Genomic DNA, 60948 nt, shown 5'->3' with positions numbered 1-60948 from the left:
ACTGTGTGTGTGTGGTGGTAGTGATGGTGGTGGTGGTGGTGGTGGTGGTGGGTTTATGTTCCCTCAAAAAATAAAATTAAAACCAAAAACAAGAGAAGAAAAGCTTAACTGTTTACATAGCAACAATAACAGTCACTTTTATCCCTGGTGGAATGTTTATATATGTTTACAAGAAATCACACTAAAGGTCATACTGTGCAACGGTCACTATCAACACTGTCGTTATTTTTAATTATTTGTTTATTTGTTTATCGTCCTCACTAGGTCTCAGTGTTCTTAATGAATGTTCCTGACACCATCGTGGCGAAGTGTGCTTCCTCTCTGTTAAGCTCATCGACGCACCAGGCAGATAAGTGCGATTGGTGACGCCAGGAGGCGCGACAAGCTGCGACACGTGACGTGGGCGATGAAGATAACTGGCGACGTCTCTTGGCGACGTTAGCAGCAACCGTCAGTCGTGCGTTCAGCAGCAGCCGCCGAGGATGCATGTGGGTCGCTGTCTCCTTGTCGCTCTCCTCGCCTTCACCTTGGTGTCGTCTGCCAGGGCAGGTAGGCAGGTGTTTCCTGGCTTGCCGACATGTTACACAGTTTGTTTGTTTGTTTGTTTGTTTTTGTTTGTTTGTTTGTTTGTTTGTTTGTTTGTTTGTTTGTTTGTTTGTTTGTCAGTCCTCTGTCATTATTTGTCGAGAAACACGAAGCGTCAATGAAGTAAACAACTACATAAATATAATTCAACTTTAGTCACAATGCCTACATTTCCCTTCATTCAAGGCCTTAAAGAAGTCAGGGTATAAAATGTTTATTACTGTTTCTGAAAGGAAAATCTTAATGAACTTTATAGAAAATAAAAATGAAGTCTTGTTTGTGTGAGAAGTCCTGCTGTTTGACTAGCTGTTACTGAGATTGTCATTAATATTTTGTCAGATATGACAACTTGATATTTTTGACTTCACTCGAGTTGGTCACGAATGTTGTAGCTCGCTGTTATTCTTACATCATCTGACTTAAGGGCGGAAATCTTCAACATTAACTAGCAATTATCATGTATATCTAATATATATACATAAGTAATATGTGAAATGTAATATGTATCTCTCTATCACACACTTTCTAGGGCAACTTTTTCAACTCAACACTCACACTCACACTCACACTCACACTCACACTCACACTCACACTCACACTCACACCCACACTCTCACTCACACCCACACTCACACACTCACACTCACACTCACACTCACACTCACACTCACACTCACACTCACACCCACACCCACACCACACTCAACACTCACACCCACACACACCCACTCACACTAACGCTCACACTCAACATATCTGTGAGTCATCTCTAATTTTCTGTTTACTATTTTACAGACGAAGAAAACATAGATAATGGTTTGTATACAGAACCTTACTGATAGTTCAAGACGCATTCACTCGCTCTCTCCCCTCTTTTACTGACTCCCAACCCAGTAATACCTCCCAGTAATACCTCCCAGTAATACCTCCCAGTAATACCTCCCAGTAATATCTCCCAGTAATACCTCCCAGTAATACCTCCCAGTCCCTGAAACATCCTAATAACCAGTCATCGTTCCTGAGAGATGCATCTCTTCAACCATCGCCATCACACCTGAGCTCCAAGAGGACACCTGTTCCGGCTATCAGTGGATGCGCGTGATTAGCATGCGCCTCCAAGCATGACACGGTTCCATGACCGCACCACCGAGCTCTGCCACCGTTGCCATAGCTTCTTCCTCAGTCGTCACATCCGCTGCCGCCGTGGTTGGTGACGTAAGCAGGTTACCGCTTGACTCCGTCAGCTGACACCCATTTGCACATCCGTTCGTGCAGACTTACCAACACACTGGTGTCCTCTCTCACACACTCTGTGAATGAGGGAGATGAGGTGAACTGAGAGGTTGAGAATGAGCATGCGCACTAAGGCTTTTAACCCTTGACAGTTTCCGCCAGTTATGCTACCCTGCATACCTTGTGATGAAGAAAATATTCAGGAGAGTAATAAATGGTTTTGTTTCTGTTTTTAACTCTTTGTATAGCATCTCTAGACCATAGGCTTACTCTGTTTGAGCGAATATTTTATGTGATTGCTTGTGACTGCTGACTGCGGTCTTCGTGCACGAAATTCACCTTTAGCCAACTTGAATATGTACGCACGGGGATATATAAATCATGCATTTATATTCTTATATATTTGCATACCTTTCCGTAGTATTGAGGCCATGATGACATAAAAGTGAGTTGTTGTTTTTTTTAAGTATATCACCTGACATATAGATAAAAACAAAACTTTACATACACATACATATTGTCATGTAAACGGGTGTCATACTCTTTCTCTCTTGTTTCTTTACAGATCCAGAAGTTGGAAATAGTAAGTAATAACTGCTTTGGCTTACTGACAGTCGACTAAGTCCACACACACACACACACAGACTAATGTGGACATACTTAACATATGATGAACTTCTTCACAAGTTTCACATTTTCTCATCATTTATTCGTACTTCCGTTCTGCACAGTGGGTGGATCTAGTCCACCCGTGCTCGCGACAGGTGTATTTACGAGTCAGTTTCACTAAACTAAAACATGTTTACACTTTCGATTTCAACACCTACTTATCCGAAGAATAGGCGAATATGTAATATATTGAATATATTCTTTTGTTTACATTTCTTTACAGAGAATGCAACTGAGACCCCTCCGAATGGTGAGTTTTACAAATTTATTAGAGACAGCCTCAATTACTTGAAACAATTACAAGCATCCAACAGACGACCTCTCTAGTTTGCTATAAACGTATTCTTGCTTACTAATTCAGTCATTATAATATCATAGAGTATCTATCCTACCTATCTGTTCCTTCTAGAACTCTCTTGCTCTTTTGACAAGTAGGAGATGACAGGACTATGTGTTCTCTTGAAAAGAATACACCTTTGTGTAGTCAGCTCTACAAAGGACAAACAGTCTGACTTGTGCCACATTCAGACAGAAACAAAAGTTTGTATACAGATAAACATGTTGTCATGTAAACAGGTAACATACCATTTCTCTCTTCTTTCCTTCCAGATCCCAGTGTCAATAAAACAGTAACCGGAAAGCGTAAGTAGTATCTTCCCTTCCTCCGAAGTAAGACTCGACATACACATCTATCCCTCCAACATCACAACATCTTCTAAACATGTGTTTTCACTTATTAACAGTCAGTCAAGTCTCTCTCTCTCACACACACACACGCTCGCACGCACACACACGGACTGATGCCGGCATACATAATATATATATATACATAATATAACTTCTCAAGGTTTCATCCTTTTTAATCATTTATTTTATTAATGTTTTGCTCAGAAAGTGGATCTAGTCCACCTGAGCTCTCTACAGGAATAACAATGATTCACTTTTACTAAACTAAAACATGTTTTCACCTTCGATTTGAAGGCCTACTTTATCTGAAGAATGGCGAATAGGTAATATATTCTTTTGTTTGTTTTTTTTTTACGGGGCTGAAAGTGTAAAAATCAACGACAATGGTAGGTTTTACAAACTCATTAAAGACAGTCTCGGGTACCTTACAGGAAGCATCGTATGGACGACCTTTTATTTTGCTATCTTATCTCTCATTTGTCCCATACATCGGAGAAGTGAGCTGCTGTAACATTCAGGCGTCTAGTCGGTGTAACTACAAGGTGTACCAGTAACAAAGTTTATATACAAATATACATGTTATCATGTAAAAGGGTAACATAGTCGTTCACTCTTGTTTCCTGACAGCACCCAAGGGCGATGATACAGAACCCGAAATTCGTAAGTAATACTTTCCCTTCCTCCCAGGTAAGACTCGACATACACACCTATCACTCCAAGATCACAACATCCTTCTGAACATCTGTTTTCACTTATTATCAGTCAGTTCACACACACACACACACACGGACTGATGCCGACAAACACAACATGTAATGGACTTCACAAGTTTTTCACACTTTTATCATCATTTATTCGTTTTTCCGTTTTTACAGTACGTCGATCTAGTGCACTCTCTACAGGTGTGAAAACGATTCATTTTCACTAAACTAAAACCTGTTTACACTTTCGATTTGAAGACCTAATTCGTCCGACGAATGACGAATATCTAATATATTCTTGGTTTTATTTCTTTACAGCCCTCGACAGTACGAAATCCCGGATGTAGGTTTTACAAACTCATTAAAGACAGTCACAATTACTTTAAAAAATATGAAGCGATGGTGGTGGTGGTGATGATGATGATGATGACGACGACGACGACGACGACGACGACGGTGATGATGTCAGTTACAAGAATCGCATAATGAGAAAGATCGTATTCTATATAGAAAATATTTCACATGACTGTGATGTTTGCTTTTTTGCATTTTCATTTTTTTGTTTCTTCTATGTGTCAGGCAAACATAGTTCAATACCATGTCTGTAAAATGTACACCGTTTTTCTCATTTAAAAAAATGCAGATTCTCTCATTCTTTCTTTCGACCGGTCGGTCCGTCCATCCGTCCGTCCGTCAGAACATCTATCTCTAACGTCTCTCAAACATCGGAGACGGGAATTTTTGTAACACACGACCTCTGACCTGTTTCGCTACAAGCAGACTGACATACTGATGTACGATACGGCCATTCTTGTTATTATTATTATTATATTTATTAAGCTGCAGTAAGTCGTGAGAATAGGTAATATATAATATATTCTTTTGTTTACTTTTATTTACAGGCGCTCCCACGGAGAAACCCAAGCCCGAAAGTAGGTTTACAAACTACTCAGAAACAGCTTTGATTATTTACAATAGGAGCATCAGAAGGACTTGTCTTTTATTTGCTACAGGGGTATTCTTGTCTATTAATACAGTCATTTATCATTTCATGAAGTGTATACATCCTACCTATCCGTTTCTCTACGAATTTTCTTGTTTCCTAACTTTTTATTTTTTTTATTTATTTATTTTTCTAGCAGACAAACAAGGACAAACATTAATACCACGCCGATACCACGTAACAAGCGTTTCATTAAAAAAAATACTGTTTTTCTTTTTTTTTCGATCTCTCGGTAACATCACTTATCTCTTAATATCTTTCAGACATTGTAGAACTGAAATTTTGTAACACATACCTCTAGCCTGTTTGGCTACAATCAGACTGACATACTGATGTATGACACGGCCGTTGTTGTTACTATTAAGTTCCAGTGAAGACTGAGAATGGCGAATATATCACAGATTCTTTTGTTTACATTTCTTTACAGCCAATGGCCCTGGGAAAGGCAAGGACAATGGTAGGTCTTATAAACTAATTAGTAAAAACTAAATTATTTAAAACAATAGAAAGCATCCACGGGAAAACCTTTTAGTTTGCTGTCAGCGAGAAGCGGATAGCCGAGCGGTTAGATCGCTGGCATACTCAGCAACTGAGAGCGCGCAGGTTCAAAGCCCGATTAGCGCAGCAAGCTTCCCCCAGTCCACCCGGCTGGCGACAATGGGTACCTGACTATAGAGGGTTGGAGAGGGTAAGGCAGCGAGGGAGAGGCGGACACCACCCTCATGTAAAGCTGGCCCCGAGACAAATGAGGTTTGTAACACCTCAGCCTCACCCCTCTTCAAAGACCTGAAAGGGTCAGGGGATGACCTTTTCCTCACCTTTTAAGTGTATTTTAGTTAATTAATTCAGTCATTTATTATTTCTTAAAGTATATATCCTACCTATCCGTTTCTTCTCTGAAACAAATGGCGAATTTGTAATACATTGTTGTGATTCTATTTCTCTACAGATGACAAAAAGGTCACCCCGCGTAAGTGTTAAAAACTAATTAGAGACAGTCTACTTACTTAACACAATAGAGAGCTTCCTACAGACGAGCCTTTTATTGTGGTAGAAGGGTATTCTTGTTACAAAATAGTTTTCTTTCCTAACATCGCCTGTCTCTCTACATCGCCTGTCTCTCATCGCTCTTGGACATTAGAGAAGTGTGAATTGTTGTAACACTCAGACGTCCAGCCTGTGTAGCTACAACCACACTGACATACTGATGTCTGACACGGCCATTGCTGTTGCTGTCACATTCCAGCAAAGAAGAGTGGTGCAAGTTCAAGGGTCACTGGTGCCGCATGGCTGCTGACCCTCATTGTAGCCGCGGCCATGTCCTTCCTGGACTGAGGGTGTTGAAAGACTTGTGGAAGGTCCTCTTCTCGCAATCTTCAAAGCCTAGAGAACCTGCAGTGTACACCTGGAACTAAATCTTTCTTTTATCAAGATAAATAGCATTAATAATAATTATGATGTGAGTGGGTGGGTAGGTTGGTAGTTCGGTGAGTTAAAGGATGGATGGGTGGATGGATGGGTGAGTGAGTGAGTGGTAATACAACATTTTTCTCTCCATTGGTATAATTCGTTCCACGAAGTTCACTCAAAAACAAATCTTTTTTTAATTTTTAACCGGATTTGAAGTTATCCTCTTTTTCGATGGTGTTGTCTGGAACATGTTATCCGCAAGATAAAGCTAGAAACAGATTTCTCAGGTGATGAGAATCAGCCACATACACCATATACAAATAAGCAGGACAGAGCCGTTATGTAACTTCTTCAACAAGATTGATAAGAACTGACACAGGAAAATGATTTCCTGCTCCTAGAGCCTCCTGCTGTCTCCTACTGTGTCTGAACGATGCTTGTAGCACTGCAAGGTGTCACGTGATCAAGGGTACCTTGTGTAATACAGTCTGATTGATGTGAGCGATAATACAGCATCTTAATCAATGTTATTTATTATGAATGCACCAAGGGATTCCACCTCATCGGCAGCTACTTCGTTGGGAAATAAAGATTGTCTTGGATATCTGGTGTTTTTCTTTGAATGATGTCTCAAAAGTGTATCCGCCATTTTGTTTGTTTACAAATGCTGATTTTGTAGTAGAGACATAACCAAGCTACTCAATGTAGTAAAGGTCTGCCCACTACAGTAACATGCGTTTGGTTGTTTTTTTCACTTTAGTCATGGACTGAAGCTGACTGACATTTAAATGGTCTGTCCAGGTGTAATTTGTCAGGTAGCTTGACCTATTTCACATTCTCTTGGTAGTGTTATCGACTATTTTCTACTTTCCGAATCACTTGTTCACAAATGTCAGGAAAAGTTTGACCTGTGATTGACTCCATCACATAGTGAAGTTCTCACTAACAATGGTTCTAGAGTCTAATGATTTTACTTTTTGTTTATAAAGGACTACAGGCTAAGGGAGTTAATAATTTGCAAATGTTTGTACTTACTCTGTTAATACGAAAATTTAAAAAAAAATTTAAATCATAAAGTTTTGAACCACTGATTGATTTCTCCCCCCTCCCTCTCATCCCCCAGTATCGGTTATGAGGGATTACCTACCAAAATAAAGCAATTGTCATTGTCTTCTCACCTGGAGTCTGGTCAGAGGTCATGATCTCATTTCCCGTGACAACATCAAAGTAGGTTTGATTGGCAGCCCCTCATTAGCATATGCTTAAAACTTTCGCCTTGACTGCGGCCTTCGGTTACAGTTTCTGGAAATTAAATTCTTCTTTTCTGAAAATAATAAACTTCAAACTAACAGTACATTTGTGAAACAAAGTAACACCGGCGCTTGTAATAACTTGTCAGCAGCTTGGCGCTTAATATCATTTTGTATCGACTTGGCCGTTTCTACTTTATTAGCAAATGAAATACTCTAATTAGTTCGAGAATGTACAAATGTGGGAGAAGAAAGCGCCTAACACGGGTAGATTTATCTATTTATTTATTTTCTCTTTCCCAGCTTGTTTTGCTCTGTTGACTGTCACCACCCTGAGAGAGTCGGTGGCGGAGTTACCCTCGCACCGGGTGAGAAAAACCACGCAATACTTTCTTTCAAGTGTCGAGGACTTGTGATGTTGTCGACAGAAGATGCTTGCATTGACACCCGACCCTCCCCTCACAAACTGCCAGTTCACGACACGGAGGCAAGAGGAGGCAGTAATGGGTTCTTGTCTAGACCCACTCCAGGGGCCAGACGTCTAAGGGTTTTGGGGGGGCTGGATGAGACCTCGCAGGTTCACTCCTGGGGCCAGACGGACTCTGGGTGTGAGGGTGGGGACGTGGGGGAGCGGGTAGGCGGGTAGGCTCCTGACTGGCCCGCTGACAGGCGGCGTGTCTGATAGGGTTTGTGGTCTAATCTTGTGTGAAGGGGCGAGCGGCTGACAGGCACTGCTTGTCCTCGCTTGAGCGGCTCGAGACAGTCTTCAGCAGCAGGAGATGAGGAGGGGACGATGATTGAGTCCATGATACCTTGCCTGAAGCCAGCTCACGCCCACGCGCGCGTACACACTCGTACACGTACTAATAATAATAATAATAATAATCATCATCATCATCATCATCATCATTCATCATTGTATGCTCTGAGGCACAGAGTAATGTTGCTTAATATTTCCTCCAGTCCACTACTTCCTCTGTTGTTGCCACGAATGGTGTTTGCCATCCAACTAGTTCCAGCCGCTCTGTCAGCCTGTAGACAACTGGGTCGTTGCTAATGAAATAATCTCCATTTTCTTTGGCAGCCAATGCCATTAATGTATTTGATTGTACGATGAGGTAGAGGTGTGATATCCTGATAAGTTGGGGTATATCCCAGACAGTGTACTTTTATATTATACTATTATATTTTAGTCTCAGGATTTTAAAAAAAAATATATTTTTCGAGGTGTACGATACTTTGCTTATAATATCAATGGTTCCACCAACCTTTGCACGGCACAACAATCCAAAATGTCCATATCAGTGTGTCTGGAAAAATTTATATATAATAGTTATATGTCACTCCAGGGGGGAATTTTGTTTTTAATCCATCTGCAGTTTTGTCACTGACAAAGCTTAAAAAGGGAAAGAAAGAACTTCACAACAAATAAAGTGTGCAGTTTTTTTTTTTCGTTTGGTTCTGTTATTTTTTGTGTTGTTGTTTTTTGTTTTGTTTTGCTTTTTTTTTTTTGGGGGGGGGGTGGGGAGGGTGGGTGGTTGGTGTGTTGTCGGTCAGAGAGGTTTTCCCTCGCTCAATTAATTTGTTGAGTTGTCTTTAAGTCTACCTCACAGCAACTAGCTTGTCGATGACAGGCAGATATGGACTCAACCAAACTGTTCAGCTTCAAATTGTTCGACAATTTTCTCATTTGTTTACTTCATGTTCATTTTTAAAGATTTCAAAATCAGTGACTAAATGACACTACTTGTCTTTACATAAACCCTTGCCTCGAAGCTCGTTAATATTCTGGTATAGACCATCGTCATTTGCTTGACAGAACAGTGCATCGGGACTTCAAACTGAGTTGGGGAGAAACAAAAACAGACTTCACTCGTCATACTTATTTCTTGCTCGTCTCCGTGTTTAAGTTTAGGAGACTTGTCTTACCGTGCTCACATGAACAAGAGAGAGAGAAGAACGGCGTCTGCTAAACTTGATTTACCACATAAGCAGTTTCGGGACCAGCAAAAAAACATTTTCTCCCTCGTGACAACTTCCGAAGCACTCGCCATCGCCACATAACACAGCAATAACAACTACAACAAAAGATTCTACAAAAATAACAACACCAGCGCCCCGCGTGTGCCACGGGCGGTGCTACGGTCTTCGTGCTGGTCCAGAGATTGATTCCATGCCATGGGAGGGTTTGCATGTTCCACAGAGATGAGAGGTGGACACTGAGGCGAGGCAAGCCATGAAGAGAGAACATTAGAGCAGATTGTGTGGCGCGGCCAGGGCCCGAAATGTCGAATTTGGGTGCTAATGCGCCCCCCAGTCCCCGCGCCTCGGGGGTCAAATCCATACGCAGGACGCGGAGGAGGGCAGGATCTGTATGTTCGCCGTGCCCGGAGGATCACACGCGCGCTCGCGCACCCCATCCTTCTAATTTTCGATCATCGGGACAGAACTGGCAGGAATCAATCAGGGTGGCGCAGTCGGACATTAAAGTACGGGGCTGACTAGGGGCGCCGTCTATATCAGGTTTTTGAGAACAATGCCTGGGCAACTTATCGCCGCTTGAGACCATTTTCACATCGAAATGTTAAAGTGCTACCCGAGAGAACCTGAAGTCAGTAACCATGGCCACCGACCTGAGCTCCTGTTCTCACGCCACCCAACCTACGTGTCCATGTGACTGATGCCCGTTAGTTCAGGGATGCGTATCGTTCGTTGATTTTCGGACTGACTGGCAATACATTTACTAGTTGCATGGATGCTTGGGTGGCTGCTTGTGTAACTAGTCGATCTGTCTGTGGTTGGTTGGTTCGTTTGTTTGTTGGTTGCACAAGAGTTTGCTCGTCGTGATGCCGTGTGTTTAAAGTAGTCATTTAAAGAGAAACAAAAATACCACATCGTGGATTTGTCAGAAAACATTTTATATGATAGCAGTCAATCTGGAAAATCACTTTAAAAATAGGGTGACGATAGGTTAATAACATTTCAACAAGAGGAACAACAATAAACATAGTAAATTAATTTAAAATATTGAAAGTTTTATTCTGTGGTTGTCGGATGGACACAACTCGGGGATGTAAGGAGCCAATGCTTGATGAAGCAGAAATCTGTGAGGTTACTCTTTGCCAGGACAAGTGGTCTGATAAAAACAGGTCATGGAATGAAGCACGGGTGTGATAGCAGCGGGTATATCGGGTGGTCAGTACGCCACCCACTTGCTGACCTGCTGCCAGAGACGACAGACGACAGACGACAACTGCAGCCCGTGTTGTTCTCCTCCATCAGCTCAGGCACGTGACGGCCACCTTCCCTGGGGTTCAACATCACGAATCGACCTCCAGAACTCCTCCTGACTACCACTACCCCGCTCTCCCACCTCCTACCCTCTTCCCCATCCTGCTAGACCCGCGGAAGTTTCCTGTTGGTCATATAGAGTCTTTTTAGTTGTTATTAATGTTTGTTTGTTTGTTTGTTTGTTTGTTTGTTTGTTGGTTGGTTTTTGTTTTTGGATCGACAGCTTTCGTTGCGTATATCATAGCTAATTATTTCTTCAGTAATTTTCAACAATTTATGCACATCACATGATTAAAGTTAGCATCTTGTAAGTAAAGGATGTTAGTCGCATGTAGAATATAATTATAGCTAAGCATTCACTGTGACTAAAGCTTACATTGTGTCAGAGTTTAATTATAGGTAACATTTTTGTGGTGTATAATTAAATATTTTTATTCATTTTAGTGGGTAAGTATAGCTGCTATCTTTGTACTGTATGAGTTTGCTAATAATCTTGTAGAGTATTTAATAACTTTGGACATCTACAGTAACAGGTAATAGTTTGTATAGTTAACAGACTTGCAAAGAAAGAAATTATTTTGCAGCATTTAATTATAAAAGATTTTAAAGTTTATTAGCTAGCTGGTTGGAGAAATATGGAAGGAGAGATAAGAAATTTCGTAACTTTTTTCCCCTGCAGAGCAAGAAATGAAAGATAAATAAAAAAGAACGAACTAAGTGAAGAAAAGACAACAAGGCAAAGCCATTTAGGATGGGAGGAGTGGAAGGATGAAGAATTTCTTGTGAAGGAAAGAGGCCGAGAAAGCAATTCTTCGAGGAATAAAGCAGCACTGACCCTGCCGCACAGCCCCGGAAGTAGCAGAGGTGAGTGAAGACACTGATGAGACTTCCAAAGTCAGTCCCTTCTTCTCCCTTGCTGACAATGCCAACTTTCTGTCGCTCTTTCACACTCAACTAAAGAATTACATCTGCAACTGAAATATGACTCGAGAAAAGCAGTTGCATCCCAGCGATGAACTGGAACCTTGCACCCATTGTTGTGTTTTTAAGATGATGTGCAACATCTCCGGAAGTGACAAGAAAATTTGGTACTGCACGTAAATGTAACTCAAAGGTTCCTTTCAAAGGTTCTTGTATTTCAAGTTGGAAAAGGGGGAGCAAGCCAAAGAAATTACTTGTTTTATGTTGAAAAAATAACGGTGATTACTACAATGAGCTCAAACTACAGACCAATCAGTAGAATACACATTTTCTACAGTATCCCTGGGAAGGTGTCAGGCACCACGCACTAGATTCCTTTGCGACATTTGCAGGGTTAATTAGTGATATTGAAACAACATGGCTCGTGTACCTGTAAATATGGACCAGCGATGCTGATGCTTATAAAGTTACACTGTAAAGGTCAAATGTCAAGTTTACATCTATAATTCTCGAAGCAAACAAGGGCGGGAACCAGATTGCATCCCACCCCATCCCACCCACCCCCAAAAAATCTTGACATCATCATCCCTTGTGTCTTGATAAAATAAACAAACCAAGCCAAGCCTAGGACACGAAAATAATATAAACAAGACTGTTTTGTGGTCATCGGGAGGGAAACTGGGTCCGTTCGGGACCCCGATGCTTGAACTCGCCCTCCTCACATGGTGTGTTCGCAGCACCCGCTGAGCTGCCGTGAAAGCACGAGCCTGTATCTATCCACGAGCCCCCGCGCCCCCGAGCCCCCCGATCCCCCAGCGCCCCCGCGCCGCGGTAATGGTCCGCTGATTGGCGCTAAAGTGTGGCGCGCCCGGCGATACCCACGCGGCATCCACGCCCCACCCCCCTAATTTCCCCTGGCGCGCGCACGCTGGGGGCCGGCCTTGCCCTCCTCCCCCCCTGTCCTCTAATCCAATCAAATCTCTCCGCCGCCCAGCGCGCGCCAGACAGGGTGGCGCATGCGCAGACGTCAGGCTCGCACTCATTAAAAATGTTCCCCTCGCGCGCGGTGCGACGAGGGGTGGGAGGGAGGGTAGGGGTGTGGAGGGGGAGGGGTAGGGGCTTGTCAAAAAGAGGAGGTGTTGAAAAAGTTGGGTGGAGAGTATTTTTGTGAGAGGTCCTTGAAGAGTTAGACAGCCGCTCGTGCAGGCTCCGCCACGAGACGGATGCAGTCATTGTAGGTGAGGAGTGCGACATCCCCCGCGCTGTGTCACACGGCAGTGGAGGGAGCCAGGATTTCTTGTCCACCAACCGAGATTAGTGAAGAATATAACTGTGTCAAACTGAGAGGACAAACATACCGACGGACTGCGACATGGACCAGCTGCGCCCCGCTGTCTTCCCCTTCTATGCTGCGCACTTGCACCCTAACCTCGCCAGGTACCTTCTCTTTGTATTTGTTGTCCTGTTTCGTCTCTTCTTTTATTCTTCCTTTCTTTGCTTTTATCTATGTAATTTTTCGACTAACCTTTCGTATCGTGTGTGTGTGTTTTCGATTATCGTATGTTTTGTGATGCTCTGGTGTCAAGCAGCATCAGTCTACTCCATTTTTTTCGTAGCTCATTTGCTTATTTTTCCCCAATTTTTGTCATCTATGGCCATCTCAAGGTTTTAGGCAAATTTTCTTTTTGCTGCTAGGCTTTTGTTACTTACTCAACTTTCTTGCTTTTCTTTGATGCCGTTTTCTTGTGTCCCAATAGAGGAGGAGATTTTTTAAATTTCCTCTACTGGGACAGGTGCGTGTATCTGTGCGAAACTTGTGTCCAGTGAGAGTAGATGCTTTTCTTACATTGTCATCGCAAAAATGTAATTTTTTAATAGTTAATTTATCATTACTCTGTTACTGTTAAAAAACTGGGTGAACTCTACAAAAAAGACTTCTATTTAATTGCTGTAAACTGTTAATTTTGCTGACAGTTTATTTTATTAAGACTTCTTCAAGGTAAATAATTTATGTCTTTGCTTTAGATGTTGCTGATTAGCATATGCTTTCAATAAATAGAGAATGAACAAATCAATGAACAAGATTGAATAAATAAGTAAATAATAGCAAAAGTAACAGAAAGAGCTTCTCAGTCTAAGATGTAATCTCTAGAATCCAGTGATAGACAGATGGAGCAGAAGATAAAATTAATAAAAGTGATGATCCACAAAAAAGGACTAGACAGGCAAGAAATTTTTTTACGACACAACAAATAATAAAATAAAATATGGAAAATGAAGAATAAGATTATAATAAAGCAGATGCCAACAGGTACACCCGGCTTACTAATGTTTAGAGAATGTGTGTATGTGTGTATGTGTGTGAAGTTTATTCTCTCATACCCGGTGTGTTCAACACCCGATGAAGTACAAGCGCTTGTAAATGTTTGTTTGATTTCTATACACTGACTTCTAGAACTTTTACTCTTAAAAATGAAAAAAAAAAAAAACGGCCCTTAGCTGTTAGTGATCCACCTACCCTGAAATACAATAGTTCATCATAGAACCTTTGGCAGGATATGTAAGCAAGATACAAAGCGAATTCAGGAGGAAGGATAGAAAGAAACTACCAAGCGTTTGCATTTTATAATCAGTGAACTTCTTTCGTGATGAAGATTGTTTAGTTCTTTTGAAAATAGCAGAGCGGTTACACTTGGTTTGCTGCTCAGTGAGAGAAGTTTTTTTTTTATTATTTCATGTGATTTCACACGACTGATACCATTTAAACCATTATTGTTCACATGATAAGTTTGCTGGAAGTTTCAGACCAGCCACTGACAAGCTTCTTGTACTATGTGAGCATTTTGTAGAGAAATTAGAGAAACAACGAACCATTCAAGTTTATTTATCACACTAGACCCTCAACTAAAAGTAAAATATGTTTTAACTACAGGGTTTTTGGTTTGTGTTCTTAAGTGGGTTTCAGAAGATTTGTCTTCTCTTGAATATTTATTTCTTTGCAAGGTTATTTTCTTGTGTGGTTCATTCGTGTCTGATGGTTTGTTATTATTATTAAAGAAACTGTTTTCAGCATAAAAGTAAAGTTGATATCTTACTGCTTGATTCTTTCTGATTGGCTTGCAATGACCTAAAGACAATGGCAACTTCACGAGCTTGTCTGAGAAAAAGCATTCAAATCTTAGATGTTTCAAGTGCTTATTGTCTTTTAGCCTGAGTGCAAAATTATTTTCGAATGAGTGGGTTTACTTCATTAAAAAATATTAAAATTTGCTTGAAAAAGTATTCAACCTAGACAACAAGCCTTCACAAATTGCATTTCTCGTCCTGTTGTTTGAAAAACCTTCCTTTCCCGTGAAGTCACAAGAATCCGCTCACTGTACTCACTGTACTCACTGTACTCACTGTACTCACTTGTACTCACTGTACTCACTGTACTCACCAGACTTCATCAGCAAATCGTCGGTCGTCACTGATGTATGAAGGAGAAATTGAGTAGACATCTGCCTGTCCTTTTTGTTTATCAGAAATCAGTGTGCATTGTAAAACAAACTTATAACAGCTTATGTCGTGAGCTTCGTTAGGGAAACAGTCATCAGAGGAATGAACAGCTTTCTTTAACTTCCGGACTCTTCTACTCCATCCCCTTCTCCTGACTTTGGACCTCTTTCTTCTCATCATGAGTATCATAAAATTGGCATCAGCTTAATGACTTTCCGTGCTCAGTTATGGCTTCATATTAATTTCTGGGTGAATTAACCCTGCGCCACAACAGTTGCTACATGGAGTTGTCTCCCGCTCGCTGTCCCCCCCTGTTACGTCACAGTCCGCAGACGGTTGTCCCCCCTTGAATGGAGCCAGCGTGTGGTCAGTCTTACAGGGTCTTAGTTTACTATCCCCGTCTGGTCACAAGTAGGTTCATCTACTGGTAGTTCTGAGTGTGAAGAACAAGAAGGGTGGTCTCAAGGATCTGAGTTTTCAAGCAAAAATTGTTGTAGAGACAAACTAGCGGTAGCCTAGTGGTTACTGCCAGTGGTCACGGGGCCGAGAGGATCTGGTTCCATGCTTGCTAGGAACTGTGGATAACAAAACTGCTGTTGACCACCCAGTACTGTCTGGCAGGTCTAGCTACCTACTTTATTAGAGAAGATAGGCAACGGTAAATATGATCCTTTGATATGACCATTTAGAAACAGCTAACCACTTACACTTCAGTGTCCTTAAGGCTTTGGGACACACTAGGTCAACTTTCTTACAGTATATACTGTATTATATTATATTCATAGAGTGTGTTTATCTTATTTCTTCCACAGCTTATCTCACTCGAACTTTATGTCAATGAGTGAACTTATGACCAGTTAACCCTGTATTGAGATAATTATAGTCTCATGCTTTGATTACAGAACTAATTTGAGCATAAACCCATCTCTATGCATCGGTAGCACTACTTTTTTTAAGAGAATGAAAGAAAAATTTTAGCATTTAAATCAACTAGACTAAATCAAGTAAGCGCAAAAATGTATTTAAATGATTTATGTCTGTCAAAACATCGTTTTGGCATGATTTCATCCGTAGCTTTTTTTTATTAAACACTGAAGTGAGGAATAGTATGTCGTTGTAAATGATAAATAAATAAATCTTGTAAACAAGAAGCAATATTTACAACAGGAAAAAAATAAGAGGAGGAAGAAAAAAACTTAAAAGACAGAATGAAAAAATATAATGAAGTAGAGAAGAAAAGAAAGTAAAGAATGGAAGTGAAACATGGTCGTCAAGAGAGCATCCCGATGCAAAGACATCGGTAACAATACACAACACAAACATGTCATGTCCTCAAACAGTAAACATCATAAATATGTCGTCTGTCATCACAAATTATACAACATGGACGTCATGTGTGACGTTCAACAATACATTCAATATATATATATTCAATAGATATTCGAATATTTGAGGCCACCTTTTTCAGTCTTCTGTCAATCCCCTGAGCTCCACAGAGGTCTACAGATCGCTAACTCTTCCTTTTTTCCTCTCCCTCCCCATCTCAACCCTCCAGCGACCCTCTCTTTACCACCCCACCCCCCCCCACCCCACCCCACCCCAGCCCTAAAAGCATCATAGGCTCGGAGAAACTCAGATGGAAATACACGAGCAAGGGATTTGCCTCCCTTAGAAGCGGTAACCTTCCATCGTCGCTGTCCTCGCCGGCCACTCTTAGGTCGGAGACGAGCAAACAGCAGCCGGGTTTATAATCGTGATTTTCTGGAACTGTTACAAAACCAGCGCCGTCTTGCGGGCGTTCGACTTAATCAATTGTGTGTTGACGCACATGGTGCTCTCCCATGGACCGGGGCTGCGATGATCATCGGAAACACAAGCCAGGTCTCCTGAGCCTATTTTCTTAACGATGAACGATATCGAACTGGTGCGGTATGAGCCAGGGATTTCTTGTGGGTCCTCCCACCCGACCACCCATCCCACCCACCCTCAGAAAGAGGCAATTCGTGGGGCAACAATGCCAAGTGTCAAAATCGTTTTAATACCAGCCAGAGAAACCAACTCCTGAAGGCGGGAGGAAAAAAAAAGCTACAGTAGAATGTTCAACTTCATGCAAGCCAAAGAACAAGGCGGGGAAGAGTGAATGGGATGGCGGAGACATGAAGTGGTTGTATTATTGGTGATATTATTGGCGTGTTTTGTAGCTAAACAGCGAGACAACTCTAGACAGCAAAGCCTGCAGTGAATAATCCCAGGCTGTATTGACACAAAGTTCAATGGCAGGAGCTGGTGACAATGCACTTGTGACTGTCATAAGATTCTGATTTGAACTGTCAATTCATAGTTTGTTTGGATAGAGGGAAATCCGTTCGGGGAAGTTCAAATAAGACAAAACAACTAAATTAATGAAGTTTGATGTGTTTACAAATAACAAAATCGTTATCCTGCTATTGTTGCTGGCAAAATCACAGGACAAATAGAAAATTCTTTGACACTGAAATGCTAGCATCATCTGACACTGTTTGAATGGACAGGTCAATATGCTTTTGTGTTTAGCAAGAATCTGATGAGGGCAAGTCACACCATGTCTTCTTGTTCCTAATCACCCCCAGTGGAGCATATGGCCGCAAAGTCATGTACTCTAACCCTTTTGTGATGATGGCAATTTAATAGTTTTATTCTTAAGAAACATCCACCCGTCCATGTTCTTCATGAGCTAATGAACGTTGACCACAAAGAACTGAGCGTGGGACATTTTATACATGTCAAGGCCCCTTTTCTTTGACTCTGAAATATCAGAATACTAAATCTTCCAAGAATAAAGTCTTGCAAGTACACCTTCACCCACAAAAAAATAAACTCACACACACACACACGCACAGAGGACAACATATGTCCCGATATAAGAAACCATTATATTGCATTGCAGTAATACTTGTGTCCCGATATACAAACATTCGATTTACGAGAAGTCATATTTACGATTAGCTGAATTTTAGACTTAATCAGTTTTGCTGTACAAAACTTTGTTAAGAAATGTGTAGCGATTCTGAGTTGTTCTTCATCTATTCTTCATCATGATCATCATCATCTCGCAACCACCATTTTAAAGGGTTGAGGAAAGCATGACCACATAACTTTTTACGGTTAGATTGGCTTTTCATCCCTGGTATAAAATAAAAGAAGAAACGCACATGTAGAACCCTTGTGGAGTGCATAGGAACTGAGACTTAGTGCGCATGACAAAGATGGCTTCCTCGAAACTGGTTAGAGGGCTAGACCCTAGCTTAGAATTAAGAAGGCATCTCGAGTCGCATTTTCTGGGATCGACTGAAGTTATAGTCAGAGCATTGTGTAGGTACCGGAAGTTCATCGTTCATGCTTCACAATCGGAAAAACTTTTTATTGTCGCACTTACTAAAACCGAGACACGAATACTCAAATCTCGCCAGCAACTGATCCTCGTGATAACACATTATGCTCTCTAGAATAAAGTCTATAGATACAAGACTACGAAAAAGTGGGAAAATTTAACTCAGTTATTTATTCACACATACATATTGTTTGAATTTTGTGATACCCTCTACAAGCCAAATCTTTTCGCCATTCCAGCCTCGCACAGGAGCGTCTCCGTTTCCCGGGACACCCGCCATTCCAATTTCCAGCGGCGGCCATGTTTCCCGGCATGCATCCGATGGCCGCTCACCACCATCCGCCTCACCCGCCGCACCCAGGCGTTCCGCACCCTTTGACCCCGCAGGCCATGCTGCACGTACGGGGACTGTCGCACACGCCGCAACCTGCTCACGCGCACGGCCACCCGCCCTCGGCGCACGTGCTGCACCCACCTGTACTGCAGCAGATGTGCATCTCCCAGGAGGAGCTGGACACCGTCCTATACGGGTACGCCAAGAGCAAGGGAGGAGACCACTACCACGGCCACGCCCTGTCCGGCCTCAACCTCAGCCACGCGCTGGCTGCCGGGGATCCCTCCTTGTCAGCCCCAGAACCCGTTACATTCGGTGAGTACGACACGGGTGGCTGCACGTACCCTAGAGAGATATCTTAACGGGCATTGATTGAGACTTTTGTCATTCATTGTTGTTTTGTATTTTGTAATGGGGATCTACTGTCAGTTGAGAAATATAACAAAATAAGTTGTGATGTCACATGAAGCAGTTGGGTGACGTAACCAGAGCCTCTTTCTGACATCCTGGCACAAGCTCTCCAGTTGTAGCTCACGGAGGGTCGGAGTCCTGGCACGTCTCTCCAGACCTCGGCGGCAGAACTACTTAATGGAGCCTAAGAGGTTGTGAGTAAACAGCGGATCTTATTAAAGCAGCCGCCTGGGTTAAGTCCACATGTTTGCCCACCGTGGGGGTCAATCCTCCATCACTTCTCCAAGCATAACGGCTACAACTATTTACTTGCAAACCGCACGTTGAGAGGAAAGCTGGGTGATCTAAGAGAAGATTGCTCTCTTCTTCAGTTTTCAGGTTTAATTTTTATGTTTCCCTTGGCTCCACCCTGTCTGCGATTTCGCGGAGGTTAGCCATAGTCTGCGAACTGAAGGGGTTGGTCTTGTGGTCAGCGGACCGTGACCAGGCTATTAGCAAGTGGGTGCTAGGTAGTCCAGCAGGGTCTTGACAGATCAGGATACAATACGATTACTTTCTACTTCCAGACGATTCTCTCTTCCCAGGCGACAGTATTCGGGTGGCATTGGACCACAGAGACTGATTGGCGCTTGCGAGTACCCGGCGACTTTGTGACTTTGCGGTGAAGGAGATAGGGAAAGTGTGGTGTAGATAATCCTGGTGGTGTAGTGCACAACAGTTTTATAGAAAGTAATCGGAATGTTCAGCATGCGGACAGGAAATAGCTTGTAGCTGTCTAATGATAGGCGGAGGTGGTTGTTGGCGGGTGGGTAGGCCTGTACAGGAGGGTACAGTAGAGAGCTGTGTCAACACATACCCGACGCTCCTGTGGCGCTTCGCTTAGGAAAGGTGAGACATGGAGGCTGACAGACTGCAGGATGTGCTGGGGAGAAAACTGAGAGAGCTGATGCTTTTTGAAACGACCATCAGTAGAATCATTGTCCATCTTCACCTGCACTGACAACATCGGCGTTGAGGCAGGGGACAGCGCGCAATCAGACACGCCGACACACATGCATGCATACATACCACACACACACAGTGACAGACAGACAGACAGACAGACAGACAGACAGACAGGGATATTCACAAAGGCACGCATAGACACGCTCAGGCACACAAACATACACGCACATGCACGTGCCTGAGCATTTTATAGAAAGTGTCGCTTGTCCATTAACAAGAGCGTTAGTATGACGGGTTAACACTAATCTATTTAGTTGTTTGATATCATTTGAATATGAATAACTGATTGATTATCCGATCAACTGACTGTTTAGCTGAAGTATGATTCGATATTTTTAATTGATTGACAACTCCGCAATGCGATCCTGAAGAGTGACTTGTCAAATAGTCCTCCCATCCCATCTCTCCATCCTACCCTACTATCTCTCTATCCTACCCACATCCACCTCTCTAGCCTACCGAAACAACAAGCCATGCATCCCAGCGCATGCGCAGTGCTAGTCTTAGAGACGTCACACGCGAGCGCACGAGATGGGGAGAGAATCCTCACGTTTACGTTTCTTTCATCTCTCGCCGCCGTTCATCTGACCTCCGATGTTAAGGTTACGTTTGCCAAACTTTTCCGGCCAGCAATATCGTTGGGGTGGCTGATGTCCGGGTGGTCTCGCACCCCGTCAAAGCTCTACCCAGCGTGTTGCTGGTGCGTGCCGACGCCTCACCTGTCCGCTTCAATGGCGGGTGCGAGTTAAATGTTTAAACGCGAGGGTATTAGGCAAGCTTTGCTGAGCGCTCTGGCTGAAGGAAAAATGATGTGACCAAATACTTGTACAGGTGACCACCTTTCTCAGGACAGCTTACAGAGGGAGAAAAGAGTGTCGCGAGTGGGCTGCTCGTGGGCTTTCATGAAGCGGGTGGCCGTGTGAAAAGAATGAGGTGGAACAGAAAAGCTTGTACAATCATGTTTCTCTAACTTCCACATGTGGCGACCTATCCTCAGCGACCTTTGATCGCAAGAACTATCTTAGCTTGTGAACTTTGAACTTGGAGGTAGTTTGCGGTGACTGGAGGTAACGTGCTCACACATGGATGAATACAATAAAAAAAAAAATTATGAAAGACAGAAAGAATTAGCGAGGAGATAAGAAGAGAAGGAAGAGAAGGCATGTTGAGCAGTCCTTCTGAGATAACAAGAGAAAAATGAAAATGCCAAGAACTCCGATGAGATCTCTATTTGTAGCCACGCATTCACTGCGCATGTCCCTGAAACAGCTTTCTCGGCATTTAACACATTTTTAGTTTAGAATTTAACTTGTTATTTTGGACCCGATGTCATACGAATTTTTTTTTATCTTTAATTTTGTATTTTTTTAAAATAATGCTTTAGTGCACTTTTGCATTCTAATTAATTTGTGTGTTCCGAAGAAATGTTGATGATTTTTTTATATCTTTATTCCTTTCTCTCTCTTTCTCTATCGCTCCCTCTCGAATTTATTTAGCAAAGATTCAAACAATCATGGAATACTTTGCTGTTCCCTACAATGATCTTAGAAAAAGGAAATACCGGAAAATTTTATTTGAAGGTTCATGTTAATTTTAAATGCTTGATCTTAAAGCATATTTTTTAAATCATTTTGTAATACTTGAGCTGATATTTTATGTTATGTTGACATTGAAAAAAATTGCAAAATTTTACATTTAAAACACAAAATTTAGAGACACTGATACTAATTACTTGGCTGGAAAATTCCATTTAAAAAAAACCCCAACCAAATCTCTGAGGGAAAATGTAATTAAAATGATGCACAAATATACTTATTGATATTTTTGTATGAAAACCAGTTATATCTATGAACTTATCAGCGTTGTGATCTGTACATCTGGCAACAAGTTCAAGTGTAGCTTGTAGAATGTAAGTCTTTCTCCACATCCCTAGTAAACCAACTCAAGTTTAGACACCTCGAAGTAAGATGTCTCAAAACCCTATACTCACTTGCTCAGTCATCCGAAACGCCGGCAAGCCAGGCAAGACGACTGAAACTTGCACAAGGAATAAAATAGAATCCAGCCGTTAGAAAAAAACTGTGTAACTTTACAACTTCGCGTATAAACTCATCGTCTAAATATGAAGGAGAAAAAAAGACAATGTACATCTTCAGCATTATTTTACCACTTTAATTTGTTGTTATAGTAGTCACGTGGATTGGTAAAGACTTTACACTTCTGGGTTGGGAAAATGTTGAACACACATATATATATATAAAACACGCACACGCAGATATATATACACACACATGCTTCTATCATTCTCAGTATTTGTCTCACATCTCCTTGGAGGCCGCGCTGTACTAGAATGTTGAGCGAGCTACGAATGATCCAGAAGGTACAGGTGTAACAGCTCACAGAAATGCCTGTAATGTGTAGTTTTACGATCCAAGCAGCATCTTCACTACAGAGCACATCACGTGACTTCAGTTCCTTCTCTTCACTTTTCAGGGATTGACAAAATTCTGTCCTCCAACCAGGCTTCCCCCAGCAGCTGCAGCGGCCGCGACTCCAAGTCTTCTCCTCCGTCCTTAGACCACGCCGCCCTGGAGCTGCCGGAAGGTGAGTTGATTGTACCCGGGTCTACTGGGGCTTGAGTCCACCCGGAGTTTGACTTGTGTTCAGTGAATACTTCCGGTAGCTGGCGCTAGATACTGCCTGTACTTAGATGTAGATACTCCCTGTACTTAGATGTAGATACTCCCTGTACTTAGATGTAGATACTCCTTGTACTTAGATGTAGATACTCCCTGTACTTAGCTTGAATACTTCCGGTAGCTGGCTGCCTCCTTTCCCCACCATCTCTTCCTCCCTCTAGCCTCCTTCTAGTTTATAAATGGGCTATGATATTCTGTAATTGTGTTGTTGTAGTCTGTAACTGTGTTGTGATGTAATTGTAATGTTGTGGTCTGTAAATATTTATGATTGTAACTGTTCTGTAATAGACTGTAAATGTGTTGTTGTAGTCTGTAACTGTCTGTTATGGTCTCTACTTGTCTGTGATTTTAACTGTCCTGTGATAGTCTGTAATTGTAAGGTTGTGGTCTGTAAATATTTGTGATAGCCTGTAACTGTGCTGTAAAAGACTGTAATTGTGTTGCTGTAGTCTGTAACTGTCTGTTATAGTCTCTACTTGTCTGTAATAGTCTGTAATTGTAATGTTGTAGTAACTGTGATATAATAATCTGTAACTGTAACTGTGATATTTTGTAATTGTAAGGTTGTAGTCTGTTACTGTCTGTGATAGTCTGTAATTGTAATGCTGTGGTCTGTAACTGTCTGTGATAGTCTGTTTGTGTACGTTATATAAACTATTTTCACAATTATTTTATTTGTTCACTAGTCATTAATATTAAGCTAACGAGTCTGTTAATGTTACAATTTTAGCTGTTTACTTCTGCAAAGAAATGATTTTTTAAATCGTATCTGAGCTATCTTTAATGTCTGTTTGCTTGTCTCTCTGTTTCTTACTGACTGGCTATTTACCTCTTTGTCTGTCTGTCTGTCTGTCTGTCTGTCTGTCTGTCTGTCTGTCTGTCTGTCTGTCTGTCTGTCTGTCTGTCTGTCTGTCTGTCTGTCTGTCTGTCTGTCTGTCTGTCTCTATAAACAGATATATTTAACAACAATTAATTAAAGAGTAACACGAAACCGCTGTAACATTGTCTTCTCGATCTTTTTCAAAGAACTGCTGAGTTCGCAGGGTTAGAGTTGAGTGTAAAGGTGATGTGGAGATGAGATGTTGTCTGTCTACAGGCATCGCCATCATCCAGTCCAGCTTTGCTGGCATCGTACACCACGGGGTGTTCTGCACCAAGACTGTCATCGCCAGGGGCGCGAGGTTCGGACCCTTCAAGGGGCGGATAATCCACACCAGCGAAATCAAAACACTGGACGATAACTCGTACATGTGGGAGGTAAGAATGAAGAACTCTGTGCATGCGCCTGATGTGACAGACAGACAGACAGACAGGCAGGCAGGCAGGCAGTCAGACAGGCAGGCAGGCAGGCAGGCAGGCAGGCAGGCAGGCAGGCAGGCAGGCAGGCAGACAGACAGACAGACAGACAGACAGACAGACAGACAGACAGACAGATATTACATTTTAACTGCTCATCTCGTTCCAGATTTTCCAGGATGGCAAGCTGAGTCACTTCATTGACGGGCGAGGTTCCGCAGGTAACTGGATGTCACACGTGAAGTGCGCTCGCTACGCGCAAGAACAAAATCTCATCGCCATTCAGGTGAGAGAACCGGAAGTCGCGCTTTGAAGTAGCATCTACATTCTGAGTGAGCATGCAGTGCATTGAAGTATCTCCTTCTGTCGCTCAAACACTTTCCTGTGTTTATTCGCATACCCACATCTCCTTCTCTCCCTTCTCTTATCTACCCCACTTCTTCGTCTAGGTATCTCCTACCCTCAATACTCGTCCTTCCTCCTTCAGCCTTTCCGTCCGTGCATGTGGTTGTGCTTGTGTGTGTGTGTGAAAAAAAGAGAGACAGAGATCAAATTAAATCCAGTCAAATGTAGCAATATACAGGTGAGCTTGATGCCAATTTTCTATCAAAACGTGAAACACTTCGGAAAGAGAAGTATACGTGCATTTTACGTCAATTTACGTTGTCTCACCTGAAGGCGGACGGCGCCATCTGGTACGAGGCCTGTAAGGACATTCCTCAAGGAACAGAACTGTTGGTGTGGTATGGCGACTGCTACCTGCAGTTCATGGGGGTACCTGTCGCCCTGAAGGAGATGGCCGACGGTGGTGCGCAGGAGGAGGCTGACAGTGAGTTTCTCCTTTTTGGTTTCTTGGAACATTTTGTATACGTCTCTCTGTCACACTTCAGGCTGTCTTGCTGATTGGTTATCCTTTTCCCGCCTGTACAGTCTGTTTGTTTGTCTGTTTGTCGGCCTCTTTATGATATTGATTCCTTGTTCCTTTCTTTATTTCACTTCTTACCTTCTTGTGTAGAGTTTTGAGTATAAGTTTTTTTGCGTTTCTTGTTTTTGCTGTTAATTTTGTTGGTTGTGACGATGATGATGATGAAGATGATGATGAATTCTTTTTTTTTAATTTTACCTTTCCTTCTTTTCTTTTTTTTCTCACCTGCGCAGCCAGTGAGGGCTTTCAGTGCGAAAGGTGTGGCAAAGTTTTCGCCTACAAATACTACAGAGACAAGCACTTGAAGTACACGCGATGTGTGGACCAGGGAGATCGCAAGTACCCGTGTACTCTCTGTTCCAGGTGAGACATATCCCGAATCTTGAAGGCTGAGGGCCTGTCTCGTGGTTAGGAGAGAACCTAGTCACCCTGAGAGCTTGACCACTTGAGTTAAGGACCAGTGGCAGGGCCAGTTCCTGTGATGCTCGTGTACAGGCCCGAGTCACAACCACTTTCATTATTTAAATGAGCCACTTCTCTTTTGTTGTTGACTCAGACAATTACACACCTGTGCAGGCCGTGAAGTAGAAAATAAAAAAAACCCGGTATTTATGGTGAACTGAATTCTTTCAACAGAGTTTTAAGAAGAATGATAATGATAGTAGATGTTCGATTTAAGATTTTCGCTTTCATTTATCTTATTAGGTATTTTATGACTGAAAATTTCCACCATATTTCTCTCTCTCAAATGTGTGTGTGTGTTTTATGATGCGATGGGAATCAAAGGTCTCATCACCCATATGAAGGCTGGTGTAGCATGTGTAACTATAGACTGAACGGACCTCCTTGGTTTGCACCTGTTAGTAATCACAGAACCTGTAATGACTTCCGTAGCTAACACCGGGGTAAGGTTACTCCTGCTGCATGACTACAGCCCCAGGCCCGCGGTGACCTGTCCTGACGAACTGTTCCTTGTCCACCAGGTCAAATATAGTTTTCATGTCCCATTGTCAGGTCCTTTGAGAAGCGGGATCGTCTGCGAATCCACATTTTGCACGTGCACGAGAAACACAGGCCCCACAAGTGCATGGTGTGCGGCAAGTCCTTCAGTCAGTCCTCCAGCCTCAACAAGCACATGCGGGTGAGTGCCAGGAGGGCGGCACTGGAAGACAGGAAAATAGAAAGATTGGAGAAAAAAACACAGAATAAAATTAGTTGCCATGCGTTTTGAGTTTCTCATACATGCATAATGTCACATAAAGTGTAGACATAAATATTGAGTTGATTAGCAGTTTGGTTGGTTGGTTGGCTAGTTGGTTGGTTGGCTGTCTGGCTGCTGGCTGAGTGATTGATTTCGTTATTGCTTCAGCATAGTCTGAGTGAGAAAATGAGTGACTTGATTGATTCCTTCTGTTATTTATTCATTCTTTCAGGTGCACAGCGGAGAACGGCCATACAAGTGTGTGTACTGTAACAAGGCTTTCACAGCGTCCAGCATACTGCGGACACACATAAGGCAACATTCGGGAGAGAAACCATTTAAGGTAAAAGTCGACAATAGCATCTACCTTTCTCAAACTCAGCACTTAAAATTTTTTAAATTTTGTATCTAACAAACTAGCTCCCTTTTCGAAATAAAAATGAATTCTGGCCGAGCGTTTGGAAGCAGTGGATTGCAATGCTTTGTCCACGAAGCATCATGCTGTAATATGGTGTCAGTCTGGATTTCAGTTTTTAAAATTTTGAAAGGAAATTTCAATTGAAATAGGCAGGAGTTTGTTTATCCCCCATCTGTCGCCAACCCACCTCTCCTCCATCCCGTTGGCCGTGATATAGCTTGTTTGCTGGACGGCGAAAAGTCAACCCACCAACCATCCCCATCTCGTTTCATGTTTTCTGGTTGATCGTATTTACACTTCATCGCCTTTTCCAGTCTGTTCTATCTTGTGCTGTACAGTGTTTTCTTGCTCGAAATATTTACACTGCCCAGTGTTTCTAGTCGGGTTTATTTTCACTGTGCGGTGTGTTTACACTGAGATGTATTTTCTAGCCTGTCATCTTTACACTGTGCCGTGTTTTGAATCTTGTGTTTTTAATTGTATTTTCTTCTTTTTTTTTTCTTTTTTAGTGTATTGTCTGTTTGGTTTCAGTGCAAGCATTGTGGGAAGGCCTTCGCGTCGCATGCAGCACATGACAGTCACGTGAGGAGAACGCACTCTAAGGAACGACCATGTTCCTGCAACATTTGTGGCAAGACTTTCTCCCAGTCCTTCGAGCTCAAGTTCCACATGAATTCACACCTGAGTCCATGACAGAATCGCACATCGATTGCCGGAGAAAATGAAGAATAAATGATAATAATGATGCTAAAAACACTTGCATCCCAGCATCGTGGCATCTCTCAGGCCACCATCGTGGGCTCCTCACAAATGGCTGCCATTGTTCTGCACGCGCAAACCTGAGAACAATGACTGATAAGACCAACTGACTCAGTGCCACGTGTGTTCCCTGGCTCCTGTTCAGTGAGCACGGCTCATCACACATCATTTCTTAAAATAAAGGCCAATTAAGAAAAGTTATAAACAAACTTCCCGAATACAATTCATGAAGTCGCTGTGAAAGACATCTCATCTTTGCGAGTCTCAGAAGGATGCAGGTGGAAGTTTACCACAAACACTAGAGAAAAAAACTGTGTTTGTCTCGTGTACGAATCCTTCATTTTTCAGGCGACTAGGCTGTGCTTTCTCTTTGTGGAATTGAAAAGTTTGGACGGTTTGGAAGAGTGAGGCAGTTACTGTGATTTTCAACTGCGAGAGAAATGATGAAGATTGATGGACATCGTCTGAGTGGCAACGAGACTTTGCGAGACAGAAGTGTGTTAGTCAGCAGCCATGTATCTAATGTTTACTGGATTGTAGTCTCCCAGTAAATTACAGTTTTTATTGTAGAATGAAACACGTTTTGTTTGGAATTATCAAGCACCTTATCAGTGGAATATTGTAAATGTAACACACACACACACACACACACGACTTTCTTTCCATACTTTGTCACACCGACATCATTTCTGTCATGATCCCGGACAAACACATAGTCTTGTTTTGTTTACATAGCTTTGTTTACCTGTAGAACTGTTGCGATTGCACGTGTGTGTGTGTGGAAAATTTACGGAAAACAAGAAATACTCACTTTTTTACAAAAATTTGACAAGATGATATAAAAGTTTGTGTCATTTTTGTGGAGTTTGAATGATATGTCTTTTGTATGTTGGATTCATCAGGGATATATATACATTGACTTGCTGAATTATCTCGGGTTCTAGAAGTGTTTATTTACTGAGAAACATACTTAATGATGAATGTTTTTTTGAGTTTCTTTGAAATCGTTTTTGTTTGAACGTAGAAGGCAAGAAAATGTTGGTGCTGCTTTCTTCTCAAACATCAACATTTTCATCATACCCGAAACATGAGGTCTTTTTTTTTTTTGAGAAAAGTATTTTAAAAGAATAATTTAGCTAAAGTTTGTGTTATAGTTTATTATGGTTTTCTGAAGCAGAAAAAGTTGTATAGATGTAATATTTGTTAGATTATGTGTAGCGTATTCCTCTGTCTAGAGTTTACACGTCGGTTATTCAATAATAACTGACATTGTTAATTAACGGACAAACAAGTACAACTTAAAAAAAGATTTTAATTCATTGATAAGAAGATAAGCATGAAGACTGTGTTACACAGCTTACACACATTTAGATATACACATTTGTGGACAAGGACGACAGGAGCGAATTGCGGTTAAGGAACAAGTATTTCGAGCGATGAAGGTTTAAGTATGATACAGTTCTTTGAAAATCTCAAAAATAAATTTTAAAAGTAGGTAAAAATTAATTTTGCTTTCACTAACTCCATTCGTTTGGATGGCTTTGACATGGTCATAGTTACATTCGTTATGCTTGTCCGTCTGTTTCTGGACAGACAACATTCATTCTGTGAACAGATGACATTCAGCACTTTAATCTTGTGGACGGGTGCATCTGACAAAACTGTTTGAAGCACACGCGGTCAATGAACATTTGCTGTGATATTACCGTGCTGATATTCTTATTATCAATGGTCTGAAGTTTTACTTGTTTGCTCTCTCTCTTTCTCTCTCTCTCTCTCTCTCTTGTTCGTCATAAATACACGAAACAAACAAAATCACTCACGGCATGCAGGCAGAATCTATGTCTTTCTTCGTTTTTCATTTTTCTTCCTACTTCATATCATTTAAGTTTCTATCAATCTTTCCTTATCATTTATCAAGTAAAAGTTGCTATGAACAATCATTTTTTTCTAAGGATGCCCATCTCAGAAAATCGTTTATACTGTCATCTGTCCATGTTCTTTAATACTTGGAATAAAGGTGAAACAACTTTTCCCGTTCTTCTTCTTATTTTTATTTATTTATTTTGGTTTAAATAGTAGAATGAAAGACATGTGATGCTTGCGAAAAATAAAGCTGAAAATAACATTACCAAACTCACAACAAAGAATAAAAATATTCATCCGCAGATATTATGTACAATGCTGTATTTTAAGTTGAACACATTGTTCCTGAAAAAAAAAGTAATTACTTTTCTCAGTATATGATCTCATTTAAAATAAACTCTCTGATTTAAGTTTTAGTCCCTTAAACTCTTTGCCAAAGGTTTAACGACTAAAGACTGTGCAACATCGTCCGCCCTCGTTGATGCTCGAGACAAGTCCTGAGATAAGACTCGAACTCCTCACGTCCTGCCCCACGGCAACACGATCTCTCTGCCAAGTCACCTCTGACCGACCTCCGTCGGGTAGCTGGTTGTTCCGAGCTTGTCATCGCTGATTTAAAAGCAGCCAAAGGAAGGGGAAAGGGGGAAAGGGGATAACTCAACCATCTCTCAGTATGAGCTGCAGCGGAAAAAGGTGTTATTCTCGCATTATTGCCAGGGGCACGATAGACCCCCTGGGTATGAAAACATCACCAATTTCCAGCTGTCCCCAACCAAGCGCGGCCAATGACGCCAGCATTTGCAGAACGTGCGCGAGCCATTGTGGCGAGGGCCCGGGAGCCGAGTGGTTTCGTTTGTTTTCAACACCTGCCGTTTCTCTCCGTGTTTGGCGGAGGAAACGTGTAATACCTGTTTCAACACCCCTAGACTCAAGGCTGTGCCTCCGAGCGGGGCTTCCCGTTGCCAGCTTGGCATTAAGGAAACGGTAATTATATGTATCTATCTGCGAAGCTGTTTAATTTGACAGCTTAAATCCGTTTGCCTTGGCTCCACACTCCCCAATCTAATGATGTTTGGGATGACAGTGGGCTCAGGCAGGACCCCTCGCAACTACCCAGCTCGCCCACAGAAGTGTCGGCATGTCCGACGTAGGACGTCCAGACCTGCTTCTTCGTTGGAACTTGTTGTTGGTCTCATCAGTGGGCAGGTCTCGACTAGGGGACTACCTGAAAGTGATAATCTGTAGTCATTTCGGGTCCATGACCTAAACAGGTTTTAGTAGGGTGCGGGCAGCATAAAGATGCAACAGTATGTGATGGGAGTAATGACACATCTTTGTCGCCTTTGTGACCATCCGAAGGCTTTAACCAGACAAATATGAATGAAGGTTTGTCCAAGCTTGACGAAGTTTTCCAAAATCTTCATGTAAAAAATCATTGTGGAGATTTTGTCAAGCTTTTACAAAGGAGCTTCACACTATTATGAGCGAATATTTCTAACAGCCATTCATCCATGTAGCCATCTTATCTATGAGTCCGGTCAGACACTAATGATTTCTAAAACAAGTCCACTTCATACAAACATGCTCATTTTTACTTGTACACCACTTCTTACACTAACGGTCTTATGTTGTTCATCTTGGCCATCTTTTCTGATGTTTTTCCCTTGATAGACTACTTAACTCAATTTCTAGTTGTGAATTTGATTTCTGACACATGGACCATGAAGTCTTCACATTTTCTTCTATTAACGACTTGTGATTCATCTCTACATCTTCTGATGTACACGACTTCGACTGCACTCAGATAAGAACTGTGTTTCTCCTGCTCAATTTTTTCATGAATTTTCTCGACTTCTGTGTGAACACTAATACTTGCTCAGTTCCAGAATTGACGACCAAAATGCCTTTGTCATATTTTTGTGATTTATATGTTTGAGATGCTTTGTATTTTGTAAAAGCGTTTTTAGTCTACCTTTATTGTAGGGAAAGTTCTGAAGATTATTATTATTATTATTATTATTATTATTATTATTATTATTATTATTATTATTATTATTATTATTATTATTATTATTATGATGATTATTATTATTATTATTATTGGCCACATTTTCCATGATGTAGCGATGTACCCTTTGTTTCAGAAGAAAATATTCCCAATATTCTCACAGAGAGGTGTATTGTATTGAACTAGAAGGGTACTCTCTCTACACAACATAAACATTACATACAAAGACAAGCCTGAGGCTTTACTTTCATGCAGCTGCTGATGTTTAGAACTGAAAGTATCAGGGAAGTTGAAACATCTCTGAAGGCGAGTGTACAGCTTGTGAAGAGAAAGCCAAGGCGTCCTCCGTAAGTTTATCGGTGACGATGTTTCGCGGAACCTAAAAGACACACTTGCATGCTGCACCCGGGGTGGCCGAGCACTCTTGCGGGTGGCCAGGAGAGTCTTGAGTGTAGAGAAGAGGAGTGGTGAAGTGTAGACAGGAGGGGTCGGGTCGCCGCCGGTTCCTCGCCGTACCACGTGTACAAAATAACATTCACCTCGTGACGTGCTCTTCATGCCTCGTGCCGCACATCTTGAACGAGGCTGAGACACGCCATTGAACAAACTGTTCAACCATTCTTGTTTGTATTCTTCTTCTTTGCACTTTGTCAAAATTCAGTCTTATTCATCTCTATCTTTTGTTCATTCGTTTTCTTCCTTCTGGTCTTTTATATTCGTTCTCTTTCTTTCTCCTTTCAGTCACTTCGCCTCTTGTTTTTTTTTTCTTTCCACCTATGCAGGAGGGAGGAGGGAATATGTATTTTACGCCGAGCCAGCAACTAAGGTCGATGATTAATGATAATAACAACGAAAGCTCAATAATCTTTTGACGCCTGGAACAAAGACATCTTTGACTTCTGTTTGTTTACGTCTGCCTGCTTCTCTACCTGTCTGTCAGTTTATCTGGAGATTTTTTTTTTTTTTTAGCTCCCAACAAAGAAAAATTTCTATGTCTCATGCAACTATAGACAATAAAGATGTCTTGTATCTTGTATCTAATTGTTTGTCTGATTGCTTATCCGTTGGTCCATCTGTTCGTATCAGGTTTTCTTCACACAAATTGAGCAATCTTCTCCTTTTCTCTCACCGCCCCATCCACCTATCTACCCTCCCCCATTCTCTCTCCAGGTTAAAAAAGCTTACTACCGGGGTTGTGAGCCAGTGGGTAGCCACTAATCCCTTGTCAAACGGAGGAGTCTGCGGGTTGCAGGTCTCAGATTGCAGTCCCGGGGCTCTTGACTTGGTAATGTAGTGTTCTGTGTCTTCTCATGTTGCAGCAAGTGTAAGGAGATAGCGGGTGTGCCTCGTCCGTGGTCATCATTAGTCTCTCCTCCACTTCCTTGCTCTCATCCGTGGGCAGAATCCTTGCGTGGGTTCTGGTATTTCCCCGAGAAAAGTTCATCATCTGCGAATGCTTACTTTCTGTACATTCTGGAGTAAAGTTTAAAGCTCATTTCTCACGAAAGACACAATGTTATTCAATCATATTTGGGAATCTCCGTCAATCTATACTTAGAAAAAATTGCAATCGGGGGCTAGCTGTAAATAACTAAAAAAGTGTAAATATTAGATAAACGCAAAAGAATGGGCAGAGAACAAACAGACTGTGACCGCCTGCTTGTTTGTAACAGAAGCGTGAAGAATGTAACGGACTTTATTTGAACTAACATCATGTCTGTCTGGCAGGTTCATGGAGCCTCTGTCCGGTTAATTAAGGACAGGACACACATGTTGTGAGGTCTATGGGCTTGTCAACAACAGACAGTCGTGTGTGATAGACCACATAGTGCTCTTATGGAATAATATACATGAAATATTTATTATTCAAATATACAAAGCAGAGAGACTGTAGTTTCCCCTTTTTTCCCCCAAAGAAGCCACACGTTCACCGTCGGGTCCGCCTGAACTCCATCAAGAAATGTCTGAGTATTTAAAAAATAAAAAGCCCACGACAATCAATTGAAAGTAAGAAGAAGGACTGATGCAAATAGTTCAAAATTAATACAACTCTTTAAAAAGACAGGGTAGGATGATGATGATAATGCCTTGGTTTAACTCCACATTCCCGACGACCATCTGGTCACCGTTGGATTCACAGACCTCTAGGTCAGCGCTTTTTCTTCCTTTCCTCCTTTCTCCCATCACACCCACTATCCCCCATCCACCACCACCCCACACTCATTGCTGGCAGTGGAGGGCAATGAAGTTGAGGAAGCAGCACGGCAGCCGCCTTACAGACCGCACCTCGCCATTGGATGCTGCGACACTGCCGCCACACAGCTCGCAGGGCGGACAATCGCCTGGACTAACAAATCACGGGTGTATTGGATTAGCCGCCGGCCGCCACATCGACCAATCTACTTCTGAAGTGATCAGCCGCCTCTCGTGCACAGCAGGACCTTTCAGGCAAGAGGCGTGCGAGCCGGAGGAAATCTTAGCTGCCCTACTACCTCCGGCGCCCCCGACCCCTTCCACCAACGCCACCTTCCCTCAGATACGGAACGGGTAGTTCATTATGTGGGTATATGCATGATTGCGTGCGCACGTGTGTGTGTGTTTGAGAGAGAGAGAGAAAGAGAGAGAGAGAATTATTAAAAAAATTATCGAGTGTATAAAAACAGTGTGAGGACGTCACGCGCAAGCGCGCGCACGAACGTGTGTATAACTGTGTGTGTGTGTGTTGGGAATGGATACGGGGTGTGTTTGCGTGGGTCCTTTGTAGTACCCATCTACCCCTCTCTCTCCTATTGCTCACATGGTTCCTTGGCTTCATTTTTTCTCGTCATTTCACTCACTCACTCCCTCGCAGTGTCTTCAGAAAGGTCACAAATCAAGCGTGACCTGAGAGCAATGTCCACGTCACACCCTCTGACCTCGAGCTCGTTCACGTAATGTGTACCCGCGTTGCTCTTGTCCCTGGCTGGGGTGGGGGAAGGGGTTTGTCCGACCCTTTTTTTCCCTCCACCCTATCCCGAGTATGTCATCGTCTGTTCTTCGATCTCCAGCAGGGAAAGCAGACAGATGCTGGGGCTGGGATTGCAGCTCCCTTTATTTGCAGGACAGCAAGAGCCTCTGTGTTCACATCCAATCAATCCTTGACTTCAGCTCGTGCTGCAGAACGTAATGGCTGAATTTCTTCGCCTTAAAAAGCTTAGCCACCCATCCCCATACTATTTTTAGTACATTTTACCATACCCTGTTCTGAAACCAGTCCCTCCCCTTCCACCAAAAATTAAATACAAATTAAACCATAAAGTGTGAGAGGAAGTTAAGTTTCTCAACTGCTGTCCTGAAGTTACAATAGTAAGTAACAATGCAATTTTATTTTCACGGCATCTCTCAGCCATTACAAAAGTCTTGGTTTTGAAGAGTTGTCACACATTGATGATGGCCTGGTGTAGTGCATAGTCTAGCAGACAGATAGACATAGTCTAGCGGGTACGTAGACATAGTCCATAGTCCAGCGGACACCTAACATAGTCCAATGTCCACCAAATACAGAGAGGTCTGTTATTGCACTTTCGAAGATGATACAATATCAACTTTGTTTTTCAGTTTAATGAGACAGTTAAATGCCGTTTGTCATGTGTAATAACAGTACATGTACCTCACTTAACCACAATTAGTTAAATGACTGTTACGTAATCTCTTTACAAGCCATTGTATACAAAATACTATATAATGTAAAGTGAAATTTGAAATAGATAGAGAAATGATATATTAGTAGGTTAAAAAAATTCAATATCTCCTCCAAGAAGTCCTCGTACAAAAGTAAGACATTAATTTTTTAGTGTTGAGCATCTCACTTTTAGTGTGTGAGAGAGAGAGAGTGCGTGCAGTTAACACAATCATTGATGCCACCACTGTGCCAAAGATGTAGGGGAAGGGGAATATAAAAAAAAATGAATGAGAAGCTCAGACATGCGGACAGAGAAAGAGAGAGAGCGAAAAAGGGAGAGCAGCCTTCACAAGTACAACAGTTACACATGCTCTTCAAATAATATTCACGGACAAGTAGAAATTCACATTAATTTCGATTTATTGTGCAATATTTGTACGACAATGCGGAAGACAAGAGAAGTACAGGCCTCACTTTACATCGACTGCCTTTTGACGAGAGCGTTCCGCCCTCGGCGAGCGCCTCGACATATTTGGACTAATTGTCAGCGAGATTGATATTTCTCAAGCCAATCGAATGTGGCCGCCGCTAGTCCAGCATCATTTAGCTGCTGCGGACAATGCCAGGACGCAAAGGTCTCTTAGAAACTAGCCGGCCTGACAGGACTCTGTTTGACTCCATTTCAAAGCCGCAAGATTCAAAGAAGGTTCTAGCGCTCTGATTACAGGAACACTCGTTCCCACACCTCGACTATTTCGCTCAAAGAGGCAGCGGCTCCTTTACAGTATTTGCCAACTTAAGCCATCATCAAAGCGACGATCGAAGCGAAAAATACGACGAGAAGAGCGCGCCGTTTGCCAGCTATAAAGGGGAGACAATTTTATCACTATTTAAAGGGAGGGAATTGCAGAGGGTTGTTTTTTTCTCTCAAGTGTAACATTCAGTGCGAAATTTCAGTACGTTTGGAGCGTGGAGTGAAGGCTTAACTTGCCGCGGTACCTGATCGAAGAATCCATTAAGATAATTGCAAACAAATAAAAAATGTCCTCAGCTTTTTCTGTTGTTCGTCTGCTGCTGGTGACGAATAAAGTTAAAGAGAATGAGTGAGTGTCATAATAAAGACAATTATGTGAATGATTCCATTCATGCATACACGCGCGCACACACACACATAAGGTGCATACAAATTATCTTGGAATAAATGACTACAATGTACTTCTCGTAAAAAGAATATTTTACAAATGAACTGCCCGCTTAGGATCTGAGAATATTCTAGATATTCAGTAATATGGACAAAATATTTTAACACAGAAAGCAGGAGTGGCTCGAACACATTTGTCAGTAGTGGTGTAGTGAAGCAAAGGTCATCTCCGTTGGAATTATTTGTAAATGATTCAGTTTCATCGTTTCTTATCCTTCTCTCCATTATGCGAAGGCACCACTAGGTGGAAGCTCATTCCTGTGAAATAAACTAACCAATAAATCACTTGAGTTCCTTTCTGTGGGTATCTTCTTGTTAAAATCTACACAAGGAGCTAACTGGTTATAAAGCTGATAATTCAAACTTTATAGCAACAGGAAGAAGAATTTTTTTTTAATGATTATTGTATAATTAACCGATATACATACGTCAGGAATTACTCTCGAATTATTTCTTTCTCTCCACTGATGAACACTATTGTCTTGCAGTAAAGTGAGTATGGTACTTACATGGATCTGCCAGTCCTTCAAGGCTAACATAAGGATCGGCGGTTTTTTCTTAAAGTTTCAAACAATTAGCAAACTTTGTTCAAGCTTTGCATGCCACAGCTTCTGTTCTTCCCTCCTCGTCTTTCTCTCAGTTTATTAATTCATTTCTTTTCCTGCTCTTTGCTGTTGTGGTGTCTGTCACTTCATAAGGTTTATCTACCCAAAGCACAGCCACCCCTAGTTGCCTAACATGTTAACACTCATGTCAGTCGAGGAACAACAAAACACTCGCAGGCATTTCATTGACGATGGCGGCAAAACTGGAGACTTGCGGGGTCCAGGAGGAAGGAAAAAAAGAAAAGAAAGAAAACGTATTCTCCTGGAAAAAAAGAATGAATGGACTGAACTATGGAGTCACAACCCCGCTTGCGCCCGGAGTGCAGTTCATGAATAGGGCTTTTTAACGGGTATCTTTATTCCTTGAACAGGGGTCCAGGGACGTAAGGAAAGAGATGCTTTGGCGTATAAGTAAAGGGAGTCAAATCTGTTTGTCCTCCCGAGCCTCCGCACTTCACCTCTGACTCCAGTAGGTCAAAGGCCCCCGGTCTGTCAGGGTGGTCCCCCCGTGTGCCGCTTACACCGGATGGAAAAGAGTTTCAAGTGGTGGGTTGTGTGAAGGTTTTGAATGGGATCTTGTGTAGTGTGATGTTCGATGCGGGTGGACAAAGAGGTATGAAACACAGATTGGTGCATTCATACATTTATTCATACATACATTCGTGTATTCATGAATATCAACATGGAAACGGGAAGACATAAATGCACAAGCAAGCACACATGAGATCGCATATATATAAAGTCATTGTTTACAAGCCGTACACACACACACACAGAGGCAAAAGACACCAGAGTGTGAGAGAGAAAGAGAGGAGTGGTAGAATATAAATGCGGAATAACTGACGATGATCCATGCATCATACAGTTTATTAGGAACTTTATTACATTTACTTGTCCAATCTCATAATTTTAAAAATTTTTTGGATGTGATGGCGTTCTCTCTCTCTCTCTCTCTGTTTTGTTTGGTTGGTTGGCTGGTTGATTTCTTGGAATTTTTTTTTTATAAATGAGAGCTTGGTATGTTGTTTGGGTAGGTAACAGTAGGGCAATAAAACGATGCAATGTAGGATCAGACGATGAGAACAGGGCCCCGCCATCGAGCACCTGCAGCCCAAGACACCGGGAGTTCAAGTCTCACATACGCACCTCAGCAAGTTCTCCGTTTATTTGTGTAAATGCTACTGAAAGGCCAACAGCGCCCCATCTAGCCTTTTTCCCCCGAGCACTTGATACACACAGGCGAAATCTTATATGATCGCTCATTATGGAAGCGATTATACCTTCCTCTTCTCTCCCGAGACGACCCGAGCTTAGGGAAACCGTTTGCGCTTGGAAGTCTGTTAGGTGATCTGTGTTTGCCTCCCTTCAATTAATCCTCTTGTCAGTAAAGGGGACGCAAATCTTGCAGCGGCTCCTACATCTTTGCTCTGCCCAATGGAAGCCTGCGCATGAATGTCAGGGGTGCTGGGAAATGCTAATCATCCACCTTCTTCACCCATAATGATTTAGATTTCACTCAGTCTTTTAAAAAAACTGTCAGAACTTTCCCAGAGTGCTTAAGATGTTTAAATGTTCTAGTCTCTAAATATTGTTCTCAGTGGGCAAAGATAGTTAAGGATTGACAGAATTCAGCGTGAGTAGTCTTTCACATGTGTGGGTGTGAGAGAGAGAGTATTTTTTCTGGAACAAAGAAATAAAGCTTAAATAACATTCAATATTTAGTAACATTTTAAAATAATAATAATAATTATAATCTGATAAAAATAAAGATTTCATATCTAAGTTCATTAAAACGCAGCTTAGTCATAATCCAAAGACTGTATTTACAAATTGTCATTTAACACTAAAATATCGCCCAGAGGTTGATGACAAAATTTCTCCACATTCTTCTTCAGCAGACATAATTCCTTCTAACACAAACATAATAATTAATGTCAGTGAGACAGAAAAAAATTATTTTCTGTCTTTAGATTCATCTGTAAATACTGAAAGACAATAAACATCAGTTATAACAATTACTATTTATGGTCAAAATTTATCACAGGTAAATGGAGAGGAAAAAAGTTTGAAGAGAGCGGATACTTTTTGGAATGAATCCTCTAATTATTGTTGTGTATGAAGATAAAGTAAGAAATATATTGGTCAATCATAAAAAAGATGACAATACAAAAAAATTTCAGAATTTATTAAACATAAATACCAATTAGATACAATTTTTTTTTCAAAGTGTAAAATGTATACCCTTGAATAAAACCCCGAAAGGTTGGGTGGTTTCTTGAGACATGAGCTGTTCACGAAGGAAGAGACAATTAAATCACTATTTAATCTCCTCCTCCCGTCCTCCATGTGGTGTTTCTCAACAGACTGTATATAGTGCCATGTCTTCTTTGCCAAACGGCACTAAGCTGTGTTAAAGGAAGTTATTATTTTAGCGCTGTCGTACATTTTCTCGGGATCTTTTTACTGAAGGTACTGAATCTCAAGGAAAACAAACACGATGAAGGAGACAGAAAAATGACCTTCCTCTTACAAGCAGGACCTCCACGCAATTATCTCAACATCCCGTTTGAACAAGGCAGGAGCGCAGCCCTCTAACAAGACCACTGAAGGTAAAGAAAGTAAACTAAGACAGTTAAAATAACTTCTCCCGCCTTCGTCTCAAAACACACAGGCCCGGCGTGAAAACCGTTATGTAGGGATTGTGTGTTTCGCGGGCAAAGACTGAGGGTCCGATGAAGCTACAAGTATTTTGACAGAGGAGGTAGTCTTTCTTCTTTCAGCGATACAGAAACTTTTAGATGAGTTCGCGAAGAGACATGGACGCAAGTGTCAGATGCCAAGAAAGGGGGAGAGAGAGAGAAAGAGAGAAAGAGAGAAAGAGAGAGAGAGAAGCCCTAGCCCCATTTTTACTGAAAAACACTAACTTTAAAAGTTGCACAGAAGTACATGCGTTTGTCCAGAATAAAGTTCCTTAACTCACAATGTTATGAACGAATAAATCATCATCAATGTCGTCGTCGTCGTCATGAAGGAAGCTCAATTTGTTGCTCTTGCTGCTAAAGTAAAAAAAAAAAAAAAATTAAAAGTGTATTAATTCATACCGAAAATCACTAGCTGTGTATCTACCTGTTCTATCTCAGGTAAAACTATCAATAGCCGCTCGAAAGTGAACAATGATAAATTTTGTCTTCAATGGAAAAATCGTTCAACGTGGTTCAAAGGACTGGCACACTGCAGCTGGAAACAAATTTTCTCTCGACCTAGTGATATTCGCACAGTCGTCACTTCCGCTCTCCCTAACGAATGTTTGTCCCTAGAGGGCGCCAGCTTTGCGCCAAGGAAATTTAACTCTCGCATCCCCCGAACTGCAGCGACGCCTTGCTGCCGACAGTGTTAACCGCAGAGTCACTGGCGTGCGATGGATGCGAGGATGGGGTCTTTCAATCAAACAGTGACGCAATTAGCTGCATCCCTTAAACCCCTCCGTCGCCCTTTTTTAACCCCCGCTGGGCTTTGCGCACGGCCCTCGCTAATCTCTGTCCCTCCAACAAGCGCGAGATCGGGTCTCCTCGGAGCGAGGTTGACGCGAAATTGGTCCTGACACGCAAGGTCTCGGGGTGCGAGATCCACTAACAGTCGGGAAGTGACTGCTGCAAATTTTGTCGAATTCGAGTCGGACGTCGAGGAGAAAGCGAGAAAGTCTCAGGTTGGAAGAAGAGCACGACCCCAAATCAGGTCCCTTGTCAAAGCCGTTTTTATGACTTGGGTCCTCCTTCAGGCAAAGAACCTGCACAGATGTCGGGTGGAGACAGTTAAAAAGAGCGACAAAAAGTGTCTGCTTTATTTTCTTCTCTTTTTCTTTTTTTCGTATTTGTTTGTGTTTCTTTTTATTTTCTTTTGTTTTTTTTTTTTTTATGTTCTTCGTATTTTCTGTCGTATTTCTTATGCTTTTCCTCTGACAAACACCTCCATCACCAAAACCACCGCCTCGACTACTGCAGTCACCATAAACTTTTTGGTTTTTATTTTTGCTTTTTTGCAATTTTGCTTATTAGCTGTTCAGTGACTACGAGTCATTGTCCGTACATCGCACCCACTGTGCACAGATGTGAAAAAACTTAAAACTCGCCATCTTGGACACGAAGTTTGTTTCTCCATCCTGACTGTAGGAGACATTTGTGGCGAAGACCACTTAAAGATTTTTGTCGTCCAGTAAAATAAGTTTCTGAAAGGTCAGTTGCTGTACTTTCTTCCTGTGGTCAATAATGACTGTGTTGCAGATGATCTGAGCTGGTTGTTATTGCTGAAGTAAATTTTTAAAAATCGGAATTGATCCTTGGTAACCTCAGACAGCATCAGCGCTTTCGAAAAGGAGACAGACTCCTCATTCGTCATTGGCGTGAGGAGGTAAGTCCTGTTAAAGAACTGGGCTTTGAAAGGAGAAAGTTTATCAAAAGTCCAGCTATTTTTTTGTTCGTTTGTCGATTCGTTCATTCAGTCATTAGTTTATTTCATCACCACTTAATTTGTATCTTCTTTATTATCATAACCATTACAAAGCATGTAAATAATCTTCTTACACAACGACAGTTTGATGGTGAGTATGCCAGCGCCTGAGACAAGCTGAAACAAGTGAACGGACTTCATCTCAAGTTTTCCACTGTTGTGTCAAGGATCATGTGGGCTGTTTGAATCCTCCCCTTACACACCTTGAAGACAAACCGACCATCGGCCTCGTTAAAGCGGGAGGCTGACTCGGAGGACAGAGGATAGGCTACCAGGGTGGCGAACCCCAGGTAAGCAGCTGCAAAAAGCGTTTATTAAGTCACCTGGTCGCCAGTGTCAAAGAACAAGACAGGAAGAAGATAAAAGATGTTTTGGTGAGTGTGTTTGTGTGTGTGTTCGGGCGTGCGTGTGTATGAGTGCGAGCGTAAGGAAGAAAAAAGGTGGAAAGTCAAAAATATGAATAACACGGACATAACAGAAATACAGAAAAACTTGGTATCATCTTTCATTGCTCAATTTTCTTCTATCCTGCATTAGGTGAGACAAGACGCGGAAGAAAGACTTTTGCTGAAGTATTCAACTTTGACATGGGTAGCTTTAATATACCTCAGTGCTGTTTCATTCCTTCATGCCTACCTCTTCTGAATCTGTGTTTACTGCTGTATTCTGGTGTGTGTGTGTTTTCATACAAGTGTGTACAGAGCTGTTTTCATGCATATACCTGTATATACGGGTGTGCGTGCATGCGCTCCATTTCCTTTTACCGTCTGTGCACGCTCACGTACACACAACCAGCGCACAGACCAAAACACACACACACACACACACACTTTATGCAGTAACACAAACAGTCTTGTATACGTTTAATATAAATGTAGGTATTTTATAAACTGAAGGCATGTAGATAACAGAATACAACTCATCACTCACAACGACGATGACGGCCGCAAAGTATAACTAAGGGAGAGAATTGAGTATCTTGACAGACAGTACGAGTAGTCTTTCTTGCAACTAACATTTCGATAATTCAAAGTTCATCGCTGTTCTCAATATGGGGAAATGGACGCATAAAGTCAAAGGGACACAGATATTTACAATGTAACATGCACATTAATACAAAAAAGTCATCATCAACAGTTTAGAAAAAAAAATTAAATAATAACTATGTTAAAACGAATGTTTATTTTCATGAGAATTATATTTTATTACAAACAAGTCTGAAGTCAAAAATAAGGTCCGTATTTTCTTCTGCCCTGTTTCCATTCCTTCGTTAGTTAGCACAAAATCAACTTCTTTATATACTAATTATATTTTTATTTTGATATAACATGTAATGCCTCAGTCGGGTAGCTTTGGATCTCTTCACGAGGTGCGCGCACACAAGCGACACTTAGGATGTCAAAATAATTTTTGTATTGCATTTAATGATAATTATTTTATCTACGACCAAAGCGCAAGCAGAAGACCAATAATAACGAATTTATAATGATAATCGGTTGGATCTGTAACTATTTGCATTTTTAATACTCGACCTTATTGCTACTTTTCTCAGAACACCGAGCAAGGAAACTTGGAGAGATCGAGATGTGATTAGGCAAATACACGAGCCTGAAGTTCGAATCCCTGCATGTGGGATGATGGTCGTTGACTGCGGTGCTGTACAGAGGCTGTAGTTTACCTGAGTACTAAGGTGTGCGCCGACATGTGTCATTCTACAACAGGTACGATGATAGGAGGGGGAGGAAGGGTTGACTCGTAGGACACGGCAGGGCGGGGAGAGGTCGTAGGGTTCAAGCCAACAGGTAAGGTCATGTAGGTGATGTTATCAAAACCGCGAGACGTCCGCAGGGATGGCGACTCTGGCATCGAGTACTGGGGGTCGTCGACGGTTGCCAGAGTGAAGTTGTCCAAAAAACTTGAGCTCAACCCTATTTCAACCGGCGACCTCCGCCCCTCCGGTTCCGTGGGTGGAGATGTCCAGTTCAGGAAGCTGCTGATGGATGTCCTCGGCCCAGCCTCCTCCACGATATTCTTCGCTGGCGCAGGGGTGACGTATCCTGACAGTGACCTCACAGGTTCCCAGTCGGGTGGGAAGGACACCTCCACGGACCACGGCGTAGACCCGGGCCCATCGCGGCCCCTAAACATCTCTTCTGTGGACGGAGGTGGGTCTGACTCCATTTCGGGGGCATCTCTACCTACAGCAAAGCCGTCGACATCGACGGTCGTGTCGAAGCCTGAACCGTGCACGCCGTTCCTCATGAACATGATGGAGGTGTCTGATCTCTTCCTGGGCCAGGACAACCTACAGTGGAAGAGTTTTAACTTACATTCGACAGAAAGAAATTTATGTTTTCTTCAAACACTTGGCTAGACTTAAATAAAATAGCATTTTCCAAAATCTGAGAAAATATATTCACATAAATACTCCACAACACCCTATAAGCAAGCTGTAAGACAGCACCAGATCCACTTGCCTTACACGCTTGAGGCAGACGACCGCAATGATGAGACCGGCACAGGCAGCGAGCCCCACCATCGCCAGGTAACCGTACCACGGTACCACCGGCCCCTGGAAACATGGTGACAAACAGGGAAGATGATTGCAAGGTCCACAGTGAAACTGATAAAATGGAGATTACAAACTTGAGTCTGTGTGTGTGTGTGCACGCATGCGCAGTAAGTCTGTGTGGATGTGTGGAGCTTGTACGGCGTTATACACGTTTAGTCTGCGACTAACAGTGAGTGTTGGGTGGGAGTAAGACCAGGGCTGTGCACATTCCTGGGTTCATAATCTCGTGTTATCTCGTTTCTGTTCGAGATGCCCACTGCTTGCTCACTCTGAACACTTCTCTGACTGAACTGCAAGAAATGATCTACTAACCCCTACCTGAACAACTGACCCCTGGGACTCGTCCGATGCTTCCCCATTCTTCCCATGTATAGCGGCAAAGGGAGGTAACTCTCAAGATGTGCCGGAGGAGCTCGATTCATGATCTCCAAAACCTCCTCATTGCTTAGGGTGACATTCTCCACAGTGATGTTGATGGAAAGCTCGGTTATTTCATTTCTGAGGGAGAACAATAACCACATGTTAAAGATATTTCAAAACTGCAAGAACAAGATGAAACGCAACAAAACACGATTCGCAGACAATTTTTTTTGCGCCGAGAAATTTCTTTACATCAATCATTGAAAATACCGGAAAAACTATTCAAAATCGTCAGAAACTGTCATCACAGGTTTCAGATATATGTCCCAATAATTATACACAAATTATTTCTATTGTCCCATTATTACTCTTGAACCGAGACCTCCGTGTATTATTCCTTATGCTATTAGCTCACCCAACTAAAGTTAACTTCTTATCTTGAATAAGCAGCCTCGTTATCGTAAAGTTTGTATCCTAAAATAATATTTCCTCAGTGGCAGTTCGTATCCCAACAAAACAGATTGAAAGGTTTGGTTCGACGCCCGTCATCGAAACAAATTCTGCGTCTCAATGATCATCGCTAAAGTTCGTGTCTTTCTCTCCGTGAATCCAGCTTCAGCTGTCTTCCACTCCCGCCCTGTTGCAAGTGTTCTTACCCCTCCTTGTCGTAGCCTCCCTGCGTCTGTAGGTTGGTGCTAACGGTCACGTCCTTCCGGAATCCTCCATAATCCTCCAGAAACCGGTTGATCCCTGCATGGATGACGAGAATCTCGCTGGACCCCACGTTACCATTGAACCACAGAGGTAAACTGGTAGCTGCAAGCAAACCGTGAGTGTCACGTGACAGACTGCACACTACTCATGTCCCCGTCCTTTCAATTCTCACTCCATTTAAGTATAGTACGCAGCAAATTAAAACCCTGATTAACAAATGTCTAATAATGTTTAAAGTTGTACAAGTATACACTGCAGCATTACCTCCCTTTAATGAATGTTTACGCGGTTCCATGTTTCAACGTGGTATGCATGTGTGATATAGAAAAATATTGTGGTGAAAATATCTTTATATTTATATGTATATAATTAGCGAGATTTGCATAGTGAATGCACACTCCTAAGGAGCAAATATCCTCTTAGTGCTTAAGAACAAGAACGAGACATGGACAACATAGGAGGGACAGAAGAACATGCAAACAACATAAACGACGCAAGGATCAACAGCAGAACTGATGAAAAATAAACGAAAAATAGAGAAAAAGCAAAGAGGTGCCAAGCAACAAGGACAGAGTATCTTGATTGTGAAAAAAAGAGCACGAACAGGCATGAAGAAATAAGCAGAAAAGGAGGAAAGGGTGTGAAGGAATAGCATCATGGGAAAGGTTGTTTACGGAAGAGGTGTGTTTTCACGTGTAAAGGATTCAATCGTGGGTAGGTGGCGGGTATAGACAGGGAGAATTCCATTGTTTCTCTGATCAGCAAGAAAAAAATCATGTGACCGGATCTTGTTCTGGTGATTGGAAGGGTTAGGAGATGGCGGTCAGATATAGATATGTGTGTGTGTGTGTGTGCGAGATTGTGATGTAAATATATATATAAGTCATACTTCACCTGGACTCGGCACCGTATCACTGCCGCACTTATTCCCCGGGCACTGACACCGGAAGCTGCCTTCTTCGTTGACACACAAACCGTTCTTCCAACATGGCTGCAGAAGACACTCATCCCGGTCAAGGTCGCAATGCGGGCCTTGCCAGCCTCGGGTGCAGATGCACTGCACGCCCCCACCCGACTGCGCGTCCCTGGCGATGCACGTGGCGTTGTTCTGACACACACCACTGTCACAAGTCTCTGTTTCCGCTTCGCACAGTCGCCCCGAATACGAGGGTGGGCAGATACAGACATACCCAGGAACCTGGTTCAGACATGTTCCACCGTTCCGACAAGGGCTGGCGAGGCATTCGTTCAGGTCATCCTCGCAGATTCTGCCTGTCCAGTCCGGTGGGCACAGGCAGGCAAAGGTCCCCGGGAGGTTCTGGCACACCCCGCCGTTACGACAGGGTGAGATCGTCATCCCTGGCGAACTAGTCTCTGAATTCATCGTCACGTTCGCCATGTTTCTTGATGCATTCTGGGAAACTGTAGTAGCCGTGAAGCCGTCCCAGGTCCCAACAGGAGAGGAAGATGTGTTGAGGAATTTCCCTGGGTCGGTTTCATCGCTGCACTCGTCAATGTCCACCTCGCACGTGAGCCCGGACCAACCCGCAGTGCAGCGGCACACAAAGGCGCCGAAAGTGTTCTCGCAGGTGGCTTTGTTTTTGCAGGGCATGCGTCCCCTCTCGCAGGGGCTGCCGGGAGGACATTGCAGGGAGAACCCTCCGACGCAGGACTTGTCCTGAATGCCGTAGCCCATGACCGACACCTCCCCTTGGCACTCATCCATGTCCTCGGCGCACCCCTCACCCTTCAGGCCGCACGGACACACGCAGCTGTAGCCACCCGGGGTGTTGAGGCACTCGGTGTGCCCGGGACACGGCAGACCACTGCACTCATCCACGTCCGTCTCGCATACCTGCTCCAGGAGGAAATGACATCAGATCGGAGAACTGGTACTTGGCTGTTTTTTATTTCAAGCTTTTTTGTAACCTCTACACTTTTCAGTTTGTAATAATAATAATAATAATAATAATAATAATAATAACAACAACAACAACAACAACAACAGCAACAGCAACAGCAACAGCAATAACAACTTTTTCCAAAGCGAAAGAGTTGGTCACCTTTCCTGTCCACGTGTCAGGGCACGAGCAGTTGAAGCCGCCAACGTAGTTACGACACTGGCCTCCATTCCGACATGGCTGAGTGAGGCACTCGTCCACGTCGTCCTCACACCGGGGACCCAACCAACCTTCCCTGCACTGACACATGAAGCCGCCATCCACGTTCTCACACGTCCCGCCGTTCTTGCAGATAGGCTCCATGGTCTCCCTGCTCAACGTCCTGTTGTCGAGATTCTGGTCCTAGGACATCACAGTTGGACGCATCATGGCTGAGTCCAGTGGGTCAACCGGCGAACAATGAAAACGACTAAGGGGATAATTATTATTAGAAAAAGAGAACCGTGATACAATGCAGTATTTGCAGAAATACAAAAAGTAGCTCTATGACCTTTAACCTTTAGCGTCATTGGTCAAGCAATGGAAGTCTACCCATGCATCAAAATTTCAAATTACAACGACTAGTAATATCTTCAATGCAAACCTCACAGCTTGTTCCGACTAGCTGGAATACGATCTAAACAGGTGAGAACAAATTACAAATACAGGTGAGAAATGACCGTCAGACACAGGTAAAACAGAACAAGGGTGATGTACTCATGTGATTTCCTACCTCACCATTCTTCCGCCAGAGGTCGCTGTTGGAATCTAGCGTTTCTTCCGACATCTGCCTGAAGTCCAGGCACTCGTTGACGTCGGCCTGGCACAGCGGCCCCCTCCAGCCCTTCAGGCATGCGCAGAAGAAGCTGCCGGGCGTGTTGACGCAAGTTCCGCCGTTGTCGCAGGGTGGCGCCTCGCATTCGTTGCGGTCCTTCTCGCAGAACTCGCCCTCCCAGCCGACCGGACAGTAGCACAGACGTCTTTGGCCCCGCCCCAGGTCCCGGCACGTGGCTCCGTTGGCGCAGGGCGACTGGTAGCAGCGGTCAGAGGGCAACTCGCACGCGCGCCCGGTCCACTCGTTGGGGCATGCGCACTGGAAGCCGTCGCCGCGGTCCAGGCAGGTGCCGTTGTTGAGGCAAGGCTGACTCACGCACGTGTCCAGGCGCGTCTCGCACAGCTGACCTGAGGGGAAGAGAGGAGTGTGAAATCATTTCCTTAATAAAAACACAGCACAACCTGGAGAAATAATTTGTCTCACTCTCTTTCAAACTGACTTTATTCCTGGTGTCTTTTGTTTTTATTTATTCTCGTGGAATGTTTCAGCTTCTGAGACTGCTACTATTGGTCACGGTGATGATGTATGTCTGTTCTTGATTAGTTAATTACCGCGACTCACAAGAATAAATAGTTTTCAAGAAAACAAAATTAAAACCCCTTGAGAATGCCCTTAAGAAATATTGTATTAAAAAAAATTAATGTAATACTTTATTAGAAATCTCATAATAGATTGACATTGTGACATCAGATACGGGATTCTGTCTCTCTTCGTCGAAAGAAGAAAATAATCACAAATAGAAAAGATTGTACAAAACAGAATAAGAGGATATACCAAGGGACACAATCACTGGCGATGACTGGTTGTCTCCCTTAATGAGCTATGCTTTTTCAGGAAGATTCGATTCTGTTAGCGTCCGAAAGCTTACCTGCTGCTGGACACATTGGTCCCTTACGAGCCTCATTGTGGGCATAAATCGACAGTAAGGCGTGAACAATTCGCGGTACACCTTTAAAGAGATTTGTAAATAGATAAGAAAACGCTAGACAGCCAGTGAAAGAAAATAATTAATTTCTTTTCTGCGAAACATCCTCTTACTTCTGATTAAACAATATATCCGACAGTTGAATCTGGGGAATGAGGGGTAAAGTTCGCTGCGCCACACGAATATCGAACCGGCGCCATTCCCAATACCGACAGAGATTCTAATTTTGAAACACGTGACCCGAGTGGTGCGAGCAGAAGATAGGATTGTAACCGTGGCCAGTGAGGAGAAAAGTACACCATGATGACAAGAACACCTAACAGTGACACACACTAACCAGTGAAGTTGGCTGCACACTGGCAGAGGAAAGTTCCAGGTTTGTTGATGCACGTGCTGCCCTTCCGACACACAGACAGCGCGCACTCATCCACGTCCTTCTCACAGTTCCGACCTTTGAACCCAGCGGGGCACTTGCACTTATAACTGGGCTGCAGATTAGTGCAGGTTCCACCGTTAACACAGGGAGGGTTGATGCACTCGTCGATGTCCTGCTCGCACAGCCTGCCTGCAACAAGAAAACTAAAGTTCAGCCAGCGAGGGATGCCGCTTGTCTAAGTTGAGTCCATCGCGAGGTGACATGGTTGATGCACCGATGAGGACAGGTACATGAACTTACCCGTGTAGCCTGGCAAACACACGCAAGAAAAATTGTTCTGCAGGTTGATGCACTCGAGTTCCTGCACGCACGGGCTGGAGTCGCACTCGTTGAGGTCCTTTTCACACAGCCGACCGATCCACCCCGGGGAGCAGTGGCACTGAAAGCTGCCCTCCACGTTCTCGCACCAGCCGCCATTGAGACACGGGGAGCTCACGCACTCGTCCAGGTCGATCTCGCACGTCAGGCCTGCCAGCCAGACATCTCATGTCATTCACTGGTGATGATTTCCTAATACAACTGTTATATTCTCTACTACCTAGGGTATTATTTGTGCGTTTGTCTATTTTACTTGTTTATTTCTGTACATCGCAAAGTACCTACTTTAAAATAGAGAAATGAGCAATGAATACAAGACAACGACACCTGAGACAAGTTTTACCTGCGAAGCCCTCGGGACACCTGCAGACGTAGGTCTGATTGACGTTGAAGCAAACGCCGTTGTGATAACACAAGGCCTGCAGGCACGCGTCACGCACCTCGCACGTGTCGCCGGTCCACCCTTCCTTGCACTGGCACATGTACCCGTTCACCCGATCCTCGCACGTGCCCTCGTTCTGACACGGGTAGCTGAGGCACTCGTTGACGTTGGTCTCGCAAAACCGACCTGACGAGATACCAAGACAGGTGTCTATGTAGTCATGGAAACATAAATACAGGTGACTGACATGTCAACATTCTGGTGACCTAAGTGACTTAAAAAAAAAAAACTTTCGTAGGAATCATAGGTAGATCGTACCCGCATAGCCGGGAGAACAAACACACGTGTAGTCCAAGTGTCCGTCTACGCAGGTAGATCCTGACTCGCATTTGTTGACAAGGCACTCGTCGACGCTGATGTCACACTCACCGCCCGTCCACCCTGCAAGAGATGATGGAAGTGTGGAAGGTTTTATATGATGGGAGAAATCCTGACTTTTCATGCTATTTTTTGTTAGGAGTTTAGGACATTTCGCGTGGCAGTCGTTTAAAAGACTTACCTACCCGGTTAGCTATCGTACCTTCATTGCATATTTTGCGACCTGTCTCCGGGTCACAGGTATAGCCACTCGTGGATTCCGATTTTGCCAAGCAGGTCGAAGCACAAGTGGGACCGTAGGAATCCGGGCCACAAAACACCATGGCGTCCACTCTCAGTCTGTGAACACAAGTCAGTGTGTCTGTGTATATATGTATATATTTGGACACTTTCAGAAACGCACATTCACACGCAACCGCACGCAAATAATTTTACAGAAATCAATTGGCCGCATCAGTGATAAAACAATAAAATTAATGAGATCCGATAAAAATGGATGACTCCCACCATCATGATTCCTACGTCAAGTGAAGAAAGAAAAAAAGAAATTTCAGATGGTCAAAAAATGTCCAAGACTGACGTCACACGGTCTCGGATGGTCATCCGCTGGACTGTCGCCTCGCTCATGCTCTTGGCGGGGCTGATGTCAACGTCCTGTTTCAAGAAGTCCACGAAGTCATCTCCATTATCGTCAACATCCCACACACCGATCTTGAGTAGAACTCGGCCCTGTAAACAGCAAAACACTTCTTGCTATTCGTCCTACGGACAGAGCAGTTCACTGATCACAGACATGAACCCACACACAGAGTGGGACAGGTGATATTTGCCAGTTTCTTGGCCGTTGTTTCACTTACCGGCCATGAGTCAAAGTCAAAGATCATAGGATTCTTGATGCCACCAATGTCATCATCAAAAGTGATGCTGTCCTTGTCAGTAATCTCCCCTGACACGACTTTCCCGTAAGGACAGCTGGACGTGTCTGATCGTCTGTAAATGATGAGACCGTAGTTTAGATGAGTAATGGTGGAGCTTATTTTGGTTAGAATTTACAACAGCTTGTGAAAAATTTTATTTAAAACGTTTTCAGTTTTGTGTAGTCTCCACATAACAGCTACTGTAACACCATACGATTCAATGTTTTTGTTCAGTCTATTTGGCTACAAATGTTACAGTGAGAAATCACAAAGCTAGAAAAACTTTACATGAAGACAAAATTCACCCATATTTATAGTCCACGCAGATAATGAATCTGTGATCGCATTTTGATGGACAGATGGCAAACTTTCCGTCGCAGCAGTGGCCGTTGTCACCCCTTCCGCCAGGGTTGTCGAACCTTCTAAACCGTATCCACAAATGAGCCTTTCCCTCTACATTCTGACAGAGAAAAAGAAATGTTAAGAGAAATGTCAAAACAAATCCTACAGGGAATTTATCAGACTACAACACACTCTGCATAAAAATGTAATGCGAAGAACTTCAGAACCAAAGAGTTTCCAAACTACAGCTCTGTGTATGTCTGTGCAACCCCCGGAAGTACAGGTCTGCAGCGCGCGTCCCTTGGTCCGACTTCCTGTCATCAGAGTTTGGTTCTGAGTTCTTGAGAGCGAGTAACAATAGTCAGTGTTAGAAGTCGGGTCAAAGGTTTCCTGACCACGCACTATTGAAGAGACAACTCGTTTCTGAGAGTCACGTGATATCATTTGCGCAGTCCGGACACTTCCGGGGACTGTTGGTCCACCTTGATGACATCGTGCATGAATGAACAGACCTCTTTTCATTGGCTGGTATGTTTATTAATCTACTTTCCGATGATATGAGAGACTAAGTTTAAATTTAGAGATTGAAGAAATCCTGAACTAACTTTAAGGAATATATTTGAAAGGATAAAACGACGCCATTACTTAATTATATATTTCTTGTAATTTTTGTGTGTGTTTTTTTGTGTAATTATTCAATGCATTTTTTCAACTGTATCACACCTTTCAGTCTGAACAAAGCAGGTTTCTGCACCTACATGACAGTACATGGACATTGTTGATTGCTTTCTTTCCATTCGCACATGACGATGGCGGCCCATTTCACTCATCAGTTCTCAAGTTGTGTTTTTGCCCTCGAACACACACACATACCTTCAGAGTCAGGACGAGAAGCTTCTTGATGAAGATAGATAGATACAGCTATTGTAACTCATTCCTACTGCTTGTTTTGTATTTCGAACTCTTTTCATCATTACAAAATCTTGTTTTCTATTAAACAGCTCTCTTGATTAATTATGCAGCTTGGTATCTATTTCCATCTTACCATATTTACTCCTATAGTTTGGTATATATTGATAGAAATATTTTTAGATTTATATTTTTTCTCGAAGGTTTTTATTTCAGATATTATTCCCGTAACTTATTTTTTCTGATTTTTTTTTTTTTTTTTACTGTCTGGTTCTATTTCTAATTTTGTTTTATATATTTCTGTGGCTGAGTATTTCCCAATCTTTCTGCTCACTCTCAGCCTTTAACAACATGAGACAGCTTTTCTTATGGAAATGTATTATGGCTTATTAGAAATTTATGCTAATTTATTTTGCTTGAGTGGGATTACGGTTTAAATGTGAACTAGTCTATCACAGGTTGTGGAAGGGGGAAGGAGTTGAATATCATTGTTTTTCTTAACAATATATAAATATGGGACTATCACAGACCTCTGATCAGTCATGCTACAAATATTTAAAATATTTATGATGTTAGTAATGTTCCAACATATTTGCATAGTGCAAGCAATTTGTCCCATTTGTCTGTGAACGAGTGTATATATATATTATGATTACCAAGTAACATCCCTTATATTTTCTACGAAAATATCAAAACAAAGGGAAATGTCTATAACTCACTCGCTGTGTATATTTACGACACATCATGAAAGACCCTTTGAAAACCAGTAAAGAGTGCGAAAGTTTCGGCATGCAAATTAGAGTTATACCAGGCACTCCTGCGGCCATTCCTCGAGGAGTAACAAGGAATAAACACAAACACCTTCCAGGCACTCACACCTCAGGCTCACACGCACTTTGGAAATTCTTTCCTCTTAATCACTTTCAAGGGCTCAATTAATTAAAAATGAAGGTCAAGTGATTTAGGAAGACGACAGTTATTCAAGGCTGACTGGGATACACGGGCGAGAAATACAGAGATGTGGTCCAACCTTCGTGCAGAATGCCATTGCCTAAAATCTGCTAAGAAAACTGAATTGTTGTGGGGCTACAGACATTGAAATCAGTTCAACGAAGATGTAAAATTTCATTTGATACTTTCAGGAAATGCCAGGAAAATATAAACAGAAACTATCATAAACATGACTTGACACTCACCAGAAATGCCAGAAAACTGAGAACTGCCATCACCAGGAGTCGCATCGTGCCTGTGAGGTAGACTGGCTCACTGTATTTGTCTTCCTCACGGAATGTGGGAAGCGAACCCTGAAGAATGTCCCAGCGTGTGATGGAGACGAGGAGGAGTAAGAGTTGCTTTGCTGCCAGCCTCCTGTGGCTCTACGCCATTTTGTGAGCTTAAAATATGCCCGGATGTAAATTTGAAGCCCGTTGTATTCGGGTGATCACTAACCACCACACACAAGTTTTTGTCTTTCTTGGCGTCCTCCTTTTTCTGGATAACTTACATGTTCACATCCAGGTTGTCAGGTCTGGCCTCACACATTTAGGACTCTTTTTTAGAGAGAGAATTTTTTTTTACTTTGTCTGTAAGAACGAAAAAAGGTTTCAATTACTAACCCTTGTTTTTATTGAATCTTGTGATGTTTTGCTGCACTGTTGTCTGTTGGGTAAACTAATGCTCGTCATTGGGACAAGTCCTTTCCTCGCGAGCGTTGAGCAGAAACACAGTGGCGCCACGCAGCGGGCAGGTAGACCACTCCATCCCTCCACATCTTTCAACGGCCTCTAGTGCAGCCTCCATCCTACCATCCGCAGGCTTCAGCACACAGCTTTTTGGTTTTGTTTTCAGTCAACGCGTGATAAAGTGTGTGTGTGTGAGAGAGAGAGAGAAAGAGGGAATAAAATTACGTCTGCAATATTATTAATCACTCGTCCATTCCTTCCATCACAAAACAGTTTCAAATAAAGGTTTGCCAGATGTCTTTACATTTTCATCCACTTTGTTCATAAAAAAAAAACACCTTTTGCGAAACAGTCTCATTCTTAGATGACTTCAACATGAATCCCTTGCATCCCTTCATTCGACTGTTGAACAATTTCAGGGCGACAAAGTCGAAGCTTATCCTTGGAGCCTGTACTACAAATTATTTCAGTATTCTACTCAGATACTCTCGAAACACACAGACAAAAATTGACACACTTTAGAATATTAGCTTGTCCTTCAAAGGACTTTAAAAATCTGACTTTGCTGAATTTCGAACACATAGACAATTGAGTTTTGTTTTTTCTCTTTCTTTCTTTTTTCCGTGTCTTTCTTTTAAACGTCGACTTTATCGCGGTTTTATTTGCAGGTAGAGAACTCAACACAGAAAGTTGATGGATGTAAATAATGTTTATCTCGTCGAGCGATGCCAACAAATATTGTCTTTCCATGTGTACAGTAAACTTGAAAATGCAGGTGGGGTGGTGGGGCAATGGTGTGAGTGGGTGTCTAAGGGAGTAGTCACACCACAAGGAGACACCATCGTGGCATGCGTGAACCCGACGTGACCTAAATTCCAGCCTTCCTCAACCTTTGACCGACTTAGAAACAAATTATGGGAGGGGTTAGGAATCTCAGAATGGGTCTTATCTTGGGCAACAAAATGAAGTGTGTTTCTGTCTGCGACTGAATGGGCTCCAACTATTGTTGTGCAGATGTGTCTGGAAACAGCAATATCAAGACAGAGACATCAGTGTGTATGTGAGTGTGAGTCACAAACTCACTTCACACGTGTCTATTCAATATTAATTACCCCCTAGTGTCACACGTTCTCCAAACAGAATAATAACACCAATTTTATATGAAGCACAATATTTATAATTGCATTCATTTTATCTACATACATTGCCACAATCTAATACGAAAACTCCTGATTTCAAATCGTGGTTGTCCAGTAACAGTAGGCGTAGTAAATAGTCTGTTTAGCATCAGTTACAACACTTCAGCATCTGTCATCACTACATTCCTAAACATCGCATTTATAATGACAGACATACATCAAACAGTTCAAGTCTTCTAAACATATTACACAGAGGCAGGCAGATACACGTACACGTACACAAGCACACAGAAACACGTGATGCACATAGGCAAACTCTCAGAAACACCCACACCCGGATGACACACAGAGCTGATTTTTATGCCGTGCCAACAACTAAAACTACATTATGGCGAGACCCAGAGAGAGAGAATGGTCAACATTGCATATTGAGTTGGACAGAAAGTGGAGACAAATCCAAACAAGAACCAGATTATTCATTGTCAGTCGGCTGTTTCCAACTGTTCACTAAAGTACTGTCATCAGGACCGTCTGGCCAAGAGTAACAGACACCCGTCTGTCAACTGTCGTCATCTGCTTATTCACCCCATGATTGACAGAAAGATGAAAGCAAGATACATGGTATATGAGACTGCCTGTTCATCTCTGATTCCATACTTCTTGTTGTTTTATGGCTTTACTTTGTATACACATTAACACTCATTATTTACGCACACATAGCAAAATGAAACCCGGAGAATATATTTTTGAATAATATAATTTTTATTCTCATTTACTTTAAACCTTCCAGGTGAGTGAACACAAGAAGCGTCCATCGACACCAAAGGGCATCTGACCTCCCGTGGATACGGCATGAAGTGTTGTCATGTGACTGTCGACAGCACCATTGAACATAATTTAAATGTGAAAGGTGTGTGTGTGTCTTGTAATTTACAGAAAAATGAATTACAGAGAGTAAGTTCTTGAACAGAGCTATCATGAACACAATAGAGTGGATAGTGGGATTTAGCAGGTTGATTAGATGAGACTGAAATGTGGAACTGAGTGTCATTCTTGAACTGCCTTTAATCATGGACGTGTAGAGGTGGTGGCTGCTTATTTTGTTATATTACGCTGATCTATTTGATGTCTATGTGTTATAAAATTTGTAAATATTATTTAAGGAAATGAGTCAGCAGGATTTAGATATCCCAGAATGAGGTAGTAGTATAATGGAAATATGTATCCTTTTATGGAATATTCATTATGGGAACAGTTTTCTGGAATGTATCTTCTGATACTAAGCTAATACAAGTTCATGCTATAATGAACCGGCTGATAGGGGTATCTACATTTTATCAGTTCAAATTAGGCTGTGAAGTGTCGTCATAAAAGTCAGTGTTGGTGAGGCACATTGGTTCTGAGATAATAAGCAGACACATTTCTTACCAGTGTGTTCCTGGCAGTGGTCCATGCGTAGTTTCAAAGGGGTCGCCGAGCCTTATAACACTAACCAGAACCACTGTGATATATAGAGGAGATTTACATGTGCTGTTTAAAATCACAGACATGAATTCTTTGAAAGAAGAAAATTCAAATGAATGTTCAGCTATAACCACCAACACCACAGCAACAAATTGTTAGATAACTGAAAGTACACCGTTGTCATTAAAAAAAATATTTATTGATCTTTGAATCTTAATTCACAATTTTATATGCATTATATTTAAAGGTAACACAAAAAAAAGTCTGGGTGACTGAGCAAAATGGGGTAAATAGGAAAATGTATAAGTTTCAACATCAGTGCAAACACTGTGCACCCTTGTAAAAATGTCACTGTCCTTTTCTCTGACAATCATTAACATGTACTTAATATTCAATAAACTATTTTCCAAAATAAATTAATGAGAGATTAACAATTACCCACAAACCAGCCTTGACAGATTAGTAACAGCCTATACAGTATATGTAGTGATACAAGAACATACCCAGCGCATGAGTTGCATGTACGTTGTCTTTTCTTTCTCCCACACACATGTGGGCACACAAACACGCACACTGTATTCCCACTTCAGTAAAACAATGAATTTGTGAATATAATTATTGTTCTTGAAGCATGTGAAATACTGTACATTGGTTTCACACAAAAATTCACAGTATATATTGAAAATAAAACCTCGCAATGTTGTATAAGCAGGTAGATAACACATGGTAAAAACACAACACAGATAACAAAAGTCTTATCAAAAGCTACCATTATAATTCTCTTAATAATAATACTCAATACTAACCCTCTTTGAATCCTAAACATGATTAAATTTAAATATATCTGAAAGGAAGTTAATAAGGCAGAGAATAATTGTAATGTATTTATGACAATCTCATTTTGCACACTTTCTTCTTCAAAAGAAAAGACAAAATGGCTTAAGAACAAACAACAAAAAGTAAAAATGCAGCTCTCAATAAGATTGAGCGTAATAGTTATAGAAAAATCACGAAATCCTAATCACTTCAGAGATGTATTACACACAAGAATAACATCATAAGCTAAAATAAGAAAAGAGTTAACACAGGAATTTTTTTCCTGAAACTTTCATCCCTAACATTGATATTTTAACATCACACAATGCCACATGTCAGCATAGATTTTTAACACATTCAGCTCCTGCCTTTTTAAATTTCTTGTTTATCAATAAGAAAGCAGTATGCAAAGAGGAACTATCAACAAACAGGCCATTTATATTACCAACTCTGGCAGCAAAAAAAATGCAAAATTGCAATCTTTTGTAGTGGAGTGCAATTTATGAGAGTTATTAGCTATTTAGAAAAAATGAATGATGACTTAACATTTGACAATCACCTTTGACAATCATCATTTTCAGATATTATCTGAAGAGTGTTTGCACAGGGTGACATTAACTAGTTTAGTCTGAAAACACAAACTATATCTCAACAAGAGGTTGGAGTTATATACTACTGGGCATCTTTCCCTCCAGTATGTTGTGAATGTCCTTCAGACTAGCTTCCAGGCTCTGAGTAAAATCAGAAGCACTTCTGTGAGGCTTGTAAGCTGTCACATTAAAGCCCACACCCTTGTCCTGAATGGCATATCCTAAGTTGAGGAAATAAGAAAACAGAAAAACACATTTCACACTAATATGCAACTAAAACAGTTCTAGTTTTTCTTAAGTTTATAGCCCTGACTGCAATTTTAAAGGTGCAAAGAATTAAATTTTGTATATTTTTTTTAATTCACAGTTTCAATGATAAAAACTAGATTAAAAGTGACTCAGCCAGCCAAAGAGAAAGCAATCAAGATCCCTTGAGAACATGCCAACAGGTTTTATGTCAGGAAAACTGGTGCAAGACTAAAAGCACTTGCTAAAGAGGCCAGGATCAAATATAAACTGAAGAACAAGCATTTTCTTACCAATACCGAATCCATCAGGTACTACAGGTCCAAATCCACCAATAAGAACAGAAGGATCTGGAAGTGTGGATGTCGACAGTATATCATAAATCATGGTGCGATATCCAGGGTCATTAAAGAGGGCTGGGTTCTGGCCTTTTGCTTCAGCTAATTTTCGCAAGGCAAATAAGTGTCTGTCAAATCCCTGGCCTGAAAAAACGAGAGGACTGACTTTGATTATTCCTGTGCACATTTTTTCAATCTCCAGATAATTTGATTATCAGCATATTTATATATGTCTGTTGTTTCTCTTTGATTCTCTCTGATGCTACCTCCATTTCTTACTTGCTTTATTCATTCACTCTTTCATCTTACCTCTCTCTCTCAATTATACCAGATTCTAAATCACATAGAGATGAGAAATGCCCTAGTCAGATTCAGGGTACCTTTTGTTAGTAACGTAAGTGCCATAAACTAAGTTATATAACAGACTCAAGTGTTAGTCAAACTTGTCCCTTCTGCGAAAGCATTGAAGAAACTGAAGTACATTTTTTCATTGTGTTGTCCACAACACACTAGATTAAAGGAACAATTCATCCCCTCCAAATTTTGGTGCTACTCATCTCTTTCCCATTTTTCAATACTGATGTCAGCAAGACTACATTTAGATATATTAATTATATGTATTTGGAACTGGAATGTTAGCTGTGTTAGTTCACACATCTATGTAAATATGTTTTGGTTTTTTAATATTTTAATGTTCACTCTCTTCAGTTATAGGCCATAGTGTACACTGAATAAAGTCAAAGTCTCTTAATCATGTTCACTTAACAGCTATCAAAAATGAAATGCTTCTTAGGTTCTCGCTCTAGGAAACTCTTCTACATAGCCCTACTCAGTCACCTTTCATTCTGTTGGGTTCTGCTATTAGAGCTTTTTTTTTTTTTTTAGGCCTTTTGCAGGTGCTCAAAATAGTGTAATTAAACCAGTTTTACATCTAACCCTTGCCCTAAAATAGAGAAATTGTTATACTATGATTAAAAGTTATAATAACAAAAGGAGCTACATAAAAAGAAAACTGTGTGGGCGCAAAGGTTGTAGTTATTCACTCATATATATATATAGGAGTCAGAGAGTATTTACCAAAAAGTTTTATTGCAGTAATTCTTTATACAAGTTCCATGTGAGCCCAGTTGCTAAGTTTGTCAAGAATGGATATGATTTCTCAGCAAAAACCTCATCGGTGTTGGTGCAACTATTTTAGCAGTTTCAAGAGCTCCTTTGCTAGTGATTAGAAAGGGAGGCTACTCTTGGAAAGGGGGACATTAAATTTGAGAGATATTCTTGTGATTCTTTTTTATGGTAAAAAATAAAAAAGAGTCCAAGGGACGGTTCATTTTACAAATATTAATGTTCATGTTCATCAAAGAAGTACTCCTAGAGAAGGGACATCACTGGACTGTACCGACAGACTTAGTAATACTCTTTGCTTGTTCTCTACCCTCATTAATAAAACAATGTCATCCTTTCTGACTCACTTACCTGTATGTTTGCATGCGCACACACAATGCTGATACTGTATAAAATGTGGTAAATAGTTAAAAGTTTTCACAAAAGTTAAGCTTTCTCTCTTAAAAAAAAGAAGCTTGTTAACTGACCCATTGCTGCTTCTCGTGTGAGAGTGTTGTGAATATTGGTGCACTCTCTGATTGCTGCTTGGATGTCCTGAACACTATTTGACTGTTTTGCTTCAAACAACTGCTGACACACCTTCTGTGTTGCGGTTGTACAAGGTCGGACGGTCTCTGTGCGGCCATGTTTGAAAGCAGCAGTACTGCAAGATTCATAGGTCCCAACACACTTTCCAAAGAGGCGATAGTGAGCAAGCTGAAAATAAACAAAATTAATATTTTCAAACTTGTTCTCAACTCCACTGAAAAGGTTGTGCTAAAGAACAATATAACTGAATGAATACATGGAGATTCTTTCTACAATGCTAAGCATTTTGATCTAAGGTGAAAAGACAGTTCAAGTATAATACAGAGCAAAGTAAGAATTAAAATTGTAACACTTTGTAACACATTTACAAACAAAATTGTAGTAAGCACTAAGAAAGAAGCAAGATGAAGCATATGTTACCTGAATTACAAGCTGCATGAGAGAGTCGGGGCTCAGTTTGTGCTGTTTGGCAAGATTCT

At 42.0% G+C, this 60948-nt stretch overlaps 3 protein-coding genes and 1 long non-coding RNA gene across 4 annotated transcripts in view; 2 read left to right on the top strand and 2 right to left on the bottom strand.

The window, feature by feature from the left end:
- Nucleotides 1–413: 413 nt before the first annotated feature.
- Nucleotides 414–6890, top strand: LOC112572768. Its single transcript, XR_003101067.1, has 10 exons — nt 414–549; nt 1381–1401; nt 2384–2401; nt 2711–2737; nt 3097–3129; nt 3802–3834; nt 4194–4807; nt 5306–5335; nt 5828–5848; nt 6125–6890. It is a non-coding gene; the product is annotated as an uncharacterized LOC112572768 (long non-coding RNA).
- Nucleotides 6891–12840: 5950 nt separating this feature from the next.
- LOC112572975 (PR domain zinc finger protein 14-like) lies at nt 12841–29672 on the top strand. Its single transcript, XM_025253003.1, has 10 exons — nt 12841–13187; nt 18858–19267; nt 22862–22972; nt 24164–24324; nt 24533–24649; nt 25042–25192; nt 25522–25651; nt 26303–26429; nt 26722–26832; nt 27439–29672. Exons 1-10 carry the CDS (start codon nt 13123–13125, stop codon nt 27598–27600), a joined length of 1545 nt encoding a protein of 514 aa, XP_025108788.1. The 5' UTR covers nt 12841–13122; the 3' UTR covers nt 27601–29672.
- Nucleotides 29673–43684: 14012 nt separating this feature from the next.
- Nucleotides 43685–54314, bottom strand: LOC112572658 (fibropellin-1-like). Its single transcript, XM_025252433.1, has 16 exons — nt 53738–54314; nt 51596–51750; nt 51231–51363; nt 50954–51102; nt 50576–50712; nt 50314–50436; nt 49957–50181; nt 49536–49763; nt 49197–49424; nt 47833–48281; nt 47223–47462; nt 46054–47014; nt 45102–45261; nt 44404–44583; nt 43991–44085; nt 43685–43818 (listed from the first exon to the last, which is right to left on the bottom strand). Exons 1-15 carry the CDS (start codon nt 53780–53782, stop codon nt 43992–43994), a joined length of 3507 nt encoding a protein of 1168 aa, XP_025108218.1. The 5' UTR covers nt 53783–54314; the 3' UTR covers nt 43685–43818; nt 43991.
- Nucleotides 54315–57003: 2689 nt separating this feature from the next.
- LOC112572479 (carnitine O-palmitoyltransferase 2, mitochondrial-like) overlaps nt 57004–60948 on the bottom strand; it is a 10865-nt gene continuing 6920 nt past the window's right edge. Inside the window, exons 12-15 of the mRNA XM_025252182.1 lie at nt 60890–60948; nt 60409–60637; nt 58772–58960; nt 57004–58453 (exon numbers count right to left, since the gene is read on the bottom strand). The exon at nt 60890–60948 is cut by the window's right edge and continues 111 nt beyond it. Coding sequence (XP_025107967.1) covers nt 58308–58453; nt 58772–58960; nt 60409–60637; nt 60890–60948 — 623 coding nt within the window. The 3' untranslated portion in view covers nt 57004–58307. The remainder of the gene's footprint in view (nt 58454–58771; nt 58961–60408; nt 60638–60889) is intronic.

The sequence above is a fragment of the Pomacea canaliculata genome, linkage group LG9, assembly GCF_003073045.1.
Source record: "Pomacea canaliculata isolate SZHN2017 linkage group LG9, ASM307304v1, whole genome shotgun sequence".
NCBI classification, from domain to species: Eukaryota; Metazoa; Mollusca; class Gastropoda; order Architaenioglossa; family Ampullariidae; genus Pomacea; species Pomacea canaliculata.
This window is presented reverse-complemented; position numbering and strand designations above follow the sequence as displayed.

Excerpts from the sequence above, each read along its gene's own strand:
- LOC112572975 (XM_025253003.1), top strand. The coding sequence starts at position 13,123 with ATGGACCAGCTGCGCCCCGCTGTCTTCCCCTTCTATGCTGCGCACTTG. Across the intron at positions 22,973-24,163 it reads CGCCCTGGAGCTGCCGGAAG|GCATCGCCATCATCCAGTCC; the intron begins GTGAGTTGATTG and ends GTCTGTCTACAG. Across the intron at positions 25,193-25,521 it reads TGCGCAGGAGGAGGCTGACA|CCAGTGAGGGCTTTCAGTGC; the intron begins GTGAGTTTCTCC and ends TCACCTGCGCAG.
- LOC112572658 (XM_025252433.1), bottom strand. The coding sequence starts at position 53,782 with ATGCGACTCCTGGTGATGGCAGTTCTCAGTTTTCTGGCATTTCTG. Across the intron at positions 45,262-46,053 it reads TGATACGGTGCCGAGTCCAG|CTACCAGTTTACCTCTGTGG; the intron begins GTGAAGTATGAC and ends GTTTGCTTGCAG. Across the intron at positions 44,086-44,403 it reads CCCAGGGGTCAGTTGTTCAG|GGGCCGGTGGTACCGTGGTA; the intron begins GTAGGGGTTAGT and ends CCATGTTTCCAG.